Source organism: Cibotium barometz, chromosome 17 (assembly GCF_041138505.1).
Source record: "Cibotium barometz isolate CiBa-2024 chromosome 17, ASM4113850v1, whole genome shotgun sequence".
Taxonomy (NCBI): Eukaryota; Viridiplantae; Streptophyta; class Polypodiopsida; order Cyatheales; family Cibotiaceae; genus Cibotium; species Cibotium barometz.
Genome location: NC_141062.1, coordinates 34,631,133 through 34,703,221, shown reverse-complemented (window position 1 = coordinate 34,703,221; position 72,089 = coordinate 34,631,133). Strand labels below are relative to the sequence as shown.

General features: G+C 44.6%; 1 protein-coding gene across 5 annotated transcripts; it reads left to right on the top strand.

Annotated features, from left to right (window-relative positions):
- Positions 1-16,952: 16,952 nt before the first annotated feature.
- On the top strand, positions 16,953-66,316 carry LOC147629919 (uncharacterized). 5 transcript variants are annotated; one of them, XR_015267767.1, is made up of 12 exons: positions 16,953-17,239; positions 18,067-18,221; positions 18,676-18,843; positions 18,949-19,101; positions 19,410-19,562; positions 52,475-52,639; positions 52,779-52,973; positions 64,557-64,746; positions 64,851-65,055; positions 65,140-65,518; positions 65,603-65,861; positions 65,959-66,316. XR_015267767.1 is itself a non-coding variant. In XM_086811427.1 (11 exons), exons 1-11 carry the CDS (start codon positions 17,133-17,135, stop codon positions 65,650-65,652), a joined length of 1,920 nt encoding a protein of 639 aa, XP_086667553.1. In that variant the 5' UTR covers positions 16,953-17,132; the 3' UTR covers positions 65,653-66,316. The 5 variants fall into 5 exon arrangements, 3 of the variants coding, with proteins under 3 accessions (XP_086667553.1, XP_086667551.1, XP_086667552.1); XR_015267766.1 differs by having other exon boundaries at positions 16,961-17,239; positions 18,072-18,221; XM_086811427.1 differs by having other exon boundaries at positions 65,603-66,316.
- The last annotated feature ends 5,773 nt before the right edge of the window (positions 66,317-72,089 follow it).

The window sequence follows — 72,089 nt, the reverse complement described above, 5'->3', positions numbered from 1 at the left end:
ATTATGTATGTCAATTAGCCTTAATTCTCTTTCTAATTTGGGACTTCTTGACTAGCTGGTTGCATTTAATGTGTACAACTTTTTAGGCTAGGCCACTCACAAAAATCTGAATACTGACATTAACCAATTTTGGATAGTCTAGAATGGGCTTGCCACATTCAATGCATGCAGGCTTTTAAGCAGGCCTACAAGTCAAAGATTTCGAGAATACCTCGTTTTAGTAAAATCAAAAAATCAAAATCGTAAAAGTAAAAACAAAACAGTAAAAAATTTAACAAATCAGAAAGTTTTTTTTTTAAGAGAAAAGGGAAAAGTTAAAAGGTCCACAGGGAAAAAAAGGATTTTTTTTTGAAAATTGCACGCACAAGTTTGCCTAATATATGTTTTAGGCCATTACGATCATTTTGACGTAACTTGTGTAACATTTCCAAAAAAATGTGTTTTTCCATAAGGAGCATAACTATGGGAGCTAGCACCTATAGCGCTTGAGTAACCCAAAAAAGTATATTATTTTTATACCAGATGGGTTAAATTCTAAAGACATGTTTTGGAAAAACTTTGGACAATCCAAAAATTTTCCATGAATTTTTAAAAAAAAAATCTCAAACTTGTCTGGGGCATCCGTAAGACCTTCAAACACCCCATACCCATACGCACCTACGATCTGGGTAGGTTTTAGAGGCTAATTTAGAGGAAAGTGGGTCCATAGAGCTACGTGCGTACCAGCCTACACAAAGCTCAGGACCTTCAGGAGAAACCCAGTTTAGCATTGTACAAGGACTCGCAAAAAGAGGCTGGTGATACTTCATCCAATTTCGAGCCAATGGAAGGATCCTCAATCCCGAGAAGTGAGAACTCAATCACTATCTTTGAACCAGATCTTACTACATACAGACCACCTGATGAAGGAGTCGAGGTAAACTCGAGAGAGACACCTGGTGAAGTCTCATCGTTTACAAGCAGGGAGCATTCATGTTGATATCCCTATCGATACAGCTCCTGTAAATTTCTCTCTTTCAGGAGCTTCTCCTTCTTCTCCACACTTTTTGTCACAGAGAACCATTTTCCCAAAGCTTTCTTTTTTTTGCCTCCATCTAAGTATAGAGAGCTCTTCCTTCACGCCATTAGGAAAGGAGCATTTTAGTGACATAATGGATTGAGGATGTGATATACAAACTAGTGCACCCACATCATGAAGTTACAATTGTAGCTCAAAGATAAGGACCAATGGCACATGATTTAACAAGCCTAAGGTAAGCTCTTAACTTGAAGATATTTGGTGTTGTCAACAGGGGTTAGTCTAGAGCTTAGCTTCGTTCATCCATCTATTCTAAGCTCTTGGGATCACCCAATATTTCTAAGTGCTGATTAGGAGGTTACACTCCAAAAAACATACAATTTTGGAGTCTTATATGTGTTTAGGTTATTGTTTTTTGGAGGTCACACTCCAAAAAACATATGATTTTGGAGTCTTGGATGTGTTTAGGTTATTGTTTTTTAGAGGTCACACTGAACATATGATTTTGAAGTTTTGGATGTATTTAGGTTGTTGTTTTTTATTTTAATTTAAAATTTATTTGCATTAGGGTAATCTATTTTCATATCTTGGAACATGATTTTGGAGCCCTAAATGCTTAGATTTCATTACATTGAGCTAAGGAATAGCTTACCAATTGTGCTTAGGCATGGAATACATTCTAAAAACACGAGCATTAAGCTCCATATTAGGCGTGTAGTAGTGTGGCAATAGCTAATTATGTTCATGCATTTTGTACAACCACCATTATAACTAGGATTATAATCCTTAAGCACTTTCCCCGTCAAGTCTAAAAAAACTCAAAAAACCAGGCCAAACACTAGCTCTCAGGTTGGGGACATGAGCCCACAGTTCCACGAAAAAAGATGTGAGTTAAACACGTGAGCGTATAAGTGCGAGACTAGAGACTGGAGATGTGAACCTATAGATGTGAACTTATAGATGTGAGCTTATAAACTGGAGACTAGAGATGTGAACCTATAGATGTGAGCTTATAGACGTTGTGGGGTGAAAAAGTAGAACACCGGATATGCCTCTATACTCACTCTACCCACACACTCTTTGACTCACACACATACAAGGGGCACCATATACATCTCACAGAATACCAACACAAGCAAAACCAACCCCCAAATTGGCAAGAGGAGGGGTGGCTCAAAGACAGGATAGCTTGAGCAATGGGTTTGCGACCCTTGAAGACTCACACCACACACTCACACACAATTCAGCATGTGAGGAAGAGAACACCTTGAATTCATTTGCAAATCACTAATAGCAAACTCAATTTGGAGGAAGGAATCAAGAACAGAAAGCTTTACACACAAGAAGGGCTACTGATTTCAATTAAAGATGCTACACACACTAAGAAAGGGCACCCTCAAACTGTAGCAAATTGGAGCATTTTTGGACTAAATGGACTGCACCAATGCGTCCGGAACAGCCAAAAACCCCCAACTACACTATCTATGCGCTCAAATCCGACCACGGCGGATGAGCGAATTAGAAGCAAATTATACTCCAAAATCATACCATTTTTCGCAGCGACTTTTGCACACCTCCAAAGAACAGCAACTCTTCCTCCTATTGCTGCAGCATTCACACTCTTTTAAGTGTCCAAACTCCCCTTTTCATCCTTGGGCACCCTTGGCTTTTCGTTTGCCTCATTTTTTGCCCCCGAAAGTGCTCGAAATGCCCTTTTTGTCATCTGCTGCGTCACCGATTCTTGCCAGATCTCCTATACATTGGACATTTGCCCATCGTAATCCACTTTTTTCATATAATGGCCATGCATACGCATGCACACACATCAAGGTGACAACCCGTGGACCACACAAGAACCTTCGTTTCCCATGAATTGCCAAAAATTGGCACTATAGCTGACCTCATCTGACAGGTCCCTGTCCAGCCTTCTCCAAATAATGCTCCGCGTGCTCATATCACATGTCAGCATCCTTGTCCACAATTGACAGTGCCGAAATCTTCTTGGTGAAGCTAACCCTCATTTCATGCTCCATTTATTGAAAAAACAAGGTAAAACCACCAAAGGGATAAAAACTGTACATATTGCATAGTCCTGCTAGATATGTACACATGTGGGCCCCACAACCTTTCAAGTCATCGGAGGTGGACATCCCTTATTTGTAAATGCCATGCATGAGTATGTACACGTGCCAAGAAAAACATTACAAAAAAATACCTAACATAGTTTGCCCACCCCCTAGCCTGCTAGATCATTCATGATCAGCAGCAAGAAATAGAGATGCGAGACTTCCTGCATCCAATGTTGCAACATCCCTCAAAAACTCTGTGTCATCGCCAGACTCCTCATTCTTCTGCACCATCATCAGCCTTGCATGATAAATCTTCAGTCGTAAACCATTCACCCTTGAGGCATGTGGCGTACCATCCAAATCAGCCAACTGGTATGTGCCGTTTTCAAAACAGTCCATGACTCTGAAGGGACCTTCCCACTTAAACTGAAACTTCTTCTGGAAGGTTTTGTCAAGCTTACTATTATAGCGCAAAACCAAGTCATCTTTCTTGATACCCTTGCTTTTGACCTTTTCATTTATCTTTGCCAAAGCCTTGTCTTGCATCTGCTCATAATGCTCCAAAGCTCTCACCCTATCCAGCTGAACCTCTTGCAGATGTAAAAGCCTTTCCTTGACTGCATCATTGGAAGGCCCCATCAACTTTTCTAACAGCTTGCAACTCGACTTCCACTGGCAATAATGCCTCCTTTCCATATACTAAATGATATGGAGTAAACCCTGTACCTGTCTTCACCGAAGTACGATAAGCCCATAATGCACTGCAACTCCAAATCCCAATTTTTGCCTTGATGCTCCGTCACCTTGGCCAAAATCTGCACCAGCTCCCCATTGAATCTTTCATTCAAACCATTGCACTGCGGGTAATAAGGAGTAGTAAAATTATGCTTAATCCGCATTTTGGCACACAAGTATTCTAGCAAGTCAGCTCTAAAACCAGGTCCCTGATCAGAAAGAAGCTCCAAAGGCACCCCAAATTTGCAGCAGATGTCTTCATAAACAAATTTTGCAACATCTTTTGCAGTGATTTGCTTCACTGCTCTAGCCTCTGCCCACCTAGAAAGATAATCCACTGCTGTCAAAATATAACTCTTCCCTCTGCTAGTAATGGGTAGCGGTTCCACTGCATCAATTCCCCACTTCTCAAAAATGTCAAAGGCCAAAATTGTCTTGCGCAACTCTGGCTTTAGAACTCGTTTCCCATATGCTTGGCACCTCTCGCATGAGCTACACTAGTGATGTACATCTTTTTGTATACTTGGCCATATGTAACCTTCCTATAAAATTTTGTGCAATGTAATTTTCAATGCAAAGTGGCCACCGCATGCTCCTTCATGATTCTCCTCGAGCACTCGGTACAGCTCTTCCTTCCACGGCACATGCCTTAACACCAAATCAGCCCCTTGCATGTATAAGGTGTCACCAATGAGCTTGTACTTGGAAGCTCTACGTACAAAACCATACTTCTTTGCCTTCCTCAATACTCTTGGGAATGACTCCCGTCAACAAAAACTCCTCCTCTAGTATTAAACATTCACAACCCTGATAAAGTGGCGGATTGGCCTTTAACACATATAACTCGCCAATCATTCCCTGGGCTGCTTCATGTGCTTCTACATTAAGAGAACGCTCCACATGCCGAATGCTCCATGCTTCAAACTTCTTCAACAAGCTCTTAATCTTGAAACAACTGTCCCTTAATGCAGGGTTTTTGTTCTTCCATACTCCCAGTACTTGCTTTACCACTAGTAGAGTCACCTCTTATGCATAGTCTCCTTACACCATGCTTAATGCAAATATGTAGCCCTGCCTTCGATGTAGAATACTCCGCTTCATTATTAGTATGAGCATCGACTTTGAAACCTTGCTTGCAAACTAGCTTGCCCTGTGGGTCATACAACACTATGCCACCAGAGGCTGCATCATGACTTTTCCTATATGAACCATCAAAGAATAAAACATGTGCATTGCTGATCTCTCTCACATCTTCCGCTACTTTCTGGACAGCATCTTCTTTGATTAGTTGAGGACTCTCCTTATATGTCAGCAAATCTGTGAGTGTTGCCCTTGTACTTTCTTCCACCAAGAATGAAAATTCAAATTCCTGCAGCTCTATCACTCATTTCTTCACTGCATTTGACATGTTCACCCCATTAACAAGCTGAGGTAAGAAAGCATAGCTTGTCAAGAAAACAAATGGTCGTGGCAAAAGATAATGGCGAAAACGTTGACATGCGAAAACAACACTGACCATTACTAATTCCACTTCTGACAAGGCTCTTTCAGCCACTGTTTTCACTCTACTAGCACAATACACCGGTCTCATGAATTGACTTTCCTTCCCTTTTTGTAGTAACATAGCCCCAATAGCATCTTCTCCCACTGATGGATTCACATAAAAGACTTGCTCCCAATCAGGAGCTTGCATGGCCGGCATTGTCCCTAAAACCTCTTTGACATTCTGAAATACTTCTTCACACTTGTCATCCCACTGCAAAGGATCATACTTTGCCACCTATTGTAAGGGATATAAAAGCTGTGAGGACAAAGGAATAAATCTTGCCATGTACTTCACCTTCTGAATAAAAGTTGCCAAGTGCTTAGTAGTATTTGGTGAAGGAAGAAGAACGATTGACTTAACCTTGTCTGGATCTGCCTCTATGCCATTCTCTGAGATTATGTGACCCAATAACTTCACTCTTGGTTGCGCCAAGTGACACTTCTTAGGGTTGAGTTGCCCTCCACACTCATCATAACGAGCCAAAACTATATGTAATTTCTCACAGTGTTCAGCCTTGCTACTATAGATGCAGAAATCATCAATAAAATCCTTCACAAAACTGCCAAATGAATGGAGACAAAACCCAGTTTGCTCTCTTTTGAAAGTGGGCTAGTCCATTAGTGAGCCCATATGGCAAAACCTTATAACAAAAACAGCCCCATGGTGTAATAAAGGTGGTCTTCTTCTGATCTTCTAGAGCGATCTTCAGGTTAAAATAGCCTGAGAATCCGTCACTCACAAACACTATAACGCTCATGACCAGCCATAGAATCCAATATCTGATCAATGAAAGGAAGAGGATACGGGTCCTTTTTGGTGGCTGCATTTAACGGCTTGAAATCAACACAAACTCTTCATCTCCCATCCTTCTTTGGCGTGACCACCATCGGGCTTACCCATTTTGCAGTCTCCACTGGATAAATGAAACCAGCATTTAACAGTTTGTCCACCTCTTCACGTAAGGCTTGCATCTGCTCTACACCCATTCTTCGTGGCCTTTGTCTAATTGGTTTTGCCCCATCCTTCAGCTCTATGCGTAAACTTTCTCCCTTGAACCCCCTAATTTCTTCATAAGAGGTGATAAAAAGATTTGGGAAACCAGACAACATCTCCAAATACCTATCCTTTTCCATGGCTGAGAGATCTGGACTTAGCGTCTTCATAACAAGCTCTTGCTTTTCTGCCATTTCCATTTTTGATTGCATCAATTCCTCAATCACTTCATATGACCCTGCTGGCAGGTTCTTCTTCTTTATTCACCAATGCCATCACCTCATTTTCCTTATGCTCTCCATCCACAAGAAGAAAAGCCACTTCCATATCCTCTTCACAAGTGGACGTGCTGTCACTATCAACATCTGACGTGGTGGATGATTCTTCATCACTCGACTCATCATCTTCAAAATCTTCATTCATAGGCTTCCTGCCATCCATATTAAACGATCTTTTTACACTTGCCTTGCCATAGAGAGATATTGTGCCACTTCTCTAGTCCTGCACTGCCCTTACCGCTCGTAGCCATGGCCTTCCAAGAATGATGGGATAGGCTCCCAACCCTGCTGGCATAACATGAAAGTCTACCACTATTTTAACACGATAAGCCTCAATTTCTAGATCCTTGACCACCCCTAAGCATTTGACTTTTTGGTGATTAGCCATCCATATGCGGAACCCTGACACTCCCGCAACTTTGAGTCCCATTCTCTCTACACATGTCTGTGTAATCACACAAATCTGGGCTCCACCATCTACATAACCTTCTCTAAGGTTCTTTCGCTTGTGAAAGACTTCCACTACTGGACATATGTCCGCTAATTCATCAATTGAGAAAACCTTTACTGAGCCATTTTCAGGCTCCCTCTCTGCTGGACTAACCAACTTCTTCCATTGGCGCTTAAGCTTAGGCACCATTTCCACCAACTGCCCAAACGTCACATCCGCCTTTCTACTCGAAAGATCTTCTTTGAGGCTGTAACTTGATTGCCCATTCCCTAGTGGAAAGTCTGACACATGAAACCTCCTGCGTGCTCTTCTCTTTCGTTTTGCCTTGACATCTTCACCTTCATAAGCCTTTCCCTTCTTTTTACTTGGACTTGCAGCACCTCTTCCCTCTTTCTCTTCTGTAGTCCTCTTCCCAATAGGCATCACCAAGGTATCTCCGGGCATTGCTGCTTTCTCTAAAGAGACCACACTTATAACCTTTGTCTTCCCTTTTTCTGATGCAGTCAAACCACTAGGGCCTGCTTCACCTTTTACTTCAATGCCAAAATCATTTGATCTGTTTGGGAACTGTGCGGGCAATGGATACATATCTCCCCCCATTCTTGGTGGCTTATCACATTGAGGGCTAATGTGACCCAACTCCCCCCACAGTTGTACCATGTAGGCGTCCACCTCCACTTTCTACCTTCACCTTGGCCATTTCCATTTTTGGGCTGCCCACCTTCACCACTATTCTGCCTTACACGAGGGCGACTATTCCCCTGATTATTTAGAAGGTTAAGGCTGAGATTTTTCATTAAGTCAACTACTTGTCTCATTTCCTGTCTCAACCCATCCTCTTGCACAGGAGCAATGGGAACCACTGGCACTATTGGAGAAACAACTGGAGCTACCGTATGCATATGATGATGACCCTCTTCTGGAACCCGCCTCTGTACAACCTCAACTGGTTTAAATTTTGGCCTCCTAGGCAATGGCTCCACTCCCAATTGGCTCATCCTCTTTAACTTCCACTCCTTGTTTCTAGCTACCTCCAAGCTATCCTCAAATGTCCTCAGTTTCTTCAATTCCACCCACCAACGTAAACCCTCTCTAAGACCAACCAAAAACATGTCTTTCTTCATCATATCTGGGGGGCACCTGTGGATGCAATGCCCTGCACAAACTCTCCCACAAGGCTGAAAACTTCTTAATGTACTCCTCCACTGGTTCATCTTCCTTTTGCGTCAAACCCTGCACCTCATGCCAAACCTTGTCAGGGTCTTCCTCTTTCACAAACTCTACTAGCAAAGCTTGCTTGAGGGCCTGCAAGTCCAATGCAACTGGGGGGTCACTAGCTCGCAATTGCTCTTCATACCCTTTAAGCCATGCCCTTGCTTCACCTTTTAAGCAAATCTGCAAAAGCCTCAAGATCTGAGGGGGTTCCTGTATATGGTTGCTTATGCAAGCAACCTCCATCCTCTCCATAAAATCCTCTACATTCTCATCCTTTCTCCCATGGGAACTCTGGGTATGCAAATGCCATGGCCACTTGCTCTCAAGACCACCTGAAAACACTTTCTAATGCAAACTCCAAAGAGAAGACTCTGCCAAGATAACACCAGCCACTTCAATTCGTAGAAGAGAATAAAGATATGCACATCGAAGGATCTCTCGTAATAGATAATGGGAATGATGACTGGCAAGGGAGATTCCAGTATATCCCTCAACCTCTCTGGGTCGAACATGTACACAATACGCTGATGATAAAATATCTTCCTGTCCACATGCACATTCACACTGATCCTCTGTGTAGCATGAAAGGGCAAGAATGGCGGTCTCTGCTGGTTATTCATAAATGCCTAGAAACTTGTTGATTTTTGCCAAAATTTTGGCAGCATAACGGCTGTACAGTGCATAAAAGTCCAAACAACCAGCCAACCAAACGAGACCAAGGATTTATAGAAAACTTTGGGAAAAATTCGACAGAGTCTTCCCTGTAAAAACCGGCTCTGGAAAACCAAAAAACTATCTCAAAAACTGAGTTTTCTGACCAACTGTGCATATACCAAAACAATGCCTCAACGGCGTCAACAAGCACGTGATGCAGTCCACTGACTAACCACAGTCAAATACATCTAATGTCGATGCCGAATAGGGGTGCTCGAGGGATATGCTCCAGCAACCTAATCCACCAATGTGTTCCTACGCCACGCTCAGAACACACCGGCTTCACAAAACCTCACACAGGGCCCTCACAAAGGCTATGCAAACTTCCCAAATACATAAAAATGACCACAGTCTAATACATCCACAATAACCAGGTAGATCTGACAACCGCAGCTACGATATGTCCGTAGGCGTGACTCACAACCCACGAACCCACAATCACAATACATGTGAATCTGCTTATTGCATGCCGCTAAGTGCAGCCCGCCGAATGGCTACACTCACCCTGCAACCTGGAAGAGCAGAAGCAAATGAATGCGGGGCCGGAGCCGTGTACTTGTAACCTGTAACCATCGAATCTGAAGGTACTCGAAGAAGCTCCTCAGTGGGGGCACCAAAAGAGATGTGGGGCAAAAAAGTAGAACACCTATACTCACTCTACCCACACACTCTTTGACTCACACACATACAAGGGGCACCATATACAGCTCACAGAATACCAACACAAGCAAAACCAACCCCCAAATTGGCAAGAGGAGGGGTGGCTCAAAGACAGGATAGCTTGAGCAATGGGTTTGCGACCCTTGAAGACTCACACCACACACTCACACACAATTCAGCATGTGAGGAAGAGAACACCTTGAATTCATTTGCAAATCACTAATAGCAAACTCAATTTGGATGAAGGAATCATGAACAGAAAGCTTTACACACAAGAAGGGCTACTGATTTCAATTAAAGATGCTACACACACTAAGAAAGGGCACCCTCAAACTGCAGCAAATTGGAGCATTTTTGGACTAAATGGACTGCACCAATGCGTCCGGAACGGCCAAAAACCCCCAACTACACTATCTATGCGCTCAAATCCGACCACGGATGAGCGAATTAGAAGCAAATTATACTCCAAAATCATACCATTTTTCGCAGACTTCTGCACACCTCCGAAGAACAGCAACTCTTCCTCCTATTGCTGCAGCATTCACACTCTTTTAAGTGTCCAAACTCCCCTTTTCATCCTTGGGCACCCTTGGCTTTTCGTTTGCCTCATTTTTTGCCCCCGAAAGTGCTCGAAATACCCTTTTTGTCATCTGCTGCGTCACCGATTCTTGCCAGATCTCCTATACATTGGACACTTGCCCATCGTAATCCACTTTTTTCATATAATGGCCATGCATACGCATGCACACACATCAAGGTGACAACCCGTGGACCACACAAGAACCTTCGTTTCCCATGAATTGCCAAAAACTGGCACTATAGCTGACCTCATCCGACAGGTCCCTGTCTAGCCTTCTCCAAATAATGCTCCGCGTGCTCATATCACATGTCAGCATCCTTGTCCACAATTGACGGTGCTGAAATCTTCTTGGTGAAGCTAACCCTTTTTTAATGCTCCATTTATTGAAAAAACAAGGTAAAACCACCAAAGGGATAAAAACTGTTTATATTGCATAGTCCTGCTAGATCTGTACACATGTGGGCCCCACAACCTTTCAAGTCATCGGAGATGGACATCCCTTATTTGTAAATGCCATGCATGAGTATGTACACATGCCAAGAAAAACATTACAAAAAAATGCCTAACAACGTGAGTCTAGAGATAGGTATACCTAATACTATACCAACACATATTACTACCTTAAAGACATGTAAGGACATATCTACTCATGTCCTTTAAGAATTTTCTTGTCATACAAACCTTTGTCCTAGCTACATACCTACTCATGTCCTAGCTACATACAAACCTTTGTCCTAGCTACATACCTACTCATGTCCTTTCAAGGATTTTCTTGTCATACAACCTGTACCAGCTACAATTTTCAAGAAAAATGCTAAGACTTATGCTTTTGTAATTATTGTGGCATTAAGTACAATAATTTTATAACCCTATCATAGGCCTATTACATAAAAGTCCGTGCCCCAATTTCACAAAAATAAAATAAAATACGTGAGCATAGTTTATACAAAAAAGGTGCGAGTCTATGAATGTGAACCTACACACATGAACATATAGACGTGAGCCTAGACACGTGAGTCTAGAGGCATGAATCTAGAGATGTGAACCTAGAAATGTGAGCCTAGCAAAACAATAAATGGTTTAGAAAACCTATGAAAACTTTTAAAAAAAACTTAACTTTGTGTTTTAAAAAATCATCTTTTAAAAATTGATTTTAGATACATTTGTTCTACTCGAGCAGCTTTTTGTGTTGCTTGAGTAGAACAAACGTATCTAAAATCAATTTCAAAAGTGCTTCAAAAAGAAATAGAGAATGTTTCACCTGAAACCCTTGATCTAGACTAATTGTTAAAAATGATAATATAGTTGACTATATTGCATTAAAGCACACTTCCTTAAACCTATCCAGCTTTGGTTCTAGCAAATAACCAGCATTCAATATGGTACTTTCGTTGTTAAGAAGACAAAACTCCTTCGGATCCACCTTTAGTGCGAGGAGATTTGGGATGAAATGAGCCAACTAAACATAAATGTGAGCGAAGGAAGATTGAAACACTTAGAAATAAGAGCCGGTTAGTAATGCTCCACCCTCATGTTGTTTCTACGTGGGTGACGGATGTACTCTATTTTAAGGCAATTTAACATCTTATCCAAGCCAATCTCCACCCCCACCTTTTTACATCATCCTTGCTCGCATCAGCACCTTGCAAAAACTGATTCTCACCACCCCCACCTTCTACACCATCCTTGCTTGTATAAACATCTCACGGTAAACCGCTAACCCTCACCACCTTTTTTTACTTCATGAAATCTCACCTAGTTATATCCAACCTCGCCACATGGTGCCACTTGTTTAGCAACTCTATACTTTTTACCAAGGAAGACTTGGACAAGCCTTTAAGAGATGAAGATGACCTTGAAGACCCCAACTAGGTTATTGGGTGGTGGGGCCAAGCCTTCAAGAGATGAAGATCCAAAAGGCAACATAGCAGACTCTTCTAGCAGTGTGGGTGACAAAGAAGATCCTAGGGAGGAGGACTGCACCACCCTTTCCAAACCAACACCCCACCCAAAACCCTATTGCCAATCTTATCCACATTCCATCCACCCCCTTCGTCCTTGAGCTTATCTGTCACTTCCTTAACCACCTCCTCACCTGGATCCATGAGTCTCCAATTCATAAAACCATTCCTCATACATGATCATCCTAAGGGTTATTGGATAAATCCACATTCCATCCTCCCCAGGTCCCCGAGCTTATCCCTCACTTCCTTAACCACTTCCCTCATACAAGATCATATATCGGCTATATCCATATTCCATCCCCCCCCCTTCCTCGAGCTTATCCACCTCCTCACCTGCATCCATGAGTCCCCAATCATTGAACCATTCCATGAGCCCACCCTCAACGAGGCACCGTCGTCCTCGAGCTTATCCCTCACTTTCTTCACTACCTCCTCACATGGAATTCACAAGTCCCCAATCATCGAACCATTCCATGAGACCACCCTCAATGAGGCACCATCGTCACCACACAAGGCTAGTGAAGCTGATAAGCAAGGACCCAAGGGTATCCTTGGTCATTCATGATGAGCAAAAACTCACTTATCCACCTAGTGTTTAGGACCTCATCTTCTAAGGTAACTTCCACGACATCCTTATGACACACCCTTTGATATGGTCAAAGTCCACCTAGTGAGTCAACAAATGGACAACCAATTTGATTCAGTGGAGGATGGCAATTTATTGATCCAAGGGACTACATAGCCACCACAGTCATCTCACAGTACAACTCGAGTGGCACAAGCATTATCTCTTAAATGATCATCAAAGAGCATACATGGCCATGCTAAGAGAAGTCTCATCAACCCAAGGTACCTATGTCGATCAAAACAAGGTGATGTTGGTGCAAGTTCTTGTTGTTCTGATGAGGTAAGAAGTTAGAACTTCAGGCACATTTGTGAGTATGGATGTGCTCTTTAATGGAGAGATTTTGGAGGCTTTTGAGTGGGAAGAGTTTGTTGATGATGTGGAGACTAGATTAGACTTGGGAAGAGGTGTTAATAACAAGGTTTTTGATCTTGATCACAAAGCTTTTTGTTAAGGTGTGTGGAGTGTGGTGTGACAATCTCGCAAGGTCATCCCCCCTCCTTGGTAATCATCATTCAGAAGTTTGGAAGTCTATTGACCCACCTCTACCACACAAGCCATGCTCATGTAGGACATTCCCCCCCCCCTCCCTCTTTATGTAGTGGCAACTTCAATGCCCACCACCTGAAGGCGGCTTGATCAAGGCGATACAATTATGGCTATAAAATGACTCGGATGATGTCGAGGAGGGGATTTGAACTGGGGACCCCCCTTCTCAATTACAAACCCACACCACTAGGCTACACCAATTGGTGCTTACATAGGACTTTGGTGCTATTTTCATGTGTGACACTATGTTGGCTCATGGAAAATCAACCTCTACCCATGCCAAGGATGTAATAGACTTTCCTCCCTTTAAGATCTCACCTCCAAATGAGTGAAGCAAGTTATTACATAGATCCCTTTAAATCCATCCATGACTCATTTGAAATCCCAAGTCCAATAGCTAACCTTTTCAAACAATGCCTTATGTAACTAGGGAGTCTATGTGTTCTAGATTTTAACATTCCAATCTTGGCTATGCAACCATCCTTTGCTCTTCTTTGGCTACCCCGAATCACACAGAGGATAAGGTTGAGCTTTGATTTATCTTAGACAAGCTCTTTTTTAAGAAGTTTTTAAAGCCATCATTGACTCGTCCATGAGTTTGTACAAGTTCTCAAACTTGTTGACAACCCATAGTTTTTGGCAAGGAAACTTTGACCCAAGGTGTCTTGAACATACACAAGGTTTCTTATCAAGAAATCCTTAAGTCCAATTACCCAAGGTAATATCTAGACCTTAGAGTCTCACACACGGTTGAGCATAGATTTCTTGTTAGCTGTGTCACACATTCACACAATGACCCCAACCAACTTTTCTTGCAAACTAGGCATCAATAGTTTGTTAATTACTTACATATTTTCCTTAAAGAGGTAAATATGATCTTAAAGATTTCCATTGATCCAAACCCTAACTAGGATAACTTAAATCTTTCCATTGCCGATCTGGTTCTTACCAGAGCAACTAGGATAACTTCCTTGCAAGGATAGCAAGTATGAATATCCAAATAACCTTAGAGAAGACCACCCATATTATGTCTTCTAGTTGCTTTGGTTCTTACCAGAGCAACTAGGATAACTTCCTTGCAAGGATAGCAAGTATCAATATCCAAATCACCTTAGAGAAGAGCACCCATATTATGTTTACCCTTTATTGAACCTTGGTCTTTAAAACTCTATGTAGTTCTAAGCTCTTCACACACATGGTCATTCGCTAATGCCACGAGGAGCTAATGAACTTATGTGGGTAGGTGCCATTCCCAAATCTATTTCACAATAAATATTTTCAAGTTTATTGCTTCGCTTTTGGAGATGGCTTATGTAGACTTGTCACTCTACTAAGTATGCATTCTACTTGGAACTCTACCAAGTAAGATACATGTTTGGTACTCCTACCAAAGCATCTATCCTACTTGGCACTCTACCAAGTAGGATGGATGGTGGGGTGAGATGGTAAGGAGACCACTTATGTGGACTTGGCACTTTGCCAAGTAAGATGTATATATGGGCTATGTGACCGCATTTTTTTAGCACGCTAGAGATAACATACATTGTTGTTGGGTTGCGGGGATCATTTGAGAGTCAATATGGTCTCAAGAGATGCCCATTTATGGTCTAATATGGTCCCATTTGGATGATATGGGCAATTGGTCATTTTGGACCAATTGGCCAACATGACCAAGCTATGTCCATGACCAAGCTATGTCCATGCTGATCCTAGTGACTATTTTGGTAGCCTTTATTTATCATCAAGTTCATTGTGTTCAAGCACTCTTGTAAGCAAGACATCCTCTGTTTAGTGTTGAGATATTGAGGTCAACTAGTGTGGATATGGGTGACACGCCAAGATGACAACTCCACACTTACACCACTGGCATGGTTGGTGAGATTATGGATGATATGCCACCAATGGTTTACACCATGTGACAGTCACTTTGGTGTACCAGAGTTATGGCATAGTTACAGTGCCAACTCATGTAGTCGGTCACTTTTTTCTTATCTTTCTTTGACAAAGAGAGAGTATATGCATGTTATCGACCAATGAAAGGCTAAACCTTCTCACTAAAAAGTGACTCTTAGCATTCAATTGGATTCCATTGGCCTATAAAAGCACTATGAGAAATAGCCTATGTGAGGAGTTTGCCCCACAAAATCACAATCACAACACCAATGTGATTGTGCATAGTTACAGTGCCAACTCATGTAGTCGGTCACTTTTTTCTTATCTTTCTTTGACAAAGAGAGAGTATATGCATGTTATCGACCAATGAAAGGCTAAACCTTCTCACTAAAAAGTGACTCTTAGCATTCAATTGGATTCCATTGGCCTATAAAAGCACTATGAGAAATAGCCTATGTGAGGAGTTTGCCCCACAAAATCACAATCACAACACCAATGTCCACTTTAAGTGCTATGGTTTAGGCGTGATATCGAGAATGTACTTCATCTCAAAAATCGTGTATCTTTAGAACCTTCTCGCTCTTACGAGTCATTGAAATTTAGAATTTAATGCGTAATCTTTTGATTGAAATGACTATATTTTTATAGACAATACCAAAATATAGAGTTTTACTTCACGTAAACACCCAATTTTGGTATTGAATTTTAGTATTAAATTGTTGAACATGTAATCTACAATGACATTGTGATTGCCTATGTGTATAACCATAATGCCTAGTATGAAACACAAGTTTGTTGATACTAGGCAATTCTCCAATTACCCTTTATCACTTTAATTCCTATAATTTTGATCCTTGTGTTTAGTGCCTAGTACCAAAGCATGTAGGAGCAGACATGGATAATGTTAATAGCTTAACTGAGTGTTATATCATCACATCCAATAGTATGGCATCCTAAAGAAGCTATAATACAAATTGGTTTAGTGCCTTAATCACTTTACTACAAACCTAGTCCAAGATGTAAGTGATATTGATACAAATAACACTTCAAAGAGTGATATCTCATTCAAAGAGTGAGTTTGCACCGATACAAACAACACTTTATCCAAGCTTGTATAATTGGCAATTTATGATCTCAACAGACCTTAACTCCAACCAATTCACAATTATATAAAGAGTAAGTCAATGAAGTCCTATTCTTAGTGTCAATATGCACAAAATAGCGCCCTTTTGTCCCTGCTTTTCCACCATCACTTTGTCAATAGGCGATTTCACATGGACCACCCACCTCTCCCTTGCCGATCATGTGATCATGGCCAACCATGTGCTCTTGGCCACCATGTGGTACATGCATTTAGTGCACGCAACAACCCTTGGGTCAGTCGAGAGCCACTTTCTTGCTAATGCATTTGTAAGGCCTCTATCGAAAGGCCTATGTTGAAACGGTTATGCCCGCCAAATTAAGGAGTGCTCAGAATGCATGAAATGTGTGCATGCATGTGCACACGCGCACACACACACACACACATATATATATACCCCTTTTTAAAATCACTATGTCTAAAGATAGAATTCTATATTAGACAGTGTCATTTTTAGTAATTCCATTAATTTTTTTATTGGAGGTTGAGGTAAATCTTTTAGATGTAGTGTTAATCCAACTGGATAGAATGGGATTGAGCAAAAATTACATGAACAACTAGAGTAACCTTGAACTTGCAGAGAGAGTGAAGGGGGGCGGGATGAGGTGGGAGAGGGTGAAGTATAAGACGAAGACGCCAGTGTCGCCGGATGGGCGCAAGACTCTCGGCCGCAAAGGGGGAACCGCCGGGCCTGGCCAGCGATGGGGCCACACCTGCAATTCTGTCAAGAACGGCAGAGCTCTCTACGTCTTCGGTGGCTGTGGCACAGACAACCGCCAGACCAACGCCGTCCACGTCTTTCACACAGGTAAGCCTCCCATTGTTGCTTCTTGCTTTTCCCATCTCTCTATCCTGCTTTCTTCTTGCTGTTTCCATCCGCTTTCTTCTTGTGAAATGCTGTAGGGTTCATATAGCATTTTTAGATTCTTATGTGAAATTTTCACGTCGAGTATTATTATTATTATTATTTCCCCTTGTTGGGGTTGGGGGGGGGGTGGGCTTATTGAGGGTTTTACGTGAGATTTTCACTCTGGTTTTTGTGCTTACCTAGGAGTGTCTGTGAAATTATGTTTTTTAACGGATTTAGACATATTTCTGCTTGTCTATGGCTTTCCACAGTCCTTTAAAATATTCCTTTTTAGGAGAAAAAGATATATGATTTTAGATTTTGTTGCCAATTGTGGTTTTTAAAATGATTTATGTGAAATTTTTGCCCTAGCCTTCTTGCTTTCTACATTTTTGTAAAAAAAACTAACTCTGATTTTAAATATTTATGTGAAAATTTGGTTTTTTAGGGTTTGTGTGAAAAATTTGTACACTTGCTTGTTTGTTTATGGCTTTCTTGCTTTTCACATTTGTTAAATTTTTGTTTGGATGGGAAGTTTTAATTCTGATTTTAGAGCTTTATGTGAAATTATTCTAAATTTATGTGCTTTTTTTTTGTTTTTTTTGTTTTTATAAGATATTTTGGATTTTTTTAATAAAAATTTAATTGCAGAGTTTTTGTCTCCATCAAGAAACGCATTTTTACATGTTAGTTGTACTTGTTTAATATCGTCGATTACCATCATTAACATCATCAACCCTTAAAAAAAACTTTCCTAATGTCTTTTTAATCCCAAAGCCTTCTTGTAGTGCAGCGAAACAGACATGGAGCAAACCTATGGTCAAAGGCACACCTCCATCTTCAAGAGATAGTCACAGCTGCACGACTGTTGGGACATCCCTGTATGTCTTTGGAGGCACAGATGAAAAAGGCCCTTTACAAGACTTGTACATATTAGACACAGGTATGTATGCACATAAATACACATGCACGTCTGTACATGCACATAGATATGTATGTACGACTCTACATGCCTGCATGCATTCATATGCATATAAATACATAAACACAAATACATCACATACATTCATATACACACATGTTTACATACATACACAGCACACAGACCTATGTAGATTCACAAACATATACACACATGTACATTGATCCGTGCATGCATGCCCTCATGTGGTCACGCACACACGCGTGTAAGCACAGACATGAATGAACACATGCACACATACATTATACATATAATAAAGCGCTTTGCATGGTGTATGAATTCTTTGTAGACAGAATTATATCTTTTGGCGATCTATAAGAAATGTTTCACAGAGGGCTTATAAATAAGTATTGCCATAGCTTGTTCTTGAGAAAGGTGTTTTGATTTGCTTTGTGTTCGCTCTCTGTTTGTTCAGTCACAAACACATGGGCCAAACCACAAGTGGATGGGGATGGCCCGGCTCCCCGCGAAGGCCATAGCGCTGCTCTCATTGGTCACAAGCTTTTTATATTTGGTGGCTGTGGCAAGACTGTAGATGAATCAGAAGAAATATACTTTAATGATCTTTATATACTAGATACAGGTACTTATTAAGAGATGAGATGCCTTGATAATTTCAACATTATGGTTCTTTGTGTGCCAATTTTCTCTCGTAGTTTTTCAAACATGGAAAGTTTTTGTACTGCAGTCAAGCTGCACTGGACAAAGGCAGTAACCAATGGCACACCTCCGTCCCCGAGGGACAGCCATACATGCTCAGCGTGGGATAACAAATTGATAGTTCTGGGTGGTGAAGATGCATTGGATTCTTATTTGGCAGATGTTCATGTACTTGATACAGGTGAAATCATCTGGGGTTATATAAATATACGCACGGCGACACACACACACACACACACACACACACACACATATATGTATGTATGTATGTACACACTTCTTTTTAAAGTAACAAATGTATGTATGTATGTACACACACACACACACACACACACATGTATATATATGTCTATACACAGGCACACACATATATATATGTGTGTGTGTGTGTGCGTGTGTGACCCCATATATATTTGATGATTGGTGAAATGCTACATGCTGTAAGAAATTGTGTTGGTTCTTATGGAAGAGGCTTTAATGGTGTGGCAGATGTCATGGAATGGAGAGAATTTCAAACCAGTGGGCAGCATTTAATGCCAAGAGCTGGCCATGCCGCAGTCTCTGTTGGAAAGCAGGTCTTTGTTTTTGGCGGGTTCGCAGATGATCGAAAATTGTTCGATGATTTGCATGTTCTCAATATAGGTGTGGTTTCAAATGAAGAACACATGTATTTTATTTTGGTTTATGAATAATGTTAGCATTGCTTTACTTGTGAGTGTGTGTGTGTGACTGGTCCAAAACCACTATGCAGGTTGGTCACCCTGCTGGCCAATGGGACTTGGTTGCTGTCCATCTTGTATTTGCAGATGAGTCACACCTGTTAACCCTAGACCTTAGGGTTAGGGTTACATAGTCCTAAGCTAAGGAGGATGAAAGATGTCCATGGCTGTGGTGTAGATAGAGAGAGGGGGGTAGAGAGGACAAACCTCAAGAGAGAGACTGTACTGCACGTACAATGTAATGCTTGTATTAATTTTCTATAAAACCTTCAGAGTACAATGCTTTCATAGGCATAAGCCTTATCTTTTGACGGTCACACTCATTAGAGCAACGACACATGGCATAGCCTTGACATTATTGCTTATCACATTCACACCTAAAACGGCTATAAGAGGTTGTTCACAACACAATCTCACTTACATAATTGAGTGTTCACACACACATATAGGAGAAAATGAATATGCACTAATTCTAACACCCCCTTGCCAGCTCATAGTGCGCAAGAGTTTGAAGAAGACAAGTTGATGGAGATGCAACCATGGACCCTCCAGCACCGCGAATACTAGAATCACCTCGGAGAGAGCACCCGCCAACCTGTTTCCTCGAAACAAAGTGCCACCACGAACAGCAAGGAACTTTGCTTGGCTACGAATTCCCACAAGTGTGTAGTGAACTCCAAGAATAGATGATGAGCTGCTGTGGACACACCGCGTCCACAATCCTTAACAGTGGACAGAAAACACATCCGGTCCTAAAAGCCTCTAACAATCAACTCGGAATAGATCTAGTTCATAATTTCTGCTACACCAAAGATAACCATGTCTTGCCAGATGTCTAATGCTTGGAACTTTGAATCACGACTCCCATGCACCAGTAAGTGGAGGTGCAATCAGCCCCTTCTCCCGCCCACAAGCCTCCTCTCGCTGGAAGCACATGGGGGGAATTGTATGTATACTAGAGAAGTACACCATCTTGGTCCTCCCAAGTCGGAAGCGCCATGGGAGCCCTAGATGTGTTACTAGAGGAATCTGTATCTATGTCGTTTGTCGTGTCTTTGCTCTTTTTTTGAGATGAAGACTTTCCCTTGGTCTTGTTCTTCTTCTTGGACAAACACTCCTTGGACAGATGTCCTCTCTTCCCACAAGAGAAGCAGTGGTTCCGAGCTTTCTTCTGAACTGTGGAAAGTGCCTGATCAGAACTGTTAAGAGACACCTTTATCTTACCCCGAGAAACGACGACGGACTCTTCCTCCAAGAGTAGGGAGCTAAGATCATCAAAATCCAACCGCGTGGATGTGACTTGGCACCTCAAAGATCGAGAAATCACATCATAGTCTAGGAGAAGCTTGGTGAGGATAAGTGTAGCCAGTTGAGTAGAGGACAAAGTAGCACCCATTGCCAGTAATTGGTCATGGATAACCTTGGCGTTCATGAGGAACGACTGCATAGAACTGCTTGCAGGAGGGAATAACAAACTGTAGAGTTGCCCTTGCTAGGTAATTGTTTTCATCGATGAATCTCGAGTAAAGTTTGCACGGTCGGTGAGACCTCCTCTGTGATGGTCCACATAAGCACTGAATGCGCCTTCGAATCGTGATTCTCCTAGTCTTGTAATTCCGCAAGGAATTCATCCTCTTGATTGTGAGTCCACCTCCTAGAGTTTGAGGATGCTCGGGCTTCTTCTCACTGCCCTGAACAATATCCCACAAACCCTTGTGGATGAACCAGATCCGCATTTGCAGCTTCCAATAGGCATAGTTAGGTCCTTTCAACTTGTCATCCTTGTTTGTACAAGGGGGAGCCATATCCACAACAACAAAGAACACAAATCTCAGCTCTCCAAGACTCCTCTTAAGTGCTTTCCAAGGAAGCGAGGCTCCAGAACCAATCAGCCCCCTCTCAAATGTGTGTGTGTGTGTGAGAGAGAGAGAGAGAGAGAGGCTGGACAACAGTAAAACAGTCCTAGAACCATCGGGATGTTAGAAGTCATCTCCTGTCTAGATTTATACACCAGGGCCTTTGTTGTGGGTGTGCCCGCCCTTATCAGGTGTTTTATCATTTTTCCTCACTCCCCGCATTTTTCCCCTATTTTTTCCCATTTTTCTGTGGCATGGGAGGCAGTCTAGTAGTGGCAGGAGGACCCTGAGCCTGGCCGACTGCATCTGTGACATGGCCGACTGCAGTGCATGAGTCGTGGGACTCTTCTGGTGCTGGCCGACCCATTTAGATGCTGGCCGATTGTGATTATCGAGTCGTGGAGGTTCCTGTGTCCAGTCGGCTGCCCTACAGCAGGCCGACTGCTGATGTGGGGGCATATATATAGGCCCCCAGCCCCATACCACTATTTGTATCATATTCGGGATCTTCTTGTGTATATCAGAGCAGAGTTACACGCCTACATCTCTCTTTCTCTTGTGCTGTTTTTCTGCCTGCGTTTTTGCTCTTGTGTTCCCAGATCTGGTCATCATCTCCGCTGCATATTCTGACATGGTATCAGAGCCATAGGCTCTACATAGGTCTTGGGGAGGAAGGCGGGCTGATTTGCTGGACAGCCACTTGTAGGTTTTAGTTCTTCTTTGTTCCCACCCACCCACCCTTTTCAGAGTACATCCCCGCTATGGCAGATCTGTTTGAGATGGCCGAGAGACATGTGAAGATCCCGACACTCCCCACGTTCCCGGTGGACCGTCAGTTGGACTGGAGCAACTACGGCATATGGAAGGTTATGATGGAATCTGTTTTGGAGTCTTACGACCTCGCTGATTTCGTCGTTGTTGGTGTTCCACGGCCGGAAGTAGAGGAAGGGGAGTTATCGTCAACCCGAAAGGACCGGGAGGCTCAGACACAGATGTGGGATCGTGCCAACGCCAGGGTCCGTTCGTTTATTTTCCTCAACTGCACACCACATGTAATCAATCATGTAAAGCACATGACGCTTGCCAGAGGTATATGGCAGCATTTGGTCTCACTTTACAACAGGGTATCGCCCATGAAGAGGATTTCCTTGGAAGTACAGATGCGGGTTATGAGCCCTGCAAAGTCGTCGACGATGCGGGAGCACATTAACAAGCTTCAGTAGGAAGTTCTTTAGGCTGGGAAGGAGATATCGTCAGAGGACATGGCCATCACATTGCTGTCACATTTGCCCTCTTCGTACTCAGCATTTTACTCCTCTTTGATTACCAGTGGGGCAGGCTCAGCACCATCACGTGGGAGGAGCCTTGTGCCCATGGTCCTGGACCAGGAGGAACGATTTACGAACCCTCCTCAGGGTGGAGGTTCGGAGGCCTTTACTAGCCAACGGTTGAAAGGCCGTAACTCGGGCAAAGGGAAGGCTTCATCGGAGAAGTCTTTTGAGAAGAAGTCCGACGTTGACCGCGAGAAACTGAAGGCAGAGAGGACCTGTAATGATTGTGGCGAGAAAGGCCACTACTGGAGGCAGTGTCCCAAGCGGAAGACCGAGAAGGGTGAAGACTCCTCAGCAGCAATCATGAAGACTCCGGCTTTTGTGCACCTGGAGGTGATGGACACTGATGCTTCATTTTCTTCAAGCAGGGAGGAGATTGGAGGACTCTCCGCAACGGATACTCGGGAGTGGATTCTCGATAGTGGTGCTTCCAGGCACATGACTCCTTCCCGTTCCGGTTAACAGGATCTCTGCAGGCTTTCTGGTCATATTCTTACTGGGGATATGTCCACTATCCCAGTTCATAGTGAGGGCAGGATGGAGATAGTTTCCGATGGCAGAGGGGGGAAGCATTCCTCCCAGGTGTTGTATGTTCCGACTATTGGTTTTCATCCGTTGTCAGTGCATCAGGTTTGCAAGACTGGCGTACGGGTGGAGTTTGATGAGCATTTTGTTGCTCTCCGGGACAAAGCAACAGGTCAAGTGGTTTGGGAAGGTGGAGTGGAGAATGGAGTTTACAGGCTTTGAGCACTCTCTCTCCCAGGTCCTCAGGTTTGTGATGAGTGGCAGTCTGGTAATGGCCACTTAAGTGTGGATACGCTGCAGGTGCGGGCTTTCCGAGACTAGGTGGTGGATAGCTTGCCAGTAGATGGCAGCAGTTGGCAGGAACTTTCCAGTACTGATGTTGGTAGTTCTTGTGTTCGTCAGTCAGAGGAAGCTGAACAGGTCACTTATGCTCTGATGTCTCGTAGTGTTCGGGACATAGAACCTCCAGTAGTTCAGGATGTTCTTTCCACGGGGACCTTTCGGAAAGCCAGGCAGGTGACAGGTGCTTACTTGCAGAAGGAGGTGGTTACCCCAGGCTTTGTGGTTCCGGATTCAAAGGGGGTGGTTGACAGGTTTCAGAAGGCCTTGCATGGTCTTCAGGAGGTTTCCAGGACTTGTTTGTTCACCGTAACAGGTGTTGATCCTTGTGAGCAGTGTGATGTCTCTGTGACTCAGAAGCTGTATGGTTCATTGATCTGGTTGATGGACACCAGATTGGACACCAGATTGGACACCAGATTGGACACCAGATCTGGTTGATGGACACCAGATTGGACGGGAGCTTCCTGATGAGGCAGTTGAGCTCATGGTTGCAGATGTCTCTTTGGGAGGCAGGATTGCGTTTCCTGTGGTTTCTGCGGCATGCGAAGGATCATGGACTCTTGTACACGGGAGGGGGATTGTTGGATGGAGTCCGACTCCATGGTTGGAGTGACTCATTTTGGGGAGGAGATCCGGACACGAGGGGATCTACTTCAGGCCCAGGAGCAGTTTTACGGAGCCGCAGGAGGTTACATTGCAGGTTTGGGCTTCCACTGGAGGAACCCATGGTCGTCCAGAGGCACTTTGTTGGTGAACAGATCGTTGCTGATGACATCTTGCTAGAGTTCTGTTCGACGGAGGACGGTACGGTGGACCTCTGCACGAAGTCGCTCTCTCAGGATTTGCTCAGGCGGCACCCCAGCTTCTAGTGGTTGGTTACACAGCTAGGAGCTGAGAGGGGGTGTTAGAAGTCATCTCCTGTCTAGATTTATACACCAGGGCCTTTGTTGTGGGTGTGCCCGCCCTTATCAGGTGTTTTATCATTTTTCCTCACCCCCCGCATTTTTCCCCTATTTTTTCCCATTTTTCTGTGGCATGGGAGGTAGTCTAGTAGTGGCAGGAGGACCTTGAGCCTGGCCGACTGCATCTGTGACATGGCCGACTGCAGTGCATGAGTCGTGCGACTCTTCTGGTGCTGGCTGACCCATTCAGATGCTGGCCGACTGTGATTATCCAGTCGTGGAGGTTCCTGTGTCCAGTCGGCTGCCCTACAGCAGGCCGACTGGTGATGTGTGGGCATATATATAGGCCCCCAGCCCAATACCACTATTTGTATCATATTCGGGATCTTCTTGTGTATATCAGAGCAGAGTTACACGCCTACATCTGTCACCATTGAGCTATCTAATGGTCCTCTTATCTTCTTGTGTGAGCTTTGGGCTCTGGATGAGCATACTCCGTAGTGGTGCTCCATCGCTAGGACTGGCACGGCGTGATTCGTAGTGCCAGGGACGGGTGGATTGCACACGGTGTATGTTTCTGGATTACCACCGCTAGGACTGGCACGGCGTGATTCGTAGTGCCAGGGACGGGTGGATTGTACACTGTGTGTGTACCTGGAATTGACTTTCCGGTGGGCCTGTTTGTGCCCGGAAATGTCAAGTATTGTGCAAGTACATGAACGGAGATTATCCTTTAACAATGTTGCATTGTGCACTCATGTTTGCCTGCCTTTGAAATGTTTTCGCGTGAACTGGTTTCGTTTGCATGCCTGACATGTGTGTCTAGCTCAGGGGTCGGGGACGCCCTCCCGTGAGCCGTGGAATGCCTTGTCTTCTGACAGGTTTTGTGGCGTGTGAACAGGTGGGAAATCCTTATTTAAATAAAAGTTTTAAGTTATAAGCCTTATAACTTACAGGTTTCATACTTCATTAAAAGTAGGTGGACACTTTATAAGTGTGGGCACCTTCTTTTGGCCTGGGCACCCTTTTATAGCATGTGGGGTGGGGGTTGGCCACCTACCCCACCTACCACACCCAACCTTTTGCATGGGAGGAAGGCGCCTCACTTCCAGCCCCTTCCCTTGCATTTTGGAGGAAGAAAACACCATTGTTGGCTGGGATTTAGAGAAAACAGGCTGGAGCACTCATTATTCTCATGAAACTGGTTGTACAGCAGGTACACCAGCAGGTACAGCAGGTACAGCAGGTACAGTACCTTCATTAATTGCTGATTCTGCAGGTACAGCAGGTACAGCAGGTACACCAGCAGGTACAGCAGGTACAGCAGGTACAGTACCTTCATTAATTGCTGATTTTGGTTGTACAGCAGGTACAGCAGGTACACCAGCAGGTACAGCAGGTACAGTACCTTCATTAATTGCTGATTCTGGTTGTACAGCAGGTATAGCAGGTACACCAGCAGGTACAGCAGGTACAGCAGGTACAGTACCTTCATTAATTGCTGATTCTGGTCGTACAGCAGGTACAGTAGGTACACCAGCAGGTACAGCAGGTACAGTACCTTCATTATTTGCTGATTCTGGTTGTACAGCAGGTACAGCAGGTACAGCAGCAGGTACAGCAGGTATAGCAGGTCAAACCAATGGGGTTATCCGCGTGGATTTAGGACATACGCATTTCCTACAAGTGGCCCAGGTTGTTTCACTCTTCCTACTGGCTGTACGGTGGCTCCAGAAGATTTTCATCGCGAAGAATGAGGAATTCTCCTGCTCTCCTATGTCTGGACTCCTCTTCCATTCACCGAGTCAACTCCGTGAGGGTGCCCCATCGCTAGGACTGGCACGGCGTGATCCGTAGTGCCAGGGACGGGTGGATTGCACGCGAAGTGTGACTCTGGAGGGTGCTATGGACGGGGCAGCCCCTGGTGACTGCAGACTCGGCATCAACAAACATGTTTGGGTTTGACACTTTGTTTTCACTGTGCATTGCTTATTGGAAATCTGGCCTTGGGCCCGTGTACTTGTAACAAATTCTCCCAAGTAATAATATCATTTCCTTGGGGGGGGGCCGGCCGTTCCGGCCTCAGTGTGGTGTCATCTACCTATGCTCAGAGTTGTTAATTACTTTTTGCTATTTTGTCTTGTGCTATTGTCTTTTAAGAGTGTATATTAAAGTGCTAACTGGAGAAGTGAGTCCAGGAAGGGGTGACCCCTGCTTGGGTCTCGTTTCAACATCTCTCTTTCTCTTGTGCTGTTTTTCTGCCTGCGTTTTTGCTCTTGTGTTCCCAGATCTGGTCATCATCTCCGCTGCATATTCTGACACGGGAACCTCCTACTGGAAGGGTAGGGACTTGTGGAGGAAGAAGAAGATGTAGAGCCACTTGTCTGGCAACACCACATGCAAGAAACTCACCACAAACAGATGCTGAATGTCATGTGCAAGTTTTGCCCAAGGACATGTCCTGAAGGTAGTCCAGAAGGGCAGCCAGAAAAAGATGATTAGAACTAGGATTTGGAGCATGAAGTGCAGATTTGGCTAGTGTTGGGCTTGGAGAAGGACATGGTTGACCTGTCGGCTGCACAAGGGGATTGTTGGCTGCACCAGTGGACTGTCGGCTGCATGGGAGACAGGTGGATCAATGCTTCTGATATATTGTCCAGTTGGTTGGCCGACTAGCAGCCAGCCAGCACTCTGTTGGTCCAAGAGGCCTATATAAAGGCATGTTTGCTCATTGATGTGTTCATTCACTTCCTTATGGAGTGGGTCTAGTACTTAGGACTGTTTTGGGTGTTTCCACCTTTTCATGAAGGCAGCCCATGGCTGCAGATTTAGAGGTACCTTTTTGTACCATATGAATATACTGAATTTCCAGCTCTCTCTCTCTCTCTCTCTCTCTCTCTCTCTCTCTCTACTCTCCCTTCTATCTGCGTTTTTGCATCAACATGTTCTAAGTGGTGTTTAGGGTTGAAAGAAGACTCTCAGAGCTTCCGGGTGTTACATTGGTATTAGAGCATGAGGCTCAGCAAGGCTAAACACTGATTGAGTCCCATATGAAGGTGTACAAGTCCAAGGTATAGGAAAGTGCACAGGTATGAAGCCCAAGGCAAGAAACACAAGATCGGGAAGAGCTCCCAGGAGGTTTGTTGGTGGTGTTCCACAAAGCCCATAGGGGATGGCAGTCCTGTGAGCGAGATAGGTTTTCGGGCAACGGTCCCAAGGGAGGATGATCCTCCAAGGGGTGGAGTGAGTGCGAGACTCATTTCTCAGGAATGAAGACCAGGACGGTGTTCAGAGACAGGGTAGGGGACTTGATGGAACATATGCATAGATCTTATTTAGAGTGGGCTGGGTTTTCAGTGAAAAAGGGTTGCCAGAGATGGATGGATGACAGGGGGACTTAGGGAAGAGAATGGGATGATGACAGTCATCGAAGAATAGGTTGGAATCCCGTCATCAAGTTTAGCAGAGGGGGATGTCATGTGCAAGTTTTGCCCATAGACATGTCCTGAAGCTAGTCCAGAAGGGGCAGCCAGAAAAAGATGATTAGAACTAGGATTTGGAGCATGAAGTGCAGATTTGGCTAGTGTTGGACTTAGAGAAGGACATGGTTGACGTGTCGGCTGCACCAGTGGACTGTCGGCTGCATCGGAGACAGGCGGATCAATGCTTCTGATATATTGTCCAGTCGGCCAGCACTCTGTTGGTCCAAGAGGCCTATATAAAGGCATGTTTGCTCATTGATGTGTTCATTCACTCCCTTATGGAGTGGGTCCAGCACTTAGGACTGTTTTGGGTGTTTACACCTTTTCATGAAGGCAGCCCATGGCTGCAGATTTAGAGGTACCTTTTCGTACCATATGAATATACTGAATTTCCAGCTCTCTCTCTCTCTCTACTCTTCGTTCTGTCTGCGTTTTTGCATCAGCATGTTCTAAGTGGTGTTTAGGGCTGAAAGAAGACTCTCAGAGCTTTCGCGTGTTACACTGAAGCAGAAAACGCAGCCAAAACACTTCACAACTTGCCTCTGTAGAGAGCAAAACGCAGCCTTGAGGGCTGGCCGATAGCAAGCAGATGGTGGCTGGACCAGAAAACGCAGCAAGGTACAGAAGCGTAGCCACTGCAGGAGACTGATCTGCAGCCGGAGAAGCTATGGAAGCAAAACGCACAGCAAAGTAGAAGACGGCGAGTAGGATGGAGGAGCCTGAACCTAAGCGAGTGATACCATGTTGGAGAATACACGGACGACTGGAGTGGAACCCTGGCTGACTCGTCCCGGACTGGGCTCACATGGGACCAGTTTTCCACCCCAGGTCCTGCACTTCCTGTACAGATATGTCTACGTGGCATCCAAGTGCAGGATGCACGACAGGGAGAAGCCCGGGAAGGAGCAACTATCGGAGCCGCTTGTCATGCTGCACCACATGTGAAGAGAAAACACCCTCTACTGTAGTCCATGTTGTAAGAAATAGCCTTCACAACGCAAACCACTGCTGTAAATGCATGTAGAAGCACTTCCGCCTCAGGTCAGGTGTGCATTGTCCTGCACATGAAACAGTGCCAGTCCGCGCTATGAGTCTCCCTCTAGAATGATGGTAGTTGTTTTGTATGTTTGGTCTGTGACCAGATGTTAGACGGCTGTGTAGATGTAGGTATGCATCAGGTCTAGGCACGGGGAAGGCTATGGGCCACCCCAAGGGGCCAGACAGGCCCGAGGCCTTGCCCAACAGCCCTAGAGTGGGCTGGGTATGCTGTCGGCCAGCCTAAGGGGCCTAGCCAGGCAGTTGACAAGGCCTTTGGGCCAGCCCAGCCATGTGGCCAGGCCAAAGGGCTGCCCAGCAGTCAGTCGGCTAGTGCTCAGGGGCTGCTTAGCAGCCTGCGCAGGCTTGGACAGCAGCCCACAAGGCGGCCAGGGTAGTAGTGTGAACATGTCGACTTATTTAGCATTAAATGCTATTTTTGCAAGTCGTGGAGGGAAAATATAGCCAGTCGACTGGATACTTTAGGGGGTATAAATACCCAAGGCGTAAATCAGTTCGCTTATCTCATATTTCATCAAGGTGCTGAAGCTAACTCAAGGGCCAGGACAGCCAAGGAGAAGCTAATGCAAGGGTGGATTCTCCAGGTCAAGGGCAGAGGATTATCCTTAGCCAAGAAGGTTAAGGTTTAGTCTTTTATTTTCAGTTTTGCGTCATTCTAATAAAAGCAAATACACCATTCGTGGTGGGGGCCCTACAGAAAGTATTCGGGACCCAATACCGTGTCCTCTTCTCCCCCTCTCTCTCTCTCTCTCTCTCTCTCTCTCTCTCTCTCTATTTTTCTGCAAATCTACATTCAGTTTTGTACGTTAATTTCGTCGCGACAAGTGTGCTGATTTCTGAGCATTGAAGTTACCGATCTCCCCCGAAGCTTCCGCATGTTACAGTGGTATCAGAGCCTACTTCAAGTGTAGAGATTTAGCAAGAAACCAGAAATTTTTTCTTGCTGGTGTGGTTGGTTTTTAGGCTCCGGTGGACCACCCCTTGCGGAGTGACTCCTGTCCGTCGAAGGACAGTTGGTTTTCAGCCTCCGAAAGCCTCTAGAAGTCTTCCGCACACAGTGGATGGTCGGATTGCGCTCCGGAAAGGAGGTGCATTTTCCTGTTATGGCGAGCTTCGACGACAAGAGAGACTAAGAAGCTTGGGACCAAAGTGCACCACGCAGCCCAGCTAGGGCATCAGGCATGAGTGTTAAAGAGATGTTCCAATAGATGATGCGAGCAATCGCAGACCAGAGTACCAAGTTGGAAGAGCACAAGGCGCAGATACTGGCTCGGGAAGAGCGCACCCGTTCTCCAGCGTCGCATTTTCCGTCTCCTCCTCCCTCTCCTTCCGTATCCCAGATTCGAAATCGTCTACACAGGGACCCTCTAGAAGGGTCACGATCGCAGCCGAGTTCACTGTTCAATGCTTGAGTTGCAGATGCGTGCATTGGAGATTCGACAACGCAAAGACCTTGCGGCTTTGGACGCAAGACTGACACCAGCGGCTTCCTCGAATCATTTTCCCAAGAAAATGAATTTCAGTAAGTATAATGGTAAACTCCACCCCACAACTCTTTATTCATGGTTGCATCAATTTGAAGCTTACTTTGCCGCAGTTAGAAAGAATGACACTGACAGGGTGATCTTAGCTAGTTGGTACTTGGAAGGTGAGGCCATTCCTTGGTGGACCCAGTGGACTCATGCCCACACTAGATTAGGTATGGCAGCTTAGGTTTGGAACGAGTTTGTCCACGACCTTAAGTAGCGGTTTTCACTGTCTTGTTACCTTGAGCGACTCGAAGACGAGTTTAGGGGAGCGCGTCAGAACGTGCAACCAGTCCTTCAGTTTGCCAACAGAATTTCAAACTTATGCTTGCAATTAGGCTTATCTGATATGAACAAGAAAGGGCAATTCTTGTATGGCCTGGACACGCAAATCTAGTGGGAGGTGCATATGTTTAGGCCAACCACCTTCGAAGACGCACTCTTGCTTGCGTAGAGTGTTGAAATGAAGCACAATGGTGGCAAGCCCAAGGCAAAGCCATGTGACGTGTGGAACATGAGCGTTACCTTGCGGCTTTGTACGCAAGACTAACACTAGCGGCTTCCTCGAATCATTTTCTCGAGAAAATGAATTTTAGTAAGTATAATGGTAAACTCGACCCCACAACTCTTTATTCATGGTTGCATCAATTTGAAGCTTACTTTACGAGAGTTAGAAAGAATGATACTGACAGGGTGATCTTAGCTAGTTGGTACTAGGAAGGTGAGGCCATTCCTTGGTGGACCCAGTGGGCTCATGCCCACACCAGATTAGGTATGGCAGCTTATGTTTGGGACAAGTTTGTCCATGACCTTAAGCAGCGGTTTCTACCGCCCCATTACCTTGAGCGACTCGAAGACGAGTTTAGGAGAGCGCATCAGAACGCGCAACCAGTCCTTCAGTTTGCATATAGAATTTCGAACTTATGTTTGCAATTAGGCTTATCTGATACGGACAAGAAAGGGCAATTCTTGTATGGCTTGGATACGCAAATCCAGCGGGAGGTGCGTATGTTTAGGCCAACCACCTTCGAAGATGCACTCTCGCGTAGAGTGTTGAAATGAAGCACAATGGTGGCAAGCCCAAGACTTCCCAGCCGGCTACTCCTAGGGTTACCACCTCGAGGGGAGAAGGCCAGAACAAGACGGGGTCTTCCTCGGGACAGAGCACAGGAGCCTCTGGCTCCGAGAACTCGACCAATGCGCCCAAGCTTACTCCAGACCAGAAAGCGGAGGCAAGCAAGACAGGTGGCAAATTGAGTGCTGAGGAGATTGCTCAGTACAAGAAGAAGGGTAGGTGTTTCTTTTGTCATACAAAAGGACACACTTCTCGGGAGTGTCCTAAGAAGACTACCGCTCCAAAGACCGTTGCCTCAGCCTCCACAGCTTCCGTGGTGAGCCCAGCTCCCACACAGACCCCAGTGGATGTCCCTAGTTCTTTGAATCCCAATGCTTTAGTTGGAGCAATCATTAGCTGGGAGCTCGAAGATAAGCCAAAGGGCGCCCATGACCAGGAGTATGAGCGCAACGAATTGCTCAAGACCTTTGGCTACATAGGTTGCCAGAGAGTCGTCGTCTTGTTTGACAGCGGTAGCATGGAGGATGTGGTCACGGAACAAGCTGCTCGGCGTGCCCGTTTCGTCCCGACTTCGGTGGGCAAGCAAGTTGAGGGTTTTAGCACAGGCATGACAATAACGAGCGTCAAGTATGAAGCTCTAGGTGCTAAGTTAGTTATTCAGGGCATAGAGTTTGTGCGTGATTTTATGGTTGCCCCTCTTGTAGGAGCAGACATAATATTGGGCATTCAGTGGTTTCATAAGTTCCTTCGTGATGTCAAGTGGGACAAGCACACTTTCCAAATTAGTCAGAATGTGTCAAACGCCCCAAAGACCATTAAGTGTGAGCTAGGAATTCTGAACTTTCCGCTCATAAGCCACATGCAGGCTAAACGAGCAATCAGGAAAGGTGCACATTGTGCGATGATATACATCCAAATTGCCCAGACGGTGGCTAGTGCTTCCGAGAAGTATTTGGCTCTCCATGAAAAAGTTCCAGAAGATTTTTCTTCGGGACAATCTCCCTCCCCAGCTCCCCCCATCTCCTCCCAAGTTCGGAACCCTCGAGCAAGTTTCCATATCGCCTTTTAAAGACAATGGAAGCGGAGTTGGACCGCCAACTCCAAGAATTGTTGCAATCTGGCTTCATACGCCCCAGTGTGTCGCCATTCACAGCACCAATCGTTTTTGTCAAGAAGAAAGGTGGGTCTTCTCGTTTGTGTGTCAATTATCGTGCACTCAATAAGCTGACTATCAAGAGTAGATTTCTGATGCCTCGAATAGATTATATTCTTGAGAGGCTGAATGGGCCTAAGGTGTTCTTGAAACTCGATTTGAAGAGTGGGTACCACCAGGTGAGGATTGTTGAGGGGGACATCCCCAAAGATAGCCTTTCGTACGGAACGGGTCCACTGTGAATTTGTGGTCATGCCTTTTGGCTTGACGAACGCCCCAGCCACATTTAACCACATGATGACGTGTGTGTTTTGGGAATTGATTGGAAAGTGTGTGTTCATATTTCTGAACGACATACTAGTTTTTTCAGCTACGGTTGAGTAGCATGACATTGGTGTGGAGAAAGTCTTGAAGTTGCTGGAAAGCAACGAGCTCTATGTCAATGAGAAGAAGTCATAATTTTATTTGTTCAAGGTTCATTACCTTGGATATATAATTAGTGCAGAAGGCATTCGACTTGATCCGGCCAAGGTGGCCGAGATTGTCAATTGGGAAGTACCTCAGACCTCTTATGACATCAGATCCTTTGTGGGTATATGCTGTTAGACATCATCTCCTTATTGGTGGCTTCTTGTTTGGGCCCTATTTTAGCCTCTAGGGCTGACCATGTTAGTTGGAGGGGCTGGTCACCCCTCACATATGTTTTCCCATATTATTCCCCATTTTATCCAGTCGTGGAGGATTTATTCCCTAGTCGGCTGCCTACTTTTGGGCATATATATAGTTGGCTTGCCTCCCTCATTTCTCACTGCTTGCTTAGCATTGTTTGCTGCAGTCCCTCACATACGAGGTTTTCTCCCCTCTTGCTCGGGACATGTATTCCTTTTGATGATAATATTGAGAGCAGGTTCTCACTTGTGTTTCCTCTCCATCTCTCTCTCTCACTCTCTCTCCTGTGTTTCCACTTTCCCTTCTTCCGCTGCACATTCTATCATGGTATCGGAGCGCTGGTGATCTTCAGTGTTGGATGCTCCCTCCTCTCCCTCCTGTGTTTTTTGCGTTTTCAGCAAGGTGGACAGATCTGCGTTTTTTTCTCAGTAGTGCTGCTAGTCGCCTGCATCTTCCAAGCGTTCCTTCTCAGCAGCCCATGGTCTTTCTTCATCAGTTTGACCTCTGAGAACACCTGTTTTTTGCACTGTTTTCAGTGCAGCAGCACCTAGTTTGCTGCGTTTTTCTACAGGTGGTTGTCATCAGCAGATTGTAGCAGTTCTCAGTATTCATACCCACCCTGTAGTGCTGGTCAATGTTTTGTACAGGCCAGCAGCAACATGTTTGCTGCGTTTTTTTCTTCTACAGATTTCTGATGCTGATTTGCTGATCTAAGGCTTGGGTGTACCTATTTCTTCTGCGTTTCCAGATTCAGCCCTTTCTATGGCCTCGAATACCTTTGCGTTTTCAGATTTGCAGCCATGGTTGCTGTGTTTCTCTGAATAGATCTTGCTGGTAGCTCTACCTTCACTCGGGCTTCATCTGTTGGACCCGAAGGTACCTTCTCTTCAGCATTTTTTCCTCATAGGAGGTGTGGACAGTGGTTGGCCTGAATTTTCAGGTTTGTAGCCCTTGTTTGGTTGCGTTTTCTTCTCCAGTGGACGCAAATCACTTGTAGAGGGGGTTTCTTGTTTGGATTGTGCCTTTGGAGGCAGCTTGGTACTTGAGGAGGATATTGAATTTCAGATTTCAGTCAGCATTTTGCTGATTTTAGAGCATCTATACCTGTGTTTTGTTCTTGGCCTACACGGTTTCCCAGTTTCTTCATATTCCTTGCCTTATATTGGCGGTGGAGTGCTATTTTTTTTGTTGGATAGTAGTGTTTTGGCTGCGTTTTGCTTCCCACAGGAGTTTTCTACACTCAGAGGGGGCCCATCTCCAGCTACTTCACTTGAGGATTAGTTTCGGGAGCTGTTTTGTTTCTGTGGAGACTTTCTTCTGTGACAAGAGTTTACAGATTTTGGAGGAGAGCATTGATCTTTTCAGAGATCCTGAGCAGAGTTTATTTTGTCCGAGCATGTGTTCTTTGCAGTGTTTGCAGGACAAGGAGGGTGTTTTGCCCTTGAGGTGTGATCCTTTCACATGGATCATTTATTTGTTGCTAATTCTTGGGATCTGATTCTACTTATGGACTAGTCTTCTGCTCTCAGTGATGCTTTTGAGGACTTTGTTACCACTGCAGTTTATATTCCTGCTTCCCTTCCTCTTTGTGAGGAGTCTTACTCTGCCTCTCTTTGTGATGCTTTTGAGGATGCCCCTCCCCTTGCCAGTTCTGCAGGTTTATTGTTTTGGAGGATGGTTTTTTGGACTCAGTGGGATGCTTTGGATCTGTGGTTGCTAATCGTGTCCGGGGCACAGTGGTACTTCCAGAGTTTTTTGGATTTGGATCAGAATCAGGTTGGGCTTATACCAGTCCGAGGACAATTTTTTTTCAGAGGGGGATGTTGCGATGCCCACCTCAGTGGCATGTACTTATGTACAGCATTGGGCAACTCATGGTACGGAGTTTGAGCAGATGGACCCCATCTTTTCTACAGAGTCTTTACATCTTGCAATGCCGATCTTTTTAGAGAATGCTTTTGTACAACATTTGGCTACTCTTGGTACAGAGTTGGAGCAGATTGACTCTATTTCTTTTGAGGGTTCCAGTGAGGAGTAGTTTGCTTCTCCCAGGATTGATTATCTACAGGATCTAATCTTGGTTCGTTTTGAGGTTTTTTATACCTTCTCCAGGCTGGATACACGACATTCGACTTCGGAGAGTGTTCTTACACTTGGGTTTGGAACCATTCTTTGGAGCAGCACGTCGCAACCTACTTGGTTGTTTTCTTCTAGAGGAGCGGTGTATCTGGTAGGTTGGCAGCTTGTTCTGTTGCTTTTGTAGCTGAGTTGCGTTTTTTGCGTTTTCAGCAAGGTGGACAGATCTACGTTTTTTTCTCAAAAGTGCTGCTGGTCGCTTGCCTCTTCCAGGCGTTTCTTCTTAGTAGCCCGTGGTCTTTCTTCATCAGTTTGACCTCTAAGAACACCTATTTTCTGCACTGTTTTTAGGGCAGCAGCACCTAGTTTGCTGCGTTTTTCTACAGGTGGTTGTCATCAGCAGATTGCAGCAGTTCTCAGTATTCATACCCCCCCCATTTCTCATTGCTTGCTTAGCATTGTTTGCTGCAGTCCCTCACATACGAGGTTTTCTCCACTCTTGCTTGGGACATGTATTCCTTTTGATGATGATATTGAGAGGAGGTTCTCACTTGTGTTTTCTCTCCATCTCTCTCTCTCTCACTCTCTCTCCTGCGTTTCCACTTTCCCTTCTTCCGCTGCACATTCTATCATATGCCAGGCATACTCCATCTACATAGTCAAGTTTTCTAACCTCTCGACGGATCTCACCGATCTACTAAAGGGTGTCAAGACAAGAAGGCAACGGATTCGAATGACTACACGAGCGTTGGAGGCATTCAAGAACCTCAAGGTGGCCTTGTCAGAGGCGCCTTGTCTAGCACTTGCCTCGTGGGACGAGCCATTCCAGGTGATCACCGATGCGAGTAACATCGCAATTGGAGGTGTATTACAACATAATGGTCATCCAGTAGCTTACATGTCTCGTAAGTTATTGCCCGCATAAAAGAATTACTCGGTCTACGATCAGGAACTCCTCGCAGTTACACAAGCCTTGAAACATTGGAAACATTTTCTTTATGGCCGTGACTTTGAGGTTTGCACCACTAACCATCAAGCATTACGTTGGATTCAGACGATGCCAAGTGCACAGTGGAGTGACCGATAGCACCGCTTGAGCCAGATATTCCAGCAATTTTGTGGTATGATTGAGTACCTTCTAGGAAAGGCCAATCCAGTGGCTGATGCTTTGAGCAAGAAGGAACAAGCGACTTTGATTCAGACCACTAGACTCGATCTTGTTGGTATGAGACTAGACGACATGAAGCACACGTACGCGGATTCCGAGGAATTTGGTACACAGTGGGAACAGACATTGGATGCCACAGGACCATGCCACTTTTTGATACGCGATGGTTGGCTTTTTTACAAAGGCCGATTGTGTGTCATGAAGTCGTTCAGGGCAACTCTTCTCCATGAGGCCATTATTGGTGGTCATAGGGCCATGAATTCGACCTTGGAGAAGTTGGAACGACAATATTATTGGCCAAAGATGAGGTGAGATGTGTTTTCATATGTATAACATTGTGATATTTGTCAAAAGGTGAAAGCTCCTCGTGGGAAGAAGATAGGGTTGTTACAGCCCTTGCCAATTCCTGAGGGACCTTTCCAAGATATTTCGATGGATTTTGTCACGAATCTGCCTCCCAGTCCGGGTAAGCGTAATACTCAATGCTTAACTATAGTTGATAGATTTAGCAAATTTGTTATGCTTATTCCATGCAGGGCCAATGTGATCGCCGAAGATGTTGCCCATTTGTTCATTCAACATTGGTACCCGATTGGCGGGATTCCTAGGACCATAGTGTCAGACCGAGATGCCAAGTTTACCAGTCATTTTTGGAGGACATTGTTTGATAACTTCGGTACTAAATTGAATTTTTCCAGTGTATTTCACCCACAGACGGACGGCTAGACAGAAATCTACAACTAGTTGGCCTTTGATGTGCTGAAGTGTTATGTCCACGATCAACAAGGTAAGTGGGAATCATATTTGCCTTTAGTTCAAGCTGTTTTGAATGATTCTTTTTCTTCAGCTATTGGCAGGACTCCATATGAGGCAGCGTTTAGAAGACCGTTCCAGTCGCTATTGACCAGGACCTCGTCTTCAGTATCTGAAGCGAATAGATTGACGGAGTCTTACCAGGAGATTTTGGAGTCAGTAAAAGACAGGTTGGCTAAAGCGCAGGAGGCCTACACTCGACATGCCAACAAAGATGGAAGGGATATGAAGTTTTCAGAAGGTGATTGGGTGTATCTTCGGATTATGAAGCAAAGGTTGAAACAGGTGGGCAAGTGATACCCAAAGTTGTCATTTAGGAGCTTCGGACCTTTTCCCATCCAGAGAAAGATTAACGAGGTTTCAATGAAGTTGAAGTTATCTCCGAGTTGAACTATGCACGATGTGTTCCACGTTAGTTGGTTAAAACCATATGTAGGTCCGATCCCTTCAGAAATTAAAGACGAGGCGGAACCAGATATCATTGATGAAGCTGAAGTTATGGTTCCAGAACAGATCCTTTTGCACCACTTCAAGCATGGCTCAGGCCGAAAACAAAGACAGTTCCTCACAAAGTTTCAGGACTGAGGGACCCACGAAGCGGTATGGCTTGACAAAGAGTTTTTCGTTGACTATTCGGTGTTATTGACGGATTATTTGGAGGCTATGCGAGTTCCGTCAAGTTAAGCAGAAGGAGATGCCATGTGCAACCCGCACTTGGATGCCACGTAGACATATCTATGCAAGAAGATGCAGGACCTGGGGTGGAAGACTGGTTCCATGTGAGCCCAGTTCGGGACGAGTCAGCCAGGGTTCCACTCCAGTCATCCGAGGTCAGGTGTGCATTGTTCTGCACATGAAACAGTGCCAGTCCGCGCTGTGAGTCTCCCTTTGGAATGATGCCAGTTGTTCTGTATGTTTGGTCTGTGACCAGATGTCAGACGGCTGTGTAGATGTAGGTATGCATGAGGTCTAGGCATGGGCCACCCCAAGGGGCCAGGCAGGCCCCAGGCCTTGCCCACCAGCTGTAGAGTGGGTTGGGCAGGCTGTCGGCCAACCTAAGGGGCCTCGCCAGGCAGTCGACAAGGTCTTTGGGCAAGCCCAGCTTGGCGGCCAGGCCAAAGGGCTGCCCAGCAGCCAGTCGGCCAATGCCCAGGGGCTACCCAGCAGCCTGTGGAGGCCTCGACAGTAGCTCACAAGGCGGCCAGGGTAATAGTCTGAACACGTCGACTTATTTAGCATTAAATGCTATTTTTGCAAGTCGTGGAGGGAAAATATAGCCAGCCGACTGGATACTTTAGGGGGCATAAATACCCAAGGCATAAATCATACACTTATCTCATATTTTATCAAGGTGCTGAAGCTAACTCAAGGGCCAAGACAGCCAAGGAGAAGCTAACGCAAGGGTGGATTCTGCAGGTCAAGGGCAGAGGATTATCCTTAGCCAAGAAGGTTTAGGTTCAATCTTTTATGTTCAGTTTTGCATCATTCTAATAAAAGTAAATACACCATTCGTGGTGGGGGCCCTACAGAGGGCATTCGGGACCCAATACTGTGTCCTCTTCTCCCTTCCTCTCTCTCTCTCTCTCTCTCTCTCTCTCTCTCTCTCTCTCTATTTTTCTGCACATCTACAATCAGTTTTGTGCGTTAATTTCGTCGCGACAAGTGTGCTGATTTCTGAGCATTGAAGTTATCGATCTCCCCCGAAGCTTCCGCATGTTACACTCCCCTTCTCGGTTGGGTGTTTGAAGTTTCTGGTGCGTTTTGGTGGACTATTATGCTGCTGTGCAGTCTTTTTCTCTCTCAGATGTGAGAGGGGGCTGATTGATCCTCGTGCCTTACTTCGGTGGAAAGTGCTCGAGAGGAGTCTTGGAATGTTGAGATTTGTATACTTGGTTGCTATGGAAATGGCTCCCCCTTGTACGAACAAGGAGAACAAGTTGGACAGAACCAACTATGCCCATTGGAAGCTGAATATGCAGATCTGGTGCATCCATAAGGGTGTGTGGGAGATTGTTCAGGGCAATGAGAAGAAGCTTGAGTGTCCCCAGAACTCGAGGAGGTGGACCCAGGTTCAAGAGGATGAATTCCTTGCGGAATTACAAGACTCGGAGGATCGTGTTTGGAAGGCGCACTCAGTACTTGTGCGGACCATTACAAACGAGGTCTCACCGGTTGTGCAAACTGAAACCAATGCACATCAAGTATGGTCCAAATTGGAGGATCTCTATGTTGGAGATTCATCGATGCGGGCAGTTACTTTGCAACGGCAACTCTACGGTCTATTATTTCCTAGTGGTAGTTCTATGTAGTTGTTTCTCATGAAGGCCAAGGTTATCCATGAAGGCCGAGGTTATCCATGCATCACTATATAAAGTGCCTCCTCATTATCACTTGTCGTAACCAATCCTAGCACATTGTATTGCTATTGCCATTGTAAAAGCCTCATGCTATAATAAAGGTGATCTTGTCAACAAGTCTTTTGCTCTGTCTCTCTTTCCTTGTCTATGCTTCCGCTTGTGGATACTCCAACATTGACAACCTCATGGTCATCTACTGGTGAAGGCATAGAGCACCCATCAACTTGGGCTTTGACGTCATCCTCCCTTGCGGGATAGTGGATAACATCCTTTTGATCAGCTTGCAGCTATGCAACTGGTGGCGAATAAAATCCAAGTCATCTTGGTGGCGTTATGTGCTCAAAGTAACCATCGTCGACCGACTCTACGTCGTTACTATCGACAGACTTCACTGAGTAACCGTCATGGCTGCTTCTTTTAACTATTGTGCTTATACCCAAAAAACGGCAAGTCGTGGCCCTTTTTAAATATTTAATGGCCCAACTCCCACGCGTTGCGTAACACAGCCATTCCGTTCCATTCCACACTCCCCACATAGAGCCGTTCCCGGAACGTGAATTGTCGCTGGCCGCCTCTCACGTTCTGTGACGTTCCCACACTCCCCACATCTTCTAAGTGCCCTACTTCCACACACACCCGCTGACAGCTCCATGGCCATGAGATCTTGTATGCTCTGGAGTAGCCCCGCGTGGCTCCTTGATCTCTTGTGTCTAATAAGTGACCCTAAGGTAGTTGCTTGCATTTATTTATAAGCTTTCATGCTTGCATTTATTTATAAGCTTTCATGCTTTATTTATAAGCTTTTAGCCATTATTAGCCCTAGGCTATTAATTATAAGCTCTTGTTGAATCTAGACCTCTTCTTGCTAGCGCCCTTAGCCCACGTGTGAACCCTCCAGATCCCCATGCCCTAGCTAAACCCTTAACCCTAATATTGGGTTAACCCTAACCCTAATCTTGGGTTAGCACACGTGTCCGTAGCCCGACTCTAGGCGGGTCAGGACGTAGCACTTAAGATCCAAGTTTATAATCCTAAATACTCATGTTTTGCAAATATACAATATATTAGGTCTGTCTCTCCTTCTCTATTGTGTCTTGCTTAGTTTTTGATAAGCGTTAATCTTTCATATGTTTAGTGTTAATCTAGGTTTAAGTCTTTCCGTTGTGTCACTCATGTTGACAATGGTTGGGTGGTGAGCTAGATGCCAGGTTCCTCAATAAGAAAGCTGAAAGCTAACTGTAACTCGCGGTGGGTGCTCGGGGGACTAGGGCCTTTGACACACTTGTTGATACCATCAATGCATATTAAAACATTTAAACATGGCCACAGCATAACACATATCCATCATCACTTTGCATAAAACATAAAAGTTTGGACATAACATCCACAAATGCTGAAAATGGAGCTTGCACGTGTGACAGCGCATAGAGGCCGGAATGCGCCGACCCCCCCCCTTGGAGTATTTTATTACCCAAGGAGAATAATATCATGTACAAGCTTTGAGGGCCTTACACTCCCCACGGGAGATGCCGGATTATCCATATACAAATGCCATAACACAGCCCAACACGAGGCAACCAAGCCGGAACATAGGCTGTAGAAATGCGGAGCCAACAACATAATCCATATACCTCCGTGTGGGGACTGATTCTTCCCCAAAAACCACGGGTCTTCATGCAATAGAGCTGGTATAGCAAGTACAACTCTCCATTCAGCCGGTACAGTAGGTACAATGGCTGGTACAGCCGGTAGTGGTTGGTACAGCAAGTACAATGGTTGGTACAGTCGGTACGGTGGTTGGTATAGCAGGTACAAGTACAAAAGTTGGTACAATCGGTACATGGACTGGTACAACAAGTACAATGGCTAGAAATCATGATAAATGATTAAATACCCTTGCCTTCAGTATTTCTTCGCGATGGAAGCCTCCAAAACAATCCTCAACAGCCGGTATGCTTCATGGGCAGCCTGAGAGAGAGAGAGAGAGAGAGAGAGAGAGAGAGAGAGAGAGAGAGAGTAGCCATCATTAGGGCAGCCTGTAATGGTGGTAGAGGCTAGTGTGCAGCAAGAGAGCCTCCATTAATGAAGAGAGGGCTCCAATTTATAGATTTGGGCCTCCCATGAGCTAAAATGGCAAGAGAGCCACACAATAGCTGAAGTGACAAGTGGCCTCTATTCTTCATGGGCAGCCTTCAAGAGAGAGAGAGAGAGAGAGAGTAGCCATCATTAGGGCAGCCTGTAACGGTGGTAGAGGCTAGTGTGCAGCAAGAGAGCCTCCATTAATGAAGAGAGGGCTCCAATTTATAGATTTGGGCCTCCCATGAGCTAAAATGGCAAGAGAGCCACACAATAGCTGAAGTGACAAGTGTGAGGCCACTTGTCTCACTTTGATCCACTTTCTAACAAGTGTCAAGCCACTTGTCTCACTTTGGTCCACATGTCCCAATCTAAGAGATGGCTCCTTCCATAAACTTTATCTCTAAAAATAGCCCAACTGGTAGACATTCTGTCATAGGCACTTTGCCAACTCTTGGTATCTGCTCAATTCCAGATGTAATGACGCGAACAGAATTTCCATCGGAGTCGGGCCGAATTAGCAACTCTCCTAAACTTTAGGAGTGTGGTCCTTTGTATTCTAGGATAATCTTGTTAGAAGTCATCTCCTGTCTATTTGTATACACCTGGGCCTCTGTTGTGGGTGTGCCCGCCCGTATATCATTTTTCCACACTCCCCGTATTTTTTCCCTATTTTTCCCATTTTTTTCTAGTGGCTGGAGGGCTGCCAGTTGATGCCAGGAGCACTCTGAAGCTGGCCGACTGCATCTGTAGCAGTCGTGGGCTGTCTGAGTGCTGGCCGACTTGTTCTGTGCAGACGTGGGGCACCAGATGCTGGCCGACTGCTGTTTTTCAGCAGTCGTGGACATTTACCTAGTCGTGGGCACTTTTTAGTGCTGGCCGACTGCCCTCATGGGCTTGTATGTATTGCCCCCCATCCTCCTCCACTTTCTCATTCAGTTATCTCCGGGATCTTGTGTATAGAGAAGAGTTTACACACATCTCTCTGTGTTTCTTGTGCTGATTATTTTCTGCAGTCTACTTGCTCTTGTCTACCCAAGTTTGGATTTCATTTCCGCTGCATATTCTGACATGGTATCAGAGCCCTAGGCTCTAGCAGATCTTGGGCGTTTTTCTGAGCAAGAGGGGGAGCAACAGGTTGCTGATCGGTGGACTGTTTCGGGCTGAACGGGAAGTGAAGGTGCAAGAGGAAGGCGGGCAGAGGGGCTGGACAGCCACTTGCATATATTCTGATTTTCAGAGTTTTTCCCACCCACCCACCCTTTCAGGTTACTCTCCGAGATGGCGGATTTACTCGAGATGGCAGAGAAGCACGTGAAGATTCCGACTCTTCCCACGTTCCCAGTGGATCGGCAGTTGGACGGGTCCAATTATGGCATCTGGAAGGTCATGATGGAGTCAGTTTTGGAGTCATATGATCTTGCTGATTTTATTATCAAAGGGGTGCCAAGGCCGGAAGTTGAGGAAGGGGAGGTTTTATCCGCGAGGAAGGACCGAGAGGCACAGGCACATATGTGGGACCGTGTCAACGCCAGGATCCGGTCATTTATATTCCTCAATTGCACACCACAGGTGATCAACCATGTGAAGCACATGACGCTGGCGAGAGGCATATGGGAGCACTTGGCTTCTTTGTACAACAGGGTGTCACCCATGAAGCGGATATCCTTGGAAGTGCAGATGCGGGTTATGAACCCTGCAAAGTCTTCGACGATGCGGGAACACATTAACAAGCTGCAGGCCCTTCAGCAGGAAGTCCTTCAAGCTGGGAAAGAGATATCGTCCGAAGATATGGCCATCACGTTACTTTCTCACTTGCCTGGTCAGTATTCCGCTTTCTATTCCTCGTTGATCACGAGTGGCAGGCTCAGCACCATTACTTGGGAGGAGCTTGTGCCAATGGTCTTGGACCAGGAGGAACGTTTTACGAACCCTCCTCACGGCGGAGGTTCGGAGGCCTTAACTGGCCAACGGTCGAAAGGCCGTAATACCAACAAGGGCAAAGGGAAGGCTTCACCAGATAAGTCTTCCGAGAAGAAGCCTGATCCAGAACGAGAGAAGCTGAAGGCCGAAAGATCTTGCAATGATTGTGGCGAGAAAGGCCACTACTGGAGGAAGTGCCCTAAGCGGACAGGGAAGAGTGCTGAGTCCTCAGCCTCAGCTGCGAAGACTCCGGCATTTGTGCACTTGGAGATGGTGGACTCCGATGATTCATCGTCTTTGAGCGAGGAGGCAGTTGGCTTCACCGCAAAGGATACTCGGGAATGGATTCTCGACAGTGGTGCTTCCAGGCACATGACTCCATCTCGTGACTTCTTCCTGGATCTGAAGCGGCAGTCAGGTCGTATCTTTATTGGTGATAACTCCACTATTCCGATTCATAGTGAGGGCCGGATGGAGATCATTCCCGACGGCAAGGGGGGCAAGCATGCTTCCCGTGTTCTTTATGTCCCTGCTCTGGGCTTTCATCTTTTGTCAGTGCATGAGGTATGCAAGACTGGCTTTCGGGTGGAATTTGAGGAGCATTCAGTTGCTCTAAGGGACCGTGAGACAGGCAAAGTTGTTTGGGAAGGCGGTGTGGAGAACGGTATCTACAAACTCTCTGCACTCTCCTCACTGACAGGCTCTCAGGTCGGAGACTTGTGGCACTTTCGTTTTGGCCACTTAAATGTGGATGCTTTGCGGCGTGCCTTCCGGGACCAGATGGTGGTTGGCTTGCCAGATGTTGGTAGTAGGCAAGGACGCTGCAGTTCTTGCATACGTGGTAAGTAGCAAAGGGAATCCTTTCCGAAGCAGGCTTCCAGGCGGGCTTCGAAACCTTTGGAGTTGATTCACACTGACTTGTGTGGACCACAGCAGATACCATCCTTGGGAGGATCTCTCTACTTCATGCTGCTTGTTGATGATTGTACCAGATTCACGTGGGTCTACTTTCTTTCACAGAAGGACCAGGCTTTTGCTCGGTTCAAGGATTGGCACGTGATGGTGGAGAAAGAGTCTGGATTTTAGGTCAAGACTCTCAGGGCTGACAAAGGAGGGGAATTCTCCTCGACTGTATTCTTTCGGTTTTGTGCAGATCATGGCATCAAGAGGGAATTGGCCAATACCGGATCGCCTTCGGAGAATGGAGTTGTTGAACGTAAGAACAGGACTGTGGTGGAGATGGCGAGGACCATGCTGGAGCATCGAGATCTTCCTCGTCCACTTTGGGGTGAGGCCGTGGCGACAGCTGTCCATACCATTAACCGCTCTCCGACGACTTCTGTACCCCATATGACTCCATTTGAGGCATATTTTGGCAGGAAACCCGATGTCTCGCACTTCCGTGTCTTTGGGAGTGACGCGTATGTACATATTCCGAAGAAGCAGAGGGGGAAGCTTGACTCCAAGTCCCGCAAGCTGGTATTTGTGGGGTATAACTCTCTTTCCAAGGGATACAGGTTGTATGATCCAGAGAGGAACGAGATTGTTGTCAGCCGGGATGTGGTCTTTGACGAGCATGTTCCAGCATCCACTGTCGAGGAGCCGCCACTTCTTGGAGATCCAGAGTCTGATGATGATTCCCAGTCTACCACTCCAGTTGATCCACCTCAGTCATCACAGGAGGTTGAGCCCGCAGCTGGAGTTGAGCCCCCGCGACCACAGGAGGCTCCACGATCTGTTCGAGTACCTAGGTGGTTGATGGACACCCTTCGGGAGTCAGGTGTCCCGGAGCTACCCTCCGAGTGGACCACAGAGGACGGCCCTCGAAGATCACATCGAGTTCGAGATAAAAGCAACACGGCGGAGCTTCTTCAGGTGAACTATGCTCTTATGTCTCGTATCATACGGGATAAAGAGCCCACTTCCTTAAAGGAAGCCCTTTCACAGGATACTTGGAGGGAAGCCATGCAGGTGGAACTTGACGCCATCGAGAAGAACAACACTTGGGAGTTGGTACCGAGGCCGTCGAAGCGGTCAGTCATTGGTGTCAAATGGGTCTTTAAGACCAAGTACGCGGCTGATGGGTCGGTGGACAAACACAAAGCCAGGCTCGTGGCTAAGGGTTATGCTCAGCGGCCAGGCATCGACTACGAGGATACCTTTGCACCGACAACGCGGATGACCACGATTCGGACCGTTCTTGCCCTTGCTTCTTCTCAGAGGTGGTCCGTGTACCAGATGGATGTAAAATCGGCGTTCCTTAATGGTGACCTGCAGGAGGAGGTGTACGTTGAGCAGCCTCCAGGCTTCATTGTTCCAGGATCGGAAGGGATGGTTTACAGGTTACGTAAGGCCTTGTATGGTCTTAAGCAGGCTCCGCGGGCTTGGAATCAGAAGATTGATTCCTTCTTTATTCGGACTGGATTCCAGAGATCGGTTTGCAGATCCGAACTTGTATCTCTTTCGGGAACGCGGCATGGTCACACTCATCATCCTTTATGTGGATGATCTCATTCTCACCGGCGGTCATGTGGAGCACATTGGAGTGACGAAGGCTGCCTTGTCAAAGGAGTTTGAGATGACCGACTTAGGCTTACTCCACTTCTTCTTGGGATTGGAGATCTGGCAGACCCAGAGGGTTTTTTTTCGTCTCTCAGCAGCGGTATGTTCATGAGTTGCTTGAGGCCTTTGGGATGGAGAACTGCAAGCCTATTACTTCGCCGATGGACCCGAACACAAAGTTAACCGTTACAGATCCTTGTGAGCCAGTTGATGGAGCTCTTTTATGCAGACGCCATTGAAGACTCATTGGGACGCAGGATTGCAGATCTTGCGGTATCTGCAGAGTACGAAGGATCTGGGACTCTTTTACACAGGAGGGAATGGAGTCAAGCTCCAAGGTTGGAGTGACTCAGATTGGGGAGGAGATCCAGACACGAGGAGATCTACTTCAGGATACACTTTTACCCTCGGCTCAGGAGCGGTTTCTTGGAGCAGCAAGAAGCAGCCGACTATTGCCCTTTCTTCGACAGAGGCAGAGTATCGGGCTGCTTGTGGTGCTGCTTGTGAGGTTGTATGGCTGCGGAGGCTGCTTGGCGAGATGGGGTTTCTACAGAGGGTGCCCACAGTCATCCAGTGTGATAACCAGAGTTGTATAGCTATTGCTCGGAACCCGGTTTTCCATGCCCGGACCAAGCATATAGAGATACAGTATCACTTTGTTCGTGAGAAGATCTTGGCGGGTGACATCTTGCTAATTTATTGTTCGACAGAGGACAATGCGGCGGACCTCTTCACGAAGTCTCTACCTCAGGCTACGCTCAGGCGGCACTCGATTGGTTACACAGCCAGGAGCTGAGAGGGGGTGTTAGAAGTCATCTCCTGTCTATTTGTATACACCAGGGCCTCTGTTGTGGGTGTGCCCGCCCGTATATCATTTTTCCACACTCCCCGTATTTTTTCCCTATTTTTCCCATTTTTTTCTAGTGGCTGGAGGGCTGCCAGTTGATGCCAGGAGCACTCTGAAGCTGGCCGACTGCATCTGTAGCAGTCGTGGGCTGTCTGAGTGCTGGCCGACTTGTTCTGTGCAAACGTGGGGCACCAGATGCTGGCCGACTGCTGTTTTTCAGCAGTCGTGGACATTTACCTAGTCGTGGGCACTTTTTAGTGCTGGCCGACTGCCCTCATGGGCTTGTATATATTGCCCCCCATCCTCCTCCACTTTCTCATTCAGTTATCTCCGGGATCTTGTGTATAGAGAAGAGTTTACACACATCTCTCTGTGTTTCTTGTGCTGATTATTTTCTGCAGTCTACTTGCTCTTGTCTACCCAAGTTTGGATATCATTTCCGCTGCATATTCTGACAAATCTCCCATTCCCAAAGCTTATACTTTCCAAATATTTAGACATCCAGGAGTCCACCAGACCCCTTTCATACTGGGAAATGTCCAGGCTGGTGACATCCTCCCCGCAACTTTAAGATTCAAGCCATATATTCAAGATATAATCATGTCCCATTAAGTGGGCGAGACGAGACCGTCTCAAAAATCTAATATAACTGTTGAATCCATGTCTCAAAGAAATGGGTGAGACTAAATAAGTCTCCATAATACGAATATCAAAATCATGTCCCAAAATAAATGGGCGAGAATTCCATGGAAGATATACTAGACACAGGCACAAGAGCCAATTGTGTCTCAATCACCAATATCAATGAGATAATTATATGCCAATGAAAATCACGAACCAGGTGCTAAGACACTTAAATAATAAGTGCCATGCACAAGAAACTAGTGCCTCGCACAGAAACATGTGCTATGCACACAAATTGGTGCCATTCAAGAGCAAAAACCATGGTGACAGAAAAGGTGGTTCTCCATAGTTGTGGCAATCCTTTCTCCCAATCCCAACAGTTCCCATGTTCTCCCATACAATCCCAACTCTGATCAACAAGCATGGTGTGGAAACAAAGAAACATTCACTCCACAATCGCAACACGAATCCACGTGTATAGTGGAGTGTTCATTGAATTGCCCTCTCACAATCCCAACATGAATCCACATGCATGGTGAGATGAACAATGAACCTCTTGGCCTCTGTATGAGGAGATAGTGATTCCAATAAGTCCAGATATCATAATCCAAGCTCAAAGCACACAAACATGTGCCAATCCACATGACCCTTGGCGTGCACATAAGTCCCTTGCCAACCAGGTATCATGTCCACTTTACCACTTGCACTCCGTGTTGGTACTCTGACCACACACCTTGGATGAGAGGTGGGCTCAAGTAACAAGATAAAACAATCACTCGGAGGCATAAATAGCCTGGTGTTCCATAAGCATTTTTGCTGCACATAGTTTATAGGCATTTCGGCCACCAACTCACTCTACCCTCTCAAGTGCCCATGTTCCCTTCCATCTGCTCTCTATTGTTCCACCCAGATATGGTAGAAACAATCTACAAGAGAGCACGTAGAACAAGAGAACACTACACACGGTATGTTGTGCTCCACACTACCGTCTGAAGTGCCCATGTTCCCTTCCATTTGCTCTCTATTGTTCCACCCACACATGGTAAACAATCTTCAAGTGAGCACGTAGGACAAGAGAACACTACACAGGGTATGTGAACAATGAGTTTCATAAGTCCAATGTATCCCAAATAAAGGGAGCCAAAAAGAATAATCCATAAACCTGAGGATAGATCCAAATCCCTATAAAAGAAGTCCAGGAATCCATAGACCTCTATACCATACCTCTTACCACATACTCCGTGCTAACTACACACCTTGGAGTAGAGGTGGACTTTTATCCATAAAAGCATCATATCCATGAGATATCCAAAGATTCTTCTCTATAAACTCGGACAGATTCGTCCATAGAAATTGCTTGTGAAGCCCAATATCTATATAAATCACGTCCAAGAAAGAAATCTCCATAGATATAATCCATCCCAATAAAGGGAGCGATAAACAATGTTTCCCTGAAACCATCTCAAGGCAAACAACACCACCTTTCTCCTTGCATGGCTATACAAGGGTTAGTGAACATCAAAAATACTTCATAGTAAATAGCCAAAGCACCAACTTTGCAAACTCAAATTATACTTAGCTTTTCTTTGCCAGGTTGGTCATGAAGCCAAAAGAAATATCTCCTCACCATATCCTTAAGATATCCCGAGATATATCTTCATATAGCTTGCTGGTAAGCTTGATAATATAATCCGCAATATCCATATGGAAAGAGTGCTAAACGTGTGCACATAAAGCCAACTTCACACTTCCAAGATAAAATTTTGTGAATTCATAAATCCTTAGATCAACAAGCTGTCTACTGCTCATGCTCGTGCTCTTGCTTCATAGGCTATGAAGTGGCTGGCCATGCTTAATAGCAATGATGGTAAGTTTGGTCCCCACTTGAGATCTTTTCTCTTCCTTATTGATAGAAGGAAGCCTCCGCTTCCAAGAAAGCCTATGCTCTGATACCAATGTAACTCGCGGCGGGTGCCCGGGGGACTAGGGCCTTTGACACACTTGTTGATACCATAGTGACAGGGGGACGGAGGGACGCCCACGTGGGACGTGGGAACGCCGTCCTGAGCCTAGAGATCTGCACACCGGGCTGGGGACGGCCAAGGGGACGGGACGGAGGGGACGTGACCAGGGGACAGGCGTTCCCCCCTGTGGGAACGGGGGGACGTTGTCTGCAGGGGACGGGGACGGTTGCAACAGCTAAATCTTCAGGCATTTTTTTTCAAATAAACGGCTACTAGCCGTAAACACTGGCCATTTGAGAGAGAGAGACAGAGAGAGAGAGAGAGAGAGAGAGAGCAACACAACTATATAATGGGCTTGGAGCCACTCCTCTTCTACTCAAGCCTTCCAAGACTTGAGTTCCTCTCCACGATCTCCCTCTCCTACTCAAGCTTCCCTCTCCACTATCTCCCTCTCCTACTCCACGGTCCATCACCTTCCTCTCCACCCTCTCCTACTCACTACACCGTCCCCACCCCCTCGTCCCCGTTCCCTACCTTTAGCCGTCCCCATCCCCGTCCCCGTCCTCGTCCCCCGTCCCCATCCCCGTCCCCGTCCCTTGGTAACTATGGTTGATACCATCAATGCATATTAAAACATTTAAACATGGCCACAACCTTAACACATATCCATCATCACTTTACATAAAACATAAAAGTTTGGACATAACATCCACAAATGCTGAAAATGGAGCTTGCACGTGTGACAGCGCATAGAGGCCGGAATGGGCCGACCCCCCCCCCCCCCTTGGAGTATTTTATTACCCAAGGAGAATAATATCATGTACAAGCTTTGAGGGCCTTACACTCCCCACGGGAGATGCCGGATTATCCATATACAAATGCCATAACACAGCCCAACACGAGGCAACCAAGCCGAAACATAGGCTGTAGAAATGCCGAGCCAACAACATAATCCATATACCTCCGTGTGGGTACTGATTCTTTCCCAAAAACCATGGGTCTTCATGCAATAGAGCTGGTACAACAAGTACAATTCTCCATTCAGTCGGTACAGTAGGTACAATGGTTGGTACAGCAGGTACAGTGGTTGGTACAACAGGTACGGTGGTTGGTATAGTAGGTACAACAAGTATAAAAGCCGGTACAGTCGGTACAAGGGTTGGTACAACAAGTACAATGGCTAGAAATCATAATAAATGATTAAATACCCTTGCCTTCAGTATTTCTTCGCGATGGAAGCCTCCAAAACAGTCCCCAACAGCCGGTATTCTTCATGGGCAGCCTTCAAGAGAGAGAAAGAGAGTAGCCATCATTAGGGCAGCCTGTAATGGTGGTAGAGGCTAGTGTGCAGCAAGAGAGCCTCCATTAATGAAGAGAGAGGGCTCCAATTTATAGATTTGGGCCTCCCATGAGCTAAAATGGCAAGAGAAGGCTACAATGACAAGTGGAGAGCCACACAATAGCTGAAGTGACAAGTGTGAGGCCACTTGTCCCACTTTAATCCACTTTCTTGCCACATGTCCCAATCTAAGAGATGGGTCCTTTCATAAACTTTATCTCTAAAAATATCCCAACTAGTAGACATTCTGTCATAGGCACTTTGCCAACTCTTGGTATCTACTCAATTCCAGATGTAATGACGTGAACAGAATTTCCATCGGAGTCAGGCCAAAAATAGCAACTCTCCTAAATTTTAGGAGTGTGGTCCTTTGTATTCTAGGATAATCCCCCATTCCCAAAGCTTGTACTTTCCAAATATTTAGACATCCTGGAGTCCACCAGACCCCTTTCATACTGGGAAATGGGTGACACTAACCACTGTGGTTTTGTAGGATGTGGTCCTTATAGAAACATGGTAAATGGATGGATATGTATGTACGTATGTATGTATGTGCATCCATGTATATATAGCTTTCTTATATAAGCCCTTAACCCTAATCTTGGGTTAACCCTAACCCTAATCGTAGGTTAGCACACGTCCCTACCCCTGACCCTAGGCTGGTCGGGAGTAACACCAAGGTCCTCATGTTTTGCAAATATACTTTATATTAGGTCTATCTCTCCTTCTCTGTTGTGTCTTGCTTAGTGTTTGATAAGCGTTAATCTCTCATATGCTTAGCATTAATCTAGGTTTAAGTCTTTATGTTGTGTATGACAATGGTTGGGTGGTGAGCTACTTCTAATCTAGCTCAAACTAACTTGAGTTATACTCATTTGGCCCTTAATGTTCAGTGTTTCACTTCAATCATCTAGTGCTTTGGTGCGGCAGTGTTCAAATCATCTTGAGTTATGTTCAATCAACCTTGGGATTTTACTTATTTAGCTGTTTAAGGTTGTGCATTAGATGCCAGGTTCCTTCAATAAGAAAGCTAGCCACAGGTGGTTTTGTAGGATGTGGTCCTTATAGAAACAGTTGTAAATGGATGGATATGTGTGTATTTATGTATGTGCATCCATGTATATATAGCTTTCTTATTTAAGAGCAATCATTTTATTGGGTGGGTGCAGAGACTGGTGTTTGGAGCAAGGTCATGACGGCAGATATAGGGCCTTGTGCGAGATTTTCAGTTGCAGGGGATTGCATAGATGCCAGATCAGGAGGAGTTCTTGTTTTTATTGGCGGATGCAATGAGAATCTGGAACCTCTTGATGACATGTATTATCTGGACACAGGTACATTACCAACTTTCCTCTGATATTGACGTAGGTATACATACATGTGTGCGTGCATTTATGTCTGTATGTGTATATGTATTCAACGCGCACACTTGATGTTTTGAATTGCCTGACCGATGGTTTATTTAGAATGCAGAGTTGCAGGCACATGAAAGGCCAGAGAGGCTCTTACTGCGGAAAGAGCTCAAGAGGAAGAGGCAAGGGAAGCAGCTAGTAGTGAAAAGCCCAGAGATAGAGAAGAAAGCATCACCACTACCTACAATTGACATGCAGCCAATGTTAAGCTTGAATACTGTACTGCCTGCTCCAATACCTGTTTTTCCTGCAGTTGGTATGTGCTACCTCCATAATTCGAGCTCTTCTTTACCAAGTTAAGTGTGTTGTTACCTTTGTTTTCTTACAGACTTCTTGTTTCACTTATTGAAGGTTGTTTGCAAGTTTGTGACTTGTCAAATGGTTGGGCATTCCTAAGCTAGCAGCAATAATTAACATGCAAATGGACTTAGAAAGGAGGAAGGCATGGTATTTGGGTTTGCTAAGCAAGACATTTACAAGAAAACTTACCTTAGGGTATATGTTCTTCCTTGAATATAAGCCTTTTCCAAACTTCCACTCATGGGAGAGGCAAGGATAGCATCCCTCTCTCTTTCCTTCTTAAATGTCAAGTGGATGGACTCACAGAAGGCTTCCTTGATAGCTGTTGGTATGTAGAGTGGCCCTTTGAATGAGATCATGCACATGTTGGATGTGAGTCAGATTCTCTGAGGTACTTTCTCACTTGATTTCTTAGGAGGGTGGTGGGTGGATATGGGTGCTGAAAGAGTGCATAGAGCGGAAGCAAGATGAGCACTAGAGTGTGCTGATCTGAGATGTGCAAAAGAGAGAGAGAGAGATATGAAGCTAATAAGCTGAATATACTGCAATGAAAGCAATCCCGAGCAAGAGACAGTATAGTCTCATAAGTGAAGGATAGAACAGGTGAGTGTGTGTCAACACATGAACCACACCTCAAGCAATAAATAAATGAAAATGGGAGAGGCCAGTCCACCTATATATAGGTCATATGCGGCTGGCCGACTGGACAAAATAATCTGGCCGACTAGAAAAATACCAGAAAAATGGAGAAAAACAGGAGAAAATAAGGGTGGCCAACCCACAGCGCCAAGGGCATAGTCACAAGGGACAGGGGATGGTAATGGGGGACGGGGACGGGACGGGGGACGGCCATATGTAGGGAATGGGGACGGGGGTAGGAACGGCACTTAAAAATTACTTTGTTAGTACCACCCACTCGCCTATACGGGCAAAGCTTGCATGTCCATGGCTGTGCACCACCTCCATGAGGGGATGGGGTGTGATTGACCTCATCCCACCATGTCCATCCCGTCGTCCTTCTACGGGTAGTTGGAACTTGAAGAGCCACTGCCACGAGGAGGATGCCATGGATGATGGATGCCTCCTTGTCACTTGATAGCTTGAGAGAGAGAGAGAGAGAGAGAGAGAGAGAGAGAGAGAGTGAGTGAGGCTTGAGCCTTGAAAGTTGAGGGAGAACTTGAGTGTGAGGATGGGTGGGGGTGTGTGTGTGTGTGTGTGTGAAGCTTGAGAGAGAGTGTGTGAGGGAGAGAGTGTGTCTTGAGAGGCTACAGCTTGCTTGTGTGAGAGCTTGAAACTTGAGACCTTGGCCCTCGAGGCTTGCCGCTTGAGGGAGAGTGTGTGTGTGTGTGTGCGTGTGTGTGAAGCTAAAGCTTGAAGTGTGAGGGTGTGTGTGTGTGTCTTCTTATAGGGAGGGAGGCAAGAGAGAGGCCAAGGCCCGAAGCCTCAAAGGCTCAAGGCCTATGGGCCAAGGCTAAAGGCCCATGAAAAGCCCCTCCCAAACGCCCAAAAGAAAAGGTCAAAAATGTGACCATTGCCCAAACAATAACCTGCAGGCGTCCCCATGCAGCCGTCCCCCACAACCGTCCCCTCTTGGATCCGTCCCCGGAATGCCGTCCCTTGTGAGGGACGCCCAGCTGGGGACGTCCGTCCGTCCCCGTCCCACAGTTTTCCCGGGACGGCGTCCCCCCGTTCCAAGGGTCCGTCCCCTCCGTCCCTTGTGACTATGGCCAAGGGCCATAAAAGGGATCAAATATGGGCACAATACATGGGCATAATATGGGGATGAATATGCTAACACCCCATCTTAGCACAAGATGCTGAACAAACTCCGAGAAGCCGAAGATGGGGAGCCAAGGAAGCCTGAGACACCAACTTGGTGAACAAATCTGCTGCATTTGTTGCATTCTCTGCTGAAGGATAATACTCCAAATGCAAATCTCCAGCAAGAACCCGTTCACGAACATAGTGATACTGAATCTCAATGTGTTTCGTACGAGCATGAAACAGAGGGTTCTTGGCAATGGCGATGCAACTATGATTGTCACACCAAAGAAGAGTAGATCCGGTAGGAGGAAAGCCAAGTTCTCCCTATAATCTCCGCAACCAAATCGCCTCATAGGCAGCATAACAAACTGCACGATACTCTGCCTTCGTAGAGGAAAGCACCATAGTAGGCTGCTTTTTACTGCTCCATGAAATGGCTCTCGACCCAAGTGAAAAAACACAACCAGTGGTCGAACGCCGAGTATCCGGATCTCGAGCCCAATCTGAATCAGACCATCCAGGAAGAGTGCACCCTTGGCCATAAAAGATGCCAAAGTCCAAAGTACCACGCAAGTGCTGAAGAACCATGAGAGCCCACGGCAAATGCTGCTGACAGGGTTTGGAAGTGAAAGAACTCAATAAGCTGACTGTGAAACAAATGTCCAATCGGGAATAGGTCAACCATACCAACAATCGACGAGAATCCGATATTGTCCGTGATCAATCCCTGGAGAAGCATCAAGAAGAGAAAGCTTCTCACTAGTATCCGTAGGAGAAGATATTGGTCTACACCCAGTCATCTAAAACCTGTCAAGAATCTCCTCTGTGTACTTCTGCTGAGAGAATAAAATGAGGGGTCTGCCAAATCTCAAAGCCAAGAAAATAATGCAAAAGGCCAAGATCTGTCATCTCAAACTCTGTTCCAAAGCATCCATGACCGAACGGATCCTCACAGAATAAGAACCTGTAAAGATGAGGTCATCAACATAGACCACAATGATAACAACTAACCCCTCTCAAAGAGGATATAAAGGTTCGAATCTACATGACAACGGCGCAGGCCAAGCTTCTGAAAGAACTCATCAATCCGCTTGTACCAAGCTTGCAGAGTCTGCTTGAGACTATACAAAGCTTTCTTCAGCTGATACATCTTGTCCTGTTTGCCTAGAACCTCAAGTCCCAGCGGCTGGTCAGCATATACTTCTGTGTAAGCTCTTCATTCAGGAAAGCCGACTTGACGTCTATTTGGAATACGAGCCATCTATGATGTAACACGCGGAAGCTCTGGGGTCTTCTTTCAGCCCTAAACACCACTGAGAACACGCTGATGCAAAAACGCAGACAGAAGGGAGAGTAGAGAGAGAGATAGCTGGAAATTCAGTATATTCATATGGTACAAAAAGGTACCCAAAATCTACAGCCATAGGCTGCTGAAACCGGCCTTCAGAAATCTGACGGGTGGTGAAACAAACACTTGCACATAAAACATTTCATCATCCATGGGAACCTGGAAAAGGAGACAAACAGGGGGAGCTAGAGTGCTCCTGCAAATAGTACAAGGACATCGATTGGCCCCAAAACGCAGTGGCGCCCCTTGTGGTATTTCTTTACTTGATCAAAATTTGAGTACAAAGTACAACTCGTAGAATCCTCTACCAATAGGATCCCTCGAAGCTTTTCACCCAGGACTTCAAAAAAAAAAAACTCTCGTTATTACAGCAAAGCATTCCATAGAGAAGGCACACGTGTACAATACCTCCCTGCTTGAAAAGGTCTTCTCCATCATGGATCCCATAAACCCTTTCCCAAACAACAGTAGGGCTGAACCAAACCATATGTTCTTCCCTATAGTCACAGCTTGCATGTAACCTCGAGAAAACTATAACCTGTTCACATGAATCCAAAGACATGCTTTCCACCTGAAACCAAAGACATGTATCCGATAAACCAAAGACCTGTATCCCATAAACCATAGGTCTGTATCCTCGATACCAAAGTCATGTTTCTTCTCGAAAAACCAATGTCCTGTTTCCATAACAGATAAACCCACATAAGCACCATCCAATCACGGTGCTAAAAACTTAGAGAGAGAAAGATAGAGGACGTGTCAAGCAATCCTTGAATACACATAAGTCCCAGACGAAGGGCAACACACATCTCTTCCCAGAACATCATCCTGTGCAACTTAACTTGATTCTCTGTATCCCAATCTCATAAAACAAGGCCTGCAATCCACGATGAGAGAACCATATCCACGCACCAGGGCCTGTAAACCACACACGGAGTCCAAGAGATGCGCCACACAAAAGCACGAATGCCCATAGCACAGAGGCGCGCCCAACAGCAGCCCATGCGTGCTTCTGTGACAACCTGGATGCGACTCCTGCAAACCTGCGTAGCCCACAATCCGGCCCACGTGGCAGCATGGCGTACGGTTTTGGTGCCCGCCTGGCTGCAGTCCACATACGTAGTCCAACGCAGCCCCTTTGGCGCTCGCAGCCCACTTGGCTGTTTCCATACATGAAGCAGTCGTGCTGTTCGCAGTCCGCCTGACGCCCGCTTGACTGCCTCAGTACACGCAGCAGCCTGACGTCCACTTGGCTGCAGCCCATCTGTGTAGCAGCGCCTGGTCACCCGTATAGCCGCTTGATCGCGCTGGTTTTTTGCAGCCCGTACACACAGCACGTCAGGCGTCCTTTCGTTGGCTACAACTGGTGAATAGTTTTTGAACTTCACAAGATAGCGACGGGAAACTTTACCTCGTATCTTTCTTTCCTTATGTGCCAGTATCTGCTTTGGAATAAGAACCTCATCAAGTTCCTCAACTTCCGGCCGAGCCTCATCTGATACATCCTCAGGCACATCCCCACGGAAAGGTCTAAGTAGACTCACATGAAATGCATTGTGAATCCTCCAGTGATCTGGTAGCTTCAAACAATAGGCCACCTCACCAATCTTTTTTTCAATACCTAAAAAGGTCCATAATAGCACATGCTCGACTTAGGGAATAAGCGCTCTTTACCCTTCATCTTTTTGAGCCTAGCTTTCTCAAATCGCAAAAGAACCCAATCACCCAATGCAAACTCTAATGCACGTGTGTGACGGTCTGCAGCTTTCTTTTGGTTTTGCTGAGTTTTTTGGAGTGCCAACTTAACTCTCCTATAAGCTTCATCCATGTTCTCCACATACTTGTCAGCCTCAAAGAATCTTTTGTGTGCAAAATGGGTGGTACCTTCTTTCCTCCCTCCACAATCTCAAAAGGCGCCTTGCCCGTCGAGGTATGGATGGTGTTTTTATAAGCGAACTCCACCAAAGGAAGATACTTTTCCCATTGGTGCTTGTGCTCTTACACACAACACTTGAGAAGATCTAACACTGTGGAATTAGCCTCTTCCGACTGCCCATCTGTTTGTGGATGAAATGATGGTGAAAACTTGAGAGTTGTACCCATGTTGTCAAACAACCCTCTCCAAAATAAACTCGTCATCCGTGGATCATGGTCACTAATGATAGACGAAGGCATGCCATGATACTTGAAGATGTTCGCTATGAACAACTTCACCATGTGATCAACTTTGATCTTTGTACGCACGGGAATGAAATGAGCCTGCTTACTGAACTTGCATATGATAGTCCAAATGCCATCATTCCCCGTTTGTGCTCCGAAGATCAAATATAAAATCCATGGCAATGCTCTCCCATGGTCTATCTGGAATAGGTAAAGGCTGAAGTAACCCTGGTGTTTTCTGACAGTCATACTTCACCTTCTGACATACGATGCATTGCCTAACAAAAGCATCAACATCTCTTCTCAAGGTCGGCCAATAAAAGAAAGCCTCAATTGCCTTTACCGTGGTGTCAATACCTCTATGACCTACATATGGTGGAGCATGACTTTCAATCATAACCTTGAGTCGTAACTGCTTGGTAACACAGTCTACCATGCATGAACAAAAAGCCACCCCTGAGAGTATAATGATCATGCCACCGACCCTTAGACATCTGATCATAGACCCTTCCAAAATCCTCATCCTTGGCATACTCCTCTTTCATCTCATCAAGCTCATGATGATAAGCAAGTGAAACTGCTGAGACCTGTGGCTTGCGTGACAAAGCATATGCCACAACATTCTTTTTGCCTTCCACATGTACAATCTGAAAGTGGAACATAGACAAAAAGTTGGCCCATCTCATATGCTTCTCTGAAAGTTTAGTTTGAGTGAGGAAATAACGCAAGGTCTGATGATCTATCTGCACAGTGAAATCAGCCCCAAGCAAATAGTGTTTCCATGTAGAAAGAGCATGAATTACAGCCAACATCTCTTTCTCATAAACCTGCAAATGCTTCTCGGCATTCTGTAATATACGACTCTCATAGGCTATCACATGTTCTTCCTGCATGAGAACTGCCCCAATGCTGTTCCCAGATGCATCACACTAGACAACAAAAGTCTTTCGGAGATCGGTAATACCAATACGAGATCCGAAGTAAGCTTTTCTTTAAGCTTTTTAAAGGCTGCAATTTCCTGATCAGCCCATCGAAACGGAGTTGCCTTCTTTGTTAAAGCATGAAGGGGCGAAGCAATCTCAGCAAAATACCGTATATACCGCCTGCAATAGAAAAACAATCCCAAAAAGGTGCGTACATCATGCACGGTCCTTAAATCTGGCCAATTGAGAATTGCTTCCACTTTCGAAGGATCCATACGGACTCCATCTTTAGACACGATATGTCCCAAGAAGTGTCTCTCTTCCGAGAAGAACTCACTCTTCTTGCCATTAATGACCAACCTATGCTTCTGGAGTTCTTCAAACACAATGGCCAAATGCTTCCTATGCTCCTCCTCTGAGCGTGAATGCACAATCATATCATCAAAGAATGTTCCACAAACGCTCTATGAGGCCGGAAAATCCTATCCATCATCCTGTTAAAGGTGGCTTGAGCATTTGTCAAGCCAAAGGGCATGACCAAGAACTCATATAGCCCAAAAGTGGTCCGAAATGTTGTCGTATGCACATCCTCGGGTCTAATACACATACCCGCTTTTCAAGTCTATCCGACTAAAGACTGTGGAGCCCTGTAAGCGGTCCAATATGTCATCGATCCTTGGAATAGGGAATTGATTCTTGATGGTGTTCTTGTTTAGCGCTCTCCAGTCAATACACATGCGCCAAGAACCATCTTTCTTTTGCACTAAGAGCACAGGTGAGCAAAAGGGTGATGAGCTAGGTTGAATCAACTCCTTTTTCAACAAATCCTGTACCTGGCTCATAATTTCCTCTTGTTGGGATGCACTAACACGGTACGGCGGTCTATTTGGTGGGGTACTCCCCGGAATAAGATCAATAGCATGATCTTCTGGCCTTTCCGGAGGAAGTTCTCCTGGCAATGACTCGGAAAAACAATCCTGGTACTCACGTAGAAAATCAGTCCTGTCTTTATCTAACATAGACAAATTAGATTTAGACTCATTATCTTTTGCATCCTTTACAAAAACCAAGTACGTGGAAAGATGCTTTTTCATTACTGATGAAATGGCCGAAGCCGACACAATAGGAACAGATTTCCCTCTAAGCTTTACATCCAAAATATGCTCTTTCCCTCTATGAGTCAAAGTAATCTTCTTGTTATACGTATCCACCACCGCATGTACTCTACGACACCATGGCATACCCAACAAAACATCACACCCATCAAGTGGCATGATATAGAACTTCTCACTGTCCACATAACCCTACACATGAAGCCTCAGCTTCCCAATAATAGGAGTAACGGGTTCTGCATACCCAGGACAAGCCATATTAGCCTCATACAAAGGCTCCATCTCCTCTCCAATCTGCGAGCCAAATCTGGTGAGATAAAGTTGGCCCTAGCACTTGTGTTAAGAGATAAAGTTGGCCCTAGCACATGTGTCAAAGAAAATCAAGGCATTCTGATCTCTAACTTTGTCCCATGCCCTGCACAACTGAGTCTCCTCCCCACCTGGCTGTTTCCCAACAAGATCAGGAACTAACCCTGCAGAAGGTTTTGCTTTCTTAGACTTGGGCTCCCCTTTAGTGTTAGAGTCCTTTTGGGACTTACGCTTGGGACAATTGAAAGACATATGTCCCTCCTCAGTACAGAAAAAGCACTTCTTAGCATCCATCAAAGCTTGTCTCTCCTCAGGAGTTCTCTTGGGCATTGGTAACTTCTTATACCGCTTCTATGTAGGCACTGTTGCATCATGCGAAGCATGCCCTGACTTTTCAGTTTTCTTGCTTGTGCTTTTATTGCCCCTAAATCCAGATGAAACCCCAGTGAGTAATGCATTTTGCCGTCATGGCATTCTCTATCATTTGCGACATATTTATTACTGGAGTCTTTATGCAATAGTCATGCACTTCCTTGGGCAACCCACAACAATACTTCTCAACCTGCTTAGACAAAGGCACTGCACGATAAGAAGTAACTGGGAGTAAAGCTTTTCAAAACTTCTTATTATAATCCTCAAGATTCTCACACTTTTATGCATCTAACTTGTGCAATGCAGTCATTACATCCACCTCAAATGTAGATGTGAGCCACACGGAAGAGAAAACTTGTTTAAACTGTACCCAAGTAGATGGTGCTATGCCTTGCAAAAGAAGAGTGGACCACCATTGCAATGCATTGCCCTTGAGAAAAGTCGCGGCTTTTCTCACTTTCGAGGATTTCGTGTAATTTCCACCAGAAAAAGCAGCGTCAAACTGCTGTAAAAAGGTTAGTGCCTTGAGCTTGTCCTTGGCCCCACTGAATGTATCAAATTTTACTGAAGCTCCACCTTCCTTATAATCCTTCGCCTTACTCATAGGCGTTAGATTATCGTAAGGAAGTGGCCTCACAAGATTGCTACCCCCTGCATTCATGCCCATCATAGGGTCAACATTGCCAGTTCCCACACTTGGCATACCATGCATTCTTGCTGATCCCCCCATGTTTCCAAACATACCACTATGCATACCGGGCTGCATGCCCCCATACATGTTTCCTTGCATTCCGGGCTGCATGCCCCCATACATATTCCCTTGCATTCCGGACTGTATACCACCATACATATTACCTTGCATACCAGGCTGAAAATTAGCTCCAAAATTCCCTTGCATTCCCATGCCCCCCTGAGGGTAACCCCCAATCATAGATTGGAACATGGAACCACCGCCAAAATAGCCTGGATGCATAGACTGCTGCGGAATAGGTGGCTGTCTAAAAAAAGAACTCTGTGGGTTTGCACCATAAGTGTTCTACATGTTAGGAAACGGTCCAAAAGCAGGATCCTGTGGGAAGGCACCACTATTGCCCTGAGGTGGGTTCCTAGAATGCTCTTTCTTCTTCTTCTTCTTAGGCTCAGAAGGGGTTCTCATAAATTCAGCAAACTTCTCACTTTGTGTGAGCTGCATAAACACATCCATTGCCCTTGCCAAACGAGCTTTAAATTGGGCATCATCTTCCTCTTTACTTGGCATGTCTTCTAGCTGCATTTCATCCTCATAATGTGCATCTTCTGCAGCCTGTCTCTTGCAAGTACATTCTCAGATTCAGTCCTCTCAGGAGTGGTCTCCTGCTCTTCCTCATCAGCATAAAAATTGTCATCTTCTGTGTCTGACATCTTGCTGAAATTTTCAGCAATGGCTTTCCTCTCGAGACAACCACGAGCTCACCCCCTTAAGAAAGTTGATGATGGTCCTGGCAACGAAACCTTGAAACCGGCCTCTGGAAGAACCAAAGTGCGGTAGACTAGCAGTCACCCAATCCAATTGTAGTCCAGCTAATAAACAAATAAACAGGAGCTAGAGTGCTCCAAAACAAGAAAGAGAACGACACCTGTTGGCCCCAAAGCTTGGCGCCCCTTTCGGTATTTCTTTATTCAATTTCAATGGAAAGGATTTAGATGATTACATTATGGCCATTCATGGCTCGTATGTCTGCAAGTCCAATCTGCCAAACCTTAGGACCTCTTAGCATAGAGGTTACACAGCCTTGTGTCCCAAGAACACCACACTGATGTCTCCTCTAATCTGCTAAGTCTGTACATCCATGAGGCCTTAGATATGCATCTGACTGAATGCTGATAGCCATAAACTCAGCCATGAAAAACAGTCGACAAACTCATCCAAATCAGCCCACAATCTTGTCCTGTTTCCACTCTCTGAACTGCCAAACCCTTCCTCTCACAAAGGGCCAGAGAGAACCACTCTGGAACAGTCACGAACTAGTGAAAAGAAAGACTCCATAAGACACCACTTGCAGTCCCACTTGCTCACAAAGAGAGAGAGAAACTTACAGTCTTTATGCCACCTTTCTCCAGAGAGAGAAAGAGAGAAGTGAATCGTCAACTGAGTCACCTACAGTCAGCCTGTATGCTTCTAGCTTTCCAAGCAAGAGAGAGAGATAGAGAGTAATAGCAATTTAGCTTCTGCGCGCAGCCTGCAAGCAGCCTGCCGCCCTGCTGTTCACTTGTCTGTGCACTGACTGAAAACAGTCCGCTGCCCCTACTGCCTCTCCTATGCGCTGCCTGCCAACAATCCGCCTGTATGCTGCCGCCCCTGCTCCTCTGTCCAGTCCGTGAGCAGCCTCACACGCTTTTCCTGTAGCAAGACTATCGCGCGCGCGCGAGAGAGAGAGAGAGAGAGAGAGAGAGAGAGAGAGAGCAATACTCCTATGCTGCCTGTAGCACCAGCCGATTCCTCCTCTTCACAGGCTGTTTTTCCACGCCAGATTCATGCGCTGTCCTTCAGCCCCACACTTCTCCAAAAAGCAAGAGAGAAAGAAAGAAAGAAAGAAAGAAAGAAAGAAAGATTAATGGATCTCTGAAAAAATGTAGTAATCTGTGTCTGTCGCCCCCCCTCTAGAGCTGTCTGAGCCTGTAATAATGTCTCTTTGTGGCGCTGTATGTCTAGAATGTATCTCCCCAGTATGCGCTGGTCTGCTGCCTCAAAGATCTGGCGTAGGGAATGTGGCTCTCTGAATAAAATGGGATATCTCTCTCTGATGGCTGTATATGCTCTGCATCTGCATACATAATGCTCCTCACTCTCCACCTCCTCTCTGCACAATCTGCATACCCTCTCCTCTCGGGGGATCTGTGCTGCTCTGCCAGTCTCAATCTCCAATCGGTGTGATGAAACTCTGAGCTGACCAATAGCCACTCGGGAGCCGTGTGGTAAAAAACCCTCCATGTATCTAGGCCTCTCTATAAATCCATCATCAGTGATACTCATGAAGTGATCTCTGTAGTATAGCATCTTCGGTGGAAGAGGCTGTGTAGGCGATATCCATGTCTCTCGTGTATAGAGCTGCCATAGATCCTGTCTCAATACTCTGTTCCTCTCACTATGAGAGAGACGGATATGTGGTGCATCCCTGTCATACTGGAATGGTGGTAGATGATCCATGTCTAGGCCATGCTGTGAGAACTAGGCTGTGCCATGTGGGCCACATTTTGTGCTTTTTGTCACTTATGTCATGTATGATGTGGGCTAATTTATTTTGACTTGTGAGATCTATTCAGTGTTAGTATCTAGCCATGCAAATTATGGTGCACTAGACTTTAGTGTGTCTCTGATTTGGTTATATAAATGAGCATTGTATGTTCGTCATTTCTAGGAATTATCTAGGTCGTTCCCTGTTTCCGTTCCCCCTCGTTCCCGTTCCCCCTTTTTCTCGTTCCCGTTCCCCTGGTGGTGCTGTCGTTCCGTTCCCGTTCCCGTTCCGTTGCTACTATGGTGCCGATGCATGAAGTTGCTTTACGATTTGCAGGTCCTGCCGGTGACAAGTCTTCACTCTACGAGCTCAAACCAGCTGAAAAGAGAACCTTTGAAGCCAAGATAACTGATGTGTTCCACTATGGTTACACAATTGAGTCAAATATTGATGGAAAGCTACTGCGTGGTCTGCTCTTCTCTTACAAGCCAGGTTTCACACATGCAGTCCATGCATATCTTACCAGGTTAGTTTTCCTCAGTGAAGTGAGATTGATGCAGATAATCTCCAGGCTTTTGATAAGGTTGCTGCTTCGAATCACGTATGTGAATCTCGTGCTTTTCTGTGCAGGAAAATGCTTTCATCAGATGCAAGTGCAGGCAAAGCAAGAGATGATAGGAAGACCAAGCTAAAGATAGCACGAGCTACAAAGCGTGCCATAAACAAGTCCGATGGTGGCCAAGGTGTACCATCGGACTATGTGAGTGGTGGGAAGAGCTTGGTAACACCTCCCAAGCAGCTTGTAAACTTCCCAAATCAGTGCCAACATTATACGGTAAAACCCTTGGACTTGGTTCTCATCAAGGAGCTGCAAATTTAGCTGTTATTATGTAGGTATTTGACATGGATGCCCTTCCAGCAACTACAAACACAATCACAATCACAATCAGAGCCACATCGGCACCAACCCCCACATCAGCATCAGCCCCAGCAGCCACCTCAGCATCAGCCCCAGCTGCCACATCAGCATCAGCATCTGCCACAGCAGCTGCAGCAGCATGCTTCTGCTGCTGCTCATGAGCAGCAGGATTTTCCAGCCCCTTCTCCTCCTCATTATCAGCAGCTGAGAGAGCCCTTGCCTGCACCTACCTCAACTGTTTTGCAGCAGGATTCAAGACACTTCATGGGATCTGGATATGGAGGAATGCCCCTTCCATCAAGTGAAGCCTCTCCTCTTCAAGCTTCAGGGCAAGGTTCTGGTGTGTTTGCAATTTGCAGTCTACCCTCTTCTGCACAAGGTTGGCTGTTTCTGAAGACTCCGTCATGCATTTTTCTGCTATATTTCATGCTTGCTTGCTAACCTTTCTGCCCTTAAACTTCAGGATCACAACCCTCTAGAGAACAGGCCCTGCAAACAGATCACCAACAGTAGGAGGCATACTTATTCATAAGGATTCTGGTGGAAGGCATCATTTTGTATGATATAGCTTTGTCTTTCATTAAGTTTGTAGTCTTGCTTTTGATCTGTTGTATGAGTTACCAACAGGCAGATCTTTTCTTGATGTTGCTGGGTTGCTGTGAAAGGAGGGGAAAGCTGTGATACTTTCCTCTATTTTTCCACAACTTGAAGGTGTAAACATGGTAAGTTGGTTTTGTGCTTCTGGTCCAGTTGTGGCCACAATTGCTCAAGGTGGTTAAAAATGTCAGGTATGCTATGTATTGTATGTGTGCGATACAGGTATGGAAGGTACTGATCAGTACAAGGTACGGTTGTCCTCTTTTTCTATCAAAACTGTATATATACATCATGTTTTATCAGAGAGAATACAACAACTGTATATATATCATGCACAAACAAGCATACGGGCTACATGGGTGAGGCATATGGGCTGTGCAATAAGGACAAACTCGGCCTTCAAATATTTGAAAGTGAATTTAGCGTTGTGTATGTGTATGGCACGCTATAGTTTATGGATCACTGATCCGAACTCATGTGGAATGCAACTATCTAAAAATCAAGCAGGTAAATACTTGGCCACAACCCCCATGGGTGTTGGCAGTCGTTGAAAAAGTGAATGCCAACACAGTTCTTATCAGTTGGTTTGTGGCATGTGTTTTATACCAGCATTACTGAAGGTAAGAGCACCTTAACCAAATGTCATAATCAAGTAAAGTAGAAGACGGGAAGGTGGCATGCTAGGACGAATTTGTAACATAAGCCGAATTCAGCACCGGTGAAAACTTTTGCTTGAACTCATATGGGGTACAAAATAGTTTCCAGGTTATACTGACAGGCTACAAAATAGTAGAGATAGTTGCTCCACTGTGGGGTTTTTTCTTTGTTCCTTTCTAGGTTACCACGATTCATAGTGCTTGCATGCACATTACATTCTTCTCTTTGTTCCTTTGTAGCTTACTATGATTCATAGTGCTTGCATGCACCTTGCACTCCTCTTATATGGTGCTTGCATGCACCTTACTTTGTGGTTACCACATACGTAATACTAATCCTCGGGATTAGGATGATTCATAGGGCTTGCATGCACCTTACACTCTTCTCTTTGTTCCTTTCTAGGTTACCATCATTCATAGCGCTTGCATGCAACTTACACTCTTCTCTTATATGGTTGTTTTACTTGAAACTATCTACTGATTTTTTTTTTGCATGTAGGGAAGTCCTACATACCTTTGCTTTTATGCTCTGTGCCATTTGAACTTTTCAATTATTAAGTTTTAATTTCAACAAATTCCCATCCTTACTAAAAGCAAAGCAAATGACTCTTTATTTTTTGCTGTTCACACTCAATAGTAATGGTAATGATAAGGCTCTGAATCTCTACTTTCTATTATTGGTTTTGCTCAATAATTTTGTTTTGTTTTTTGTACTCCAAAGATTGAATCCAGGTTACGTGTGCTTATTGATAATTTGCCACCCTCACTTGGGTTCTATCGATATACATTCATGCTTTAATTTTATCATGAGAGGCTCAGAAATGCAACTAATTTAAACCTACTAATAGAACCTTGAAAGGTAATTTTATTCTTTATACTGCTAAGATAAATCAATGCGTAAAATTTTTTAATTGTAAGTTATACTGATGCCTTTTGGATCACAACATTCCCAGGTTTTCTTAATTGCTATTGCTGATATAGCAAAACCCTTAGAATTCTTATGTTCCATTGTGTCTTCTCTCAATGCTGAAAAGGTATTTCAAAACTGCCTAATGGTGGCTTAAGACTTACTAAGTTCAATAGGCTAAAAGCTTCATTGCTTGGGTATTTTTAGAAGTTATAAACTGCTTTTGTTAGATTTGTGTTTTACTCAATTGGGACGAAAAGTTTAGAAACAAACTGAAGGGATTCCCATGGGTATTCCCATGGTGGATATATTCTTTTGAACTCCATTTTTTAAAAAACTTGGTAAGTAGGTTTACTCACTTTCTCCAACTTTTCTTTACTCCTTTCGGTACATCATAAGCTACATCAATAATCCTTACATTTCAAAGACAAATCAAGAGGTTGAAAAGGCCCATTTTGATTCATCCCTTGCAATTCCTTAATAAGGCAATGTCTTGCTCTTCTAGTTTCCTCAACACCAAAGTCACTCTTTGGCATCCCTTCTTAGGTGACTTCACCTCAAATTTAATTCACAACAATAACATCAATGCTAAAAACAAAACTTGCCACCCATCTTTTTATTAGTAATATAATTCATAAACTCTTGCCACTATTAATTTAATTCACAACAATAGCATCAATGCTAAATACAAAACTTGCCACCCATCTTTTTATTAGTAATATAATTCATAAACTCTTGCCACTAACACTAGTAGATAGCAGTACAAAAATGTTGAAGGTTGCAAAGTTATGCAAAGATTGATACACGAGCTCACAAAACATCAATACCCACCAATGTTGTTGTCACTATTACCATGAGTGCAGAGATGCAAAATGATGAGTAAACTCAAAAACGCATGCACTATGTCTCACCTATATACATCAACATATGCGGTTATTGTGAGAAAAACCTAATGCTTCCAAGAAGCTTGAAGGCTTGGAAGCTTGAAGGTCCAATTTTGTATGTACACAACAATGATGGAAGGACACTTATCTTCAAAGGGAACCCTCCTAGTTTGTGTGGTAGAAGTCCTCTCCATTACAATACCAACCTTTTCGAAGGGGGTGTAGTGTGAATGATTTTTTGATGGTGATAAGTAGATATTCAGTTGGTTATGTGATTGTTCTCATGGTAAAAAGTTTAAGATTGTAGGCTAACTCTACATCATTGTTCCTCACGAACTAGATGTTTTCAACTATATACATCATAGTGATTAAACTATCCTCGATTGTTATGCATGCATGCATGGATGCACGTTGGTACTACTACCTTTCTTCATGCATACCTAATATGCTTGCATATATTTATTTCATTGTTCTTTGAATTTGCATTCATTAGCCCCAATGCAGTAGAAGGTGGTTGTTCTTGTGTACTCTCTCTGATACTCCTATTGACGTGATACTCCTATTGACATGTCTATAATTATCTACTATCGTCGTGGGCATGCATATGTAGGATGAAAACTTCCATTGAACTCGCAGGCTGTGCTTCATAAAAGCATCTACATGCGCAAAATGGCTTTGTAATATTTTTGCATGCAACCCGATTTCTCCTTATAACAATTTATTTTGTAGTGATTAGCTTTCTAATAAATGCTTTTGCTTTCTATTATTGGGTTTATTTAATAAAATTAGTATTAGTTTTTTTTGGCTCCAAAGATTGGATTCAAGTTACGTCAATATATTCCTTCTCTATTTCCATGTTATTACCTTGTGATTGCTTCTCCTTACTCATTCACTAGCTACACTTATTGCTACTTGCACTTTGCCAAATTTTTTGTGTAAGTCTTAAATTATATAGGATATCTATAACATTGGGAGTCACTCTGATGCTTACTTTCTCAACTAATGCGGCAAGGTATAAATTTACTCTGTTTTCTGTTGGATGGTGGGAGGTAACAATATCTCCACTTTAACTTATTTGGTATCTTCAAGTGAAGCTAAAGCTGAAGCTAAGCTAAGTGCAGTATTATCTTGCTGCTCCTTTTTATAGAAGCACTATCATTTGTATTCCTTTAATACAAATGATGTTCCTAGTTATAGTATTTTGTATCCTTTGTTATATTGTGATTCAATTTATCGTCTTGATATTTGTCTAACTCTATTTTTCTATGGTTGGGGTTGGTTCTTTAAGTAAAGAGACTATTTTTGTTCAAGAACCTTGGTTGGATACACATAAGCGCACTTATCTCATTCTCGTTGTCGGAATAGGCAAAACTTTTTCATACACGATCTCGAAAGGTACTCAACCCCAGTAGTAGCTGAATGAGAGGTATTATTGTATATAAATTGTAGAAGATGAATGTACTTATCCCATAAACTAGGTTGTTGGGCAACATAGGCTTTAAGTAGATCTAATAAAGTGCTATTGGTAATCTCAATCTATCCATGTGTTTCTGAATGAAAAGCGATAGAGAAGTCTAACTTTATGTCTAAGTTGGAGAAAAGAGTGATCAAAAAATTATTACAAAATCTAGAATCTCTTTAAAAAAACAATGACTTTTGGTAAACCACGATGCACAAAGATTTTCTTGATAAACATAATCGTGGCTTGTTGAGAAGTCATTGTTTTCTTATAAGGTATGAAATAGGCTTGCTGACATAGACAGTCCACTATAGTCCAAATCATGTCATTATGATCGGATATAGTAGGCAAACCATAATTATGTCCATTGATATCTGTTCCCAAATATCATTAGGGATTGGTAAAGGTGTGAAGTCCTTGGGTCTTTCTTTTATAGCATTAAATTTTTTGATAAATAGAACATTTAGCCATGAATGTTGCGATATCTTGTTTAAGCTAAGGCCAAAACAATTCTCTAGACACTAATTGTACGTAGTAGAAACACCTCAATGACCCATATTTGGTGGTTAATGCATTTTCTTCAACAATACAAAATGTCTGAAAGATTGTGCAACACATAATCTCTTCTAAAAGAAGAGGTAACCATCATGACACGAATAATCACTAACAATAGGTTTTCAATTATTATCTCTAAGCTTGATCCAAAATTCAAAGAAATTAGGGTCATGCTCATAAGAATTTCTCAAACGACTTAAGGGTTTAGTGTCAACAATCACATAGATATTATGGATACTAGGACGTGTACTTAAAGTATCTACCACAACGGTTTTCTTCCATGGTTGATATTGTATTATTGTTTGAAACTATGGATAAATAAAGCCCATTTGATGATGGTCAAAAATCAAAAGTTGGGGCAACAAATAACGAATGCTATGTTTGTTAGTTTTGAGTGAAAATTCAAATCTCATTAAATAATGTTTCCAAAGTCTCAAAGCATGTAAAATAGCTGATTCCTTATCATATATATTATAATTTCTTTTTGCTGGTTTAAGCTTATAACTCTCGTAAATGGGATGTCCATCTTGCATGAGATTAGCACCAACACCTTGCCTACTTGCATTAGTAATTACTGTAAAGATTGGTCGTTGTGAAAATCTAGTAATTTAAGAACTGGTGCATGAGCCAAAGCTTTCTTAAGCTCAAAAAAGGAATGGTCATGTCTAGTAGTCTAGTCAAAGTATCCAATCAAAGTACCTAGCTTCCTTAAGAAGTTTAGTTAAAAGATATGTAACATATACAAACTTTCTAAAGTAGCTACACAAACCAAGAAATGATCAAAGTTCATGAATATCACGCCGTTTGACAATTAACAATGCTTTCTATCTTTTTAGACTCTACTCGAATACCATCAACATATACAATATGTCAGAAGTATTCAATTTCCTCTTGAAAGAAATTGCTCTTATCAGGATTGACATAGAGCCGATTCTCTCGAAGAAGTGAGAACATTTTTTCTAAATACTATTTGTGCTCTTGATGATTCTTACTAAATAAGATATCATCAAAAAATACCATAACAAAATCTTAAGTATTCAAGAATATTCTATTCATCATTCTTTTGAAAGTAGCTAGAGCATTAGTGAAACCAAACAACATAACTAAAAACTAATAGTGATTGGTTTGGGTCTAAAAGCAGTTTTAGAAATGTTACCTTTATCCATACGAATCTGATGGGGGTAACCAAACTTGAGGTCATTTTTTTTCAAAGACTTGTGCTCACTTGAGCTTGTCTAGCAAGTCATCCACTTGTAGTATCAGGTATCGGTTCTTCACAATAATCTTGTTTAAAGTACGATAAAATCGATACACATTCAATATATCCCATTCTTCTTTTTTAGATGAGAAGAATTGGGGCACCAAATGGAGAACTGCTGGGTCTAATTAGTCCTTTCTTTAACAATTCTTATACTTTTTTTTGAATCTCTTTCTGCTTTAAAACATATTGACTCATAAGGAATTTACATGGCGGAGAGATTTTGGGGATTATCTCAATTTTATGGTCTTCTAGATGGGATTTAGGTAAACTAGAAGGTAGATCATCCATAATACAGTCAGAGAACTTAGAAATAAGGGGATCATGAGACATGTTTGGTTAGAGTCATCTTAAGCACTAAGCTGGTTATATATTTACAAGAATAAAAAATGTCTTCTCTTTCTTTCTTATAGCTCTTTTAGCTTAAGTATGAGTAAAAAAGGACCTAAACTATCCTTAGTTTGGCACTGAAGATAAATTTATTTATCATCTTTCATTAACCATATTGCATGAGTGTCATAATCAATATGAGGGTTATGTTCATGTCACCATGGTATTCCGAATATGACATCAACACCTTGCAATAAAGGAGCAACTAAAAATGTTCTGTTTTCTTTCAATGAGTTCATTTCCA

Coding starts and splice junctions, on each gene's coding strand:
- LOC147629919 (XM_086811425.1), top strand. CDS start 17,032: ATGAGGTGGGAGAGGGTGAAGTATAAGACGAAGACGCCAGTGTCGCCG. Junction 19,102..19,409: donor TGTTCATGTACTTGATACAG/GTGAAATCATCT, acceptor ATGGTGTGGCAG/ATGTCATGGAATGGAGAGAA. Junction 19,563..52,474: donor TTTGCATGTTCTCAATATAG/GTGTGGTTTCAA, acceptor GGGTGGGTGCAG/AGACTGGTGTTTGGAGCAAG.